This window comes from Pistacia vera, unplaced genomic scaffold, assembly GCF_008641045.1.
Source record: "Pistacia vera cultivar Batoury unplaced genomic scaffold, PisVer_v2 Contig878, whole genome shotgun sequence".
Classification (NCBI taxonomy): Eukaryota; Viridiplantae; Streptophyta; class Magnoliopsida; order Sapindales; family Anacardiaceae; genus Pistacia; species Pistacia vera.
Genome location: NW_022196754.1, coordinates 376,118 through 430,707, shown reverse-complemented (window position 1 = coordinate 430,707; position 54,590 = coordinate 376,118). Strand labels below are relative to the sequence as shown.

The 54,590-nt window shown below is 35.9% G+C and overlaps 6 protein-coding genes across 6 annotated transcripts; 4 read left to right on the top strand and 2 right to left on the bottom strand.

Annotated features, from left to right (window-relative positions):
• The first annotated feature begins 501 nt into the window (after nucleotides 1-501).
• On the top strand, nucleotides 502-4,953 carry LOC116119231 (RNA pseudouridine synthase 4, mitochondrial-like). The gene is made up of 10 exons (XM_031405169.1): nucleotides 502-954; nucleotides 1,319-1,381; nucleotides 1,548-1,685; nucleotides 1,771-1,818; nucleotides 1,913-1,993; nucleotides 2,560-2,673; nucleotides 2,789-2,890; nucleotides 3,130-3,238; nucleotides 3,592-3,638; nucleotides 3,753-4,953. The coding sequence occupies exons 1-10, from the start codon at nucleotides 604-606 to the stop codon at nucleotides 4,110-4,112; spliced, it is 1,413 nt and encodes a 470-aa protein (XP_031261029.1). The 5' UTR covers nucleotides 502-603; the 3' UTR covers nucleotides 4,113-4,953.
• A 2,931-nt stretch (nucleotides 4,954-7,884) lies between these two features.
• LOC116119232 (RNA pseudouridine synthase 4, mitochondrial-like) lies at nucleotides 7,885-12,315 on the top strand. Its single transcript, XM_031405170.1, has 10 exons — nucleotides 7,885-8,316; nucleotides 8,681-8,743; nucleotides 8,910-9,047; nucleotides 9,133-9,180; nucleotides 9,275-9,355; nucleotides 9,922-10,035; nucleotides 10,151-10,252; nucleotides 10,492-10,600; nucleotides 10,954-11,000; nucleotides 11,115-12,315. The coding sequence occupies exons 1-10, from the start codon at nucleotides 7,966-7,968 to the stop codon at nucleotides 11,472-11,474; spliced, it is 1,413 nt and encodes a 470-aa protein (XP_031261030.1). The 5' UTR covers nucleotides 7,885-7,965; the 3' UTR covers nucleotides 11,475-12,315.
• Nucleotides 12,316-15,082: 2,767 nt separating this feature from the next.
• On the top strand, nucleotides 15,083-17,286 carry LOC116119221 (cinnamyl alcohol dehydrogenase 1). The gene is made up of 5 exons (XM_031405159.1): nucleotides 15,083-15,552; nucleotides 15,639-15,752; nucleotides 15,846-16,073; nucleotides 16,150-16,589; nucleotides 16,838-17,286. Exons 1-5 carry the CDS (start codon nucleotides 15,464-15,466, stop codon nucleotides 17,041-17,043), a joined length of 1,077 nt encoding a protein of 358 aa, XP_031261019.1. The 5' UTR covers nucleotides 15,083-15,463; the 3' UTR covers nucleotides 17,044-17,286.
• A 3,060-nt stretch (nucleotides 17,287-20,346) lies between these two features.
• Nucleotides 20,347-22,146, top strand: LOC116119223 (cinnamyl alcohol dehydrogenase 1-like). Its single transcript, XM_031405161.1, has 5 exons — nucleotides 20,347-20,421; nucleotides 20,544-20,657; nucleotides 20,785-21,012; nucleotides 21,155-21,594; nucleotides 21,673-22,146. The coding sequence occupies exons 2-5, from the start codon at nucleotides 20,632-20,634 to the stop codon at nucleotides 21,873-21,875; spliced, it is 897 nt and encodes a 298-aa protein (XP_031261021.1). The 5' UTR covers nucleotides 20,347-20,421; nucleotides 20,544-20,631; the 3' UTR covers nucleotides 21,876-22,146.
• Nucleotides 22,147-23,225: 1,079 nt separating this feature from the next.
• Nucleotides 23,226-28,524, bottom strand: LOC116119236 (protein unc-50 homolog). Its single transcript, XM_031405174.1, has 10 exons — nucleotides 28,266-28,524; nucleotides 27,708-27,775; nucleotides 27,044-27,069; nucleotides 26,421-26,511; nucleotides 25,901-25,996; nucleotides 25,153-25,221; nucleotides 24,884-24,942; nucleotides 24,678-24,800; nucleotides 23,837-23,908; nucleotides 23,226-23,762 (listed from the first exon to the last, which is right to left on the bottom strand). Exons 1-10 carry the CDS (start codon nucleotides 28,356-28,358, stop codon nucleotides 23,698-23,700), a joined length of 762 nt encoding a protein of 253 aa, XP_031261034.1. The 5' UTR covers nucleotides 28,359-28,524; the 3' UTR covers nucleotides 23,226-23,697.
• Nucleotides 28,525-43,406: 14,882 nt separating this feature from the next.
• LOC116119227 (transcription factor MYB44-like) lies at nucleotides 43,407-44,484 on the bottom strand. Its single transcript, XM_031405165.1, has one exon. It carries the CDS (start codon nucleotides 44,355-44,357, stop codon nucleotides 43,518-43,520), a length of 840 nt encoding a protein of 279 aa, XP_031261025.1. The 5' UTR covers nucleotides 44,358-44,484; the 3' UTR covers nucleotides 43,407-43,517.
• Nucleotides 44,485-54,590: the final 10,106 nt, after the last annotated feature.

The following is a 54,590-nucleotide window of genomic DNA, read 5'->3' as shown; positions in this document are numbered from 1 at the left end:
TAATAATAATATTTAATTAGAGGATAATTCAATAATTTAAAAAACATACTCACCAATTTATTCCTCTCAACCAAACATATTAATATAACATACCCATCAATTAACCAAACACATTTTTCTAAAGATTCCCAGTAATCTTCAAGGTAATCTAACTTTCCAGTAATCCAATATTCTCAGTAATCCAACATTCCCTGAACCAAACACCCTCTTAGGTATATTACTTAAGATGTTCTGAATTCAATTCTTACCTCAGTTGCTAATAGGGATAACCACTAGAAGCTAATAGGGATAACCACTAGAACTCTTACTTAGTCGATAATTCTTAGATCCTGAAAAATTAGTTGATGTAAGCATAAGTTGGCTCAAACACCCCGATCATCAAATAAAAAAAAAAAAAAAAGGCTGTAGGACCGACGTTAATTAAATCTCACAAAATTTAGTAAAAAACAATAGATATATTGGGCCTATATTTAACCAAACAAAATAAGCCCAAGCCCATAATTTAAAGGACGCAGTTTATGTACCGGCTGACCGGTATCATAACAAAATTGCCGGTAACAAAACCCTTCTTATCCCTCTCAAGTAATTACACGCGCGAGCACGATGCACAACCGAAAAGCCTCCACTAACTTGACGGTAATGGTGGATCCGAGCCTCCTCCGCCGCTTCCTCCTCCTCCGATTGCAACTATGCTCAGTCACTCGCGGAGGCGTTGGACTCTCCATATCGGCGTTCCAGCGACACTACACCACAAATAAGGATGATAATGGTAAGAGAGGCAAATGGTTCACTTTGCCTCCTTTCGGTTCTAGCATAAATGGCTCAGCTTTGGGAAAGCAGTTGGCGGGCTTCTCAAGCGTCGTCACTTCTGAAACGACGGCGGTTAAATGGGTTATTCGGTGCTGTCCCCAGTTGCCTAGAAATCTAATTCAAAAGCTCTTTCGCTTGAGACAGGTTATTGCTTCCTAATTTCAAAGTGTTTATTTTATTAATGAAAAATATAAGTTTGTCATTACTTCTTATTTATATATTTTACTAGGGTGAAGCTTGTTGCTTTAAGTTTACTACCATTAAGATTCAGTTTCGAGTAAGCTAAGAAATTTAGAATTTTAAGATTTTGATTTTGGCATCAATTTAATAAAACTGATGGGGGAGATATTATCGTTTCTGGATTCTTGAATTTTTTTTGAAAATGTAATGAAATGTCGTAACTTTTGAATTTCTAGTTTATAACAATTAAAATCTTGTTGGAAATGAAGGATCATTTAAAGGCGCTTTGAGTGTAAAACAAGTTTCTCATGGAATATCATGTATGCAGGTTCGAAGAGAATCCATCAGTTCTGACAATGGTGGTCAAATACAAGAAAGAAAACTGAAAAGGGTACTTGAGGAACCATTAAGCTTTTACAATCTTATTGATTTAAATTAGCTTATTCTTTCATGTGTACATGATATGTAATAGTATGTTCTGTTATACTAGTTCATATTGATTTACTGACACAAACTTAGGCGATCAAATGTTTCTGATCTTTTAAAATTACTGAAAGGTGACAGCCAAGGACTCATTGAACGTGGGAGATCGAATCTTTCTTCCCATTACCATTCAGGAGTTTCCTACTGAGAAAAAGGATTGCCCTTGCACTGAAGAAGAAGTGAATTATATTCGTAGCCTGGAATTGTATAAGGTCCTCGTGTTTAATTCTTCTATCGTTATCTATGTTTTTCTGTCTCACTTCAATCACAAAACTTTACATGGATTTACAAATTCAGGATCCAGCCATTATTGTTGTCAACAAACCTCCTGGGATGCCTGTTCAGGTAAGCTAACAAATATTGGTCTCTTTTTTTTTTTTATCTGAACTTTATTTTGGTGGTCATAATTATAATTTGTCTGAAATTTATGTTGAAACAGGGTGGCATTGGCATTAAAAGAAGTTTTGATGAGTTGGCAGCTGCCTATTTAACTTATGATTACTCAGAGCCGCCACGGCTGGTGAGTTTCCCAGTGACTCAAGTATAAACAATTCACATTATAAATAAGAATATAAGAAAGCTTTGATTCTTTTTCCCACTTTCTCTGAGATGCAACAATGTATGCCTCTGCCCACTCTGAAACGTGCTAAAAAATGCAACAGTAGTATACTCGTTGATCTATGAGGTCATGGTAAAGCTATCAACAATGTATTTAGTTGTTCAGCAGCCATATGATTGAATCTTCAAAATAATAGCATGTTGCTTTCATGGTTGATTTGGACCTTAATGGTGATTTATTTTTTCAGAAGCTGGAAAAATTAATCTTACTCTTAAAATTTTGATAGGAGTTCTGTTTTAGGTCGCCCAGTTTTGTTTTTGAGAAACATTTTCCCAGATTATAGGATGCCACTGTAAATATAATCAATTTTACGCTGTATCTTAAGCTTCTGGTCCAGGGTTTTCTCATTTTGTTGATTTTTCTGGGTGTCAAAAGTTCATGCTGGATAATGTAAATGATTGAGTAATATAGGTACTTATGCAAATTTTGCAGAATTTTTTAGGTTACTTTTTATATGTGTTCTGTAGGTGCATAGACTTGACAGAGATAGTAGTGGCATATTGGTGATGGGAAGGACACAAACGAGTGCAACAGTTTTGCATTCTGTATTCCGTGAGAAAACTATTGGTGCATCAAAAGATGTAAATGTCTTCTCTTTTAGCAAGTACTCGCTTTCCGTTACAAGCCTTCCATATTCATGATATATGCATCATATTAGCTCTGGGATAAATTCCATGTATCTTGTTATCTTATTAGGACATTGACAATGAAAAAAGAATCCTGCAAAGATGGTATTGGGCCCTTGTCATTGGATCTCCAAGACGCTCAAAGGGTTTGATATCAGCACCATTGGGAAAGGTTAGTATACCCTTGATTGGAATGCTTGTCCAAAATTTACAAACTTGAAGTGTTTTAATGTACTGACTTGTGTGGACTCAGTTTGCTATATGTTGTGTGTGCATGAGAGAGGAGAGATATATCGAATTTACAAGTTGCAAATTGAGCTAAACTGCAATAGATTATGATGCCTTGTGATTTTGCCTGGTATGTTGGTTGGCTTCCCCTAAAATGTTAACTCTGATTTTAGTGACCATCAGGTTGTGGTGGACAATGGAAAGTCTGATCGAATCACCATTGTCAACAACACTCAAAATATGACATCACAGCATGCAATAACAGAGTACAGAGTGATTGAATCGTCTCATGGTTAGCATAGTACTTCACCTCACATTTACTTCCAATATGAAATATGAAATATAAATCTGAGTATCTGGTTCTGGCTCTTTTGGTGATAAGAAGAGCATCCTAACTTATATGCATGTTGAAGAATATGGGTGACCTTCAACAGATGAGTAGAAGTATTAATAAAGAACTTGTCCAGTAATTTTGGCTATGAATTTCTAATGCACTAATATTTTTGTACATCTGGCCTCAAATTTCCTGCTTGAAATAATGTTAATTCAACTTTTTTGACTATCTTGAGTGTTCTTAGGGAAATTGTTTTGCAATATAACTTTTGTCGTTTGTTTATGCATCGTATTCTTGTGGTCATAATGCAGGTTACACGTGGTTAGAGTTGTCTCCTCTTACAGGTAGAAAGCATCAGGTATATATCATAACCAAATACTATGTCGAAATTTGAGTGCATCTTTATCTCTTTGTTCCATACTGATTTTTCACCCTGTTCAAATCCTATTTTAATCATGTTTGGGTGCCACAGCTCCGTGTACACTGCGCTGAGGTGCTGGGGACACCTATAGTTGGAGACTACAAATATGGGTGGCAAGCTCATCGGAAGTGGAAACAGTTGCATCCATCTGATCTTATTAAGAACTTAAATGAGAAGGTTTCGAAGGAAAAAGCTCTTCCCTTTGGCCTTGATTTGGAGAACGGAAGCATCTTTGGAAAGCACCCTCACCTGCATCTTCACTGTAAGGAAATGTTTTTACCCAATGTGTCTCAGGCTTTGCAAACTGTGCAATTATCTTCAGACTACGATCTTTCAGAATTGGAAACCCTGAAGTTGGTTGCACCTTTGCCTTCACACATGCAAAGAAGTTGGGATTTTTTGAATTCTTAAGCCACAACTATAATCGTGCAAACTTGCAGATAGGGATGGGCATAAAACCAAATAATCAAGCAACCTGACTATCCTGATCCAGACCAGTCAAGTTGTATTAGTTGATTCTTCTTCTAGCAGTTTACATCACTGCTCAATCAGTTGTAGGTTCCTCCTATTGTAAACCTTGAAACCTCACCCAACCCAAATGCAATTTTTGAACAGTAAAGGCCGGCTACATCTTAAACTTGATATCTCCCTTCTGTCATCTGCATGCAAGCTTCCATCTTCCAGTCTTGAAGCAGAACTTATTCGTAGTTTCTTAGAATTTTCTCAACTTCAAGTTTCATATTTTAGAGTTCTACATCTAACTTAAACCTGTAGCACTAATGTGTATGGCAAAGCCACATGCACCTATCACAGTAAACCTGCTGCTATACAATCTCAGTTCCCTTGTGGTCTACTTACCCTATTCTCCTTCACCATTTTTCTTGTTTTCATCAAACTCACATAGTCACATGCACCACTGGATATGCACACACGCATCCCACACAGTAGGCCCCCAGCACTGCCACCCATCACTTAAAACGATTGAGTGAGCAATGAATTTATCTTCAGGATGTATCCTCTTCCGCAACATATAGGAAAAAATTTTGAAATTGAGTGTTAGGATTATATGGAAATTTTTCAAAGGAATGACTCATAAGATACAGTTTTAACTTCTGTTGATTTCTGCTCCTAGCTTACAACCATTTCAGCAGCATAAGATCTTTTGTTAGGTTTCATCAGTTTCTAACCATTCTTTTCTCAAAATTAATAATTGTGGCGAACTGGATATTTGTCTGTTGTAGTTTCTATTATGGAAGAATCTTGAATGAAAGATGCAAATTAACGTTGGACAAAGTTCTCAAGGACTTGGTGTGTTAAAAAAAGAGTTTCTAATTTGGAATTTGCTTACTGCATCTTTTTCCTTTTCTACCTTTGATTTTGGATTTTGTTTAATGGATCTTTCTGCTTTATTCATTCTCTGTAACTTGTTGAACTTATATAAAGAACTGATATGGATAGTATGTTCTGTATCTAGTTCATATTGATTACTGACACAAACTTAGGCGATCAAATGTTTCTGATCTTTTAAAATTACTGAAAGGTGACAGCCAAGGACTCATTGAACGTGGGAGATCGAATCTTTCTTCCCATTACCATTCAGGAGTTTCCTACTGAGAAAAGGATTGCCCTTGCACTGAAGAAGAAGTGAATTATATTCGTAGCCTGGAATGTATAAGGTCCCGTGTTTAATTCTTCTATCGTTATCTATGTTTTCTTCTCACTTCAATCACAAAACTTTACATGGATTTACAAATTCAGGATCCAGCCATTATTGTTGTCAACAAACCCCTGGGATGCCTGTTCAGTAAGCTACAATATTGGTCTCTTTTTTTTTTTATCTGAACTTTATTTTGGTGGTCATAATTATAATTTGTCTGAAATTTATGTTGAAACAGGGTGGCATTGGCATTAAAAGAAGTTTGATGAGTTGGCAGCTGCTTTTAACTTATGATTACTCAGAGCCGCCACGGCTGTGAGTTTCCCAGTGACTCAAGTATAAACAATTCACATTATAAATAAGAATATAAGAAGCTTTGATTCTTTTTCCCACTTTCTCTGAGATGCAACAATGTATGCCTCTGCCCACTCTGAAACGTGCTAAAAAATGCAACATAGTATACTCTTGATCTATGAGGTCATGTTAAAGCTATCAACAATGTATTTAGTTGTTCAGCGCCATATGATTGATTTCAAAATATAGTATGTTGCTTTCATGGTTGATTTGGACCTTAATGGTGATTTATTTTTCGAAGCTGGAAAAATTAATCTTACTCTTAAAATTTTGATAGGAGTTCTGTTTTAGGTCGCCCAGTTTTGTTTTTGAGAAACATTTTCCCAGATTATAGGATGCCACTGTAAAATAATCAATTTTACGCTGTACTTAAGCTTCTGGTCCAGGGTTTTCTCATTTTTTTGATTTTTCTGGTGTCAAAGTTCTGCTGGATATGTAAAAGTTTGAGTAATATAGTACTTATGCAAATTTTGCAGAATTTTTAGGTTACTTTTTATATGTGTTCTGTAGGTGCATAGACTTGACAGAGATAGTAGTGGCATATTGGTGATGGAAGGACACAAACGAGTGCAACAGTTTTGCATTCTGTATTCCGTGAGGCGATAAGAACTCTTAAGGGACGTTTGGTTGGGGGTAATATGGGATTACTAGAGTTATGTCATCTTATATTACTTGATTACTACATTTGATTGTCAAATAATATAAGATTCTGGTAATCTTCAAATATCAATAGTAGTTACTGTTGATAATGTTAGAAGTAATCTGATTACTTCCATTTTCTTAGGTATTCTAAGATTACCAGGGTAATCTCTTTTTTTTTTTTACAATTCTATCCCTTATTAATAAAATTTTAGGACAATAATTCTCTAATTTTAAAATTTATTTACATGAATATGGCTTTTACTATTTCACCCCAATTAATTAACTTTTTGGACAAAATTACCCTTGAATTCAAAATAAATTGCAACCCACCCAAGCCATCACCCCCACCCACCTGCCGCTGCCTACCATTGGCAACCACCGCCGAAACGGCACACGGAAGGCTGAAAATGGCCTCGTGCACCGATATGTCCATTTCTAGCTAGATCGATGGTCGTTGACAGCCACGGACGTGGTTGTTAACGACCATCGATCTGGCCGTCGACGGCCAGATCTGTCACGTCTGGCCATTTCCAACTAGATCTGTCACGTATGGCCATTTCCAACTAGATCTGTCACGTATGGCCATTTCCAACCAGATCTCTGGCTGGAAATGGTCATACAGTGCACGGAGGTCATTTCTTGCCTTTCATGCGCCGTTAGGTTGCCGGCAATGGCTGGGTTGCTGGGAGTGTTTTGTTGATTTTCCAAACTTTGACCAGATCCGTCCATCTAGCAGTCAACGGCTCAACGGCTAGATCGATGACCGTTGACGGCCAGATCTGTCATGTATGGCCATTTCCAATCAGATCTCTGGCCGGAAATGACCATACAATGCACAGAGGCCATTTCCTGCCTTCCATGCGCCATTAGGTTGCCAGCTGTTGGCGGCCTGCAGTGGTTGTCGACGGCCATCAGTGACTGGGTTGGTAGGGGTGCTTTGTTGATTTTCCAAAATTTTATTATGGGCTTGTTTTTGCTAAGTTTTTAAATGCAGAGGGTTTATAATAATCAATATTAAAAAATAATATAATAATAATATTTAATTAGAAGACAATTCAGTAATTTAAAAAACATACCCACCAATTTATTCCTCTCAACCAAACATATTAATATAACATACCCATCAATTAACCAAACACATTTTTCTAAAAATTCATAGTAATCTTTAAGGTAATCTAACTTTCCAATAATCCAATATTTCTAGTAATCTAACATTCTCTGGACCAAACGTCTCCTTAAGTGTATTACTTAAGATGTTCTGAATTCAATTCTCGCCTTAGTTGCTAATAGTGGTGACCACTAAAACTCTTACTTAGTCAGTAATTCTCAGATCCTAAAAAATTAGTTGATGTAAGTATAAGTCGACCCAAATACCCCGATCATCAAATAAAAAAATTTAAAAAAAGAAGGCAGTAGGACCGGCGTTAATTAAATCTCACAAAATTTAGTAAAAAACAATAGATATATTGGGCCTATATTTAACCAAACAAAATAAGCCCAAGCCCATAATTTAAAGGACGCAGTTTATGTACCGGCTGACCGGTATCATAACAAAATTGCCGGTAACAAAACCCTTCTTATCCCTCTCAAGTAATTACACGCGCGAGCACGATGCACAACCGAAAAGCCTCCACTAACTTGACGGTAATGGTGGATCCGAGCCTCCTCCGCCGCTTCCTCCTCCTCCGATTGCAACTATGCTCAGTCACTCGCGGAGGCGTTGGACTCTCCATATCGGCGTTCCAGCGACACTACACCACAAATAAGGATGATAATGGTAAGAGAGGCAAATGGTTCACTTTGCCTCCTTTCGGTTCTAGCATAAATGGCTCAGCTTTGGGAAAGCAGTTGGCGGGCTTCTCAAGCGTCGTCACTTCTGAAACGACGGCGGTTAAATGGGTTATTCGGTGCTGTCCCCAGTTGCCTAGAAATCTAATTCAAAAGCTCTTTCGCTTGAGACAGGTTATTGCTTCCTAATTTCAAAGTGTTTATTTTATTAATGAAAAATATAAGTTTGTCATTACTTCTTATTTATATATTTTACTAGGGTGAAGCTTGTTGCTTTAAGTTTACTACCATTAAGATTCAGTTTCGAGTAAGCTAAGAAATTTAGAATTTTAAGATTTTGATTTTGGCATCAATTTAATAAAACTGATGGGGGAGATATTATCGTTTCTGGATTCTTGAATTTTTTTTGAAAATGTAATGAAATGTCGTAACTTTTGAATTTCTAGTTTATAACAATTAAAATCTTGTTGGAAATGAAGGATCATTTAAAGGCGCTTTGAGTGTAAAACAAGTTTCTCATGGAATATCATGTATGCAGGTTCGAAGAGAATCCATCAGTTCTGACAATGGTGGTCAAATACAAGAAAGAAAACTGAAAAGGGTACTTGAGGAACCATTAAGCTTTTACAATCTTATTGATTTAAATTAGCTTATTCTTTCATGTGTACATGATATGTAATAGTATGTTCTGTTATACTAGTTCATATTGATTTACTGACACAAACTTAGGCGATCAAATGTTTCTGATCTTTTAAAATTACTGAAAGGTGACAGCCAAGGACTCATTGAACGTGGGAGATCGAATCTTTCTTCCCATTACCATTCAGGAGTTTCCTACTGAGAAAAAGGATTGCCCTTGCACTGAAGAAGAAGTGAATTATATTCGTAGCCTGGAATTGTATAAGGTCCTCGTGTTTAATTCTTCTATCGTTATCTATGTTTTTCTGTCTCACTTCAATCACAAAACTTTACATGGATTTACAAATTCAGGATCCAGCCATTATTGTTGTCAACAAACCTCCTGGGATGCCTGTTCAGGTAAGCTAACAAATATTGGTCTCTTTTTTTTTTTTATCTGAACTTTATTTTGGTGGTCATAATTATAATTTGTCTGAAATTTATGTTGAAACAGGGTGGCATTGGCATTAAAAGAAGTTTTGATGAGTTGGCAGCTGCCTATTTAACTTATGATTACTCAGAGCCGCCACGGCTGGTGAGTTTCCCAGTGACTCAAGTATAAACAATTCACATTATAAATAAGAATATAAGAAAGCTTTGATTCTTTTTCCCACTTTCTCTGAGATGCAACAATGTATGCCTCTGCCCACTCTGAAACGTGCTAAAAAATGCAACAGTAGTATACTCGTTGATCTATGAGGTCATGGTAAAGCTATCAACAATGTATTTAGTTGTTCAGCAGCCATATGATTGAATCTTCAAAATAATAGCATGTTGCTTTCATGGTTGATTTGGACCTTAATGGTGATTTATTTTTTCAGAAGCTGGAAAAATTAATCTTACTCTTAAAATTTTGATAGGAGTTCTGTTTTAGGTCGCCCAGTTTTGTTTTTGAGAAACATTTTCCCAGATTATAGGATGCCACTGTAAATATAATCAATTTTACGCTGTATCTTAAGCTTCTGGTCCAGGGTTTTCTCATTTTGTTGATTTTTCTGGGTGTCAAAAGTTCATGCTGGATAATGTAAATGATTGAGTAATATAGGTACTTATGCAAATTTTGCAGAATTTTTTAGGTTACTTTTTATATGTGTTCTGTAGGTGCATAGACTTGACAGAGATAGTAGTGGCATATTGGTGATGGGAAGGACACAAACGAGTGCAACAGTTTTGCATTCTGTATTCCGTGAGAAAACTATTGGTGCATCAAAAGATGTAAATGTCTTCTCTTTTAGCAAGTACTCGCTTTCCGTTACAAGCCTTCCATATTCATGATATATGCATCATATTAGCTCTGGGATAAATTCCATGTATCTTGTTATCTTATTAGGACATTGACAATGAAAAAAGAATCCTGCAAAGATGGTATTGGGCCCTTGTCATTGGATCTCCAAGACGCTCAAAGGGTTTGATATCAGCACCATTGGGAAAGGTTAGTATACCCTTGATTGGAATGCTTGTCCAAAATTTACAAACTTGAAGTGTTTTAATGTACTGACTTGTGTGGACTCAGTTTGCTATATGTTGTGTGTGCATGAGAGAGGAGAGATATATCGAATTTACAAGTTGCAAATTGAGCTAAACTGCAATAGATTATGATGCCTTGTGATTTTGCCTGGTATGTTGGTTGGCTTCCCCTAAAATGTTAACTCTGATTTTAGTGACCATCAGGTTGTGGTGGACAATGGAAAGTCTGATCGAATCACCATTGTCAACAACACTCAAAATATGACATCACAGCATGCAATAACAGAGTACAGAGTGATTGAATCGTCTCATGGTTAGCATAGTACTTCACCTCACATTTACTTCCAATATGAAATATGAAATATAAATCTGAGTATCTGGTTCTGGCTCTTTTGGTGATAAGAAGAGCATCCTAACTTATATGCATGTTGAAGAATATGGGTGACCTTCAACAGATGAGTAGAAGTATTAATAAAGAACTTGTCCAGTAATTTTGGCTATGAATTTCTAATGCACTAATATTTTTGTACATCTGGCCTCAAATTTCCTGCTTGAAATAATGTTAATTCAACTTTTTTGACTATCTTGAGTGTTCTTAGGGAAATTGTTTTGCAATATAACTTTTGTCGTTTGTTTATGCATCGTATTCTTGTGGTCATAATGCAGGTTACACGTGGTTAGAGTTGTCTCCTCTTACAGGTAGAAAGCATCAGGTATATATCATAACCAAATACTATGTCGAAATTTGAGTGCATCTTTATCTCTTTGTTCCATACTGATTTTTCACCCTGTTCAAATCCTATTTTAATCATGTTTGGGTGCCACAGCTCCGTGTACACTGCGCTGAGGTGCTGGGGACACCTATAGTTGGAGACTACAAATATGGGTGGCAAGCTCATCGGAAGTGGAAACAGTTGCATCCATCTGATCTTATTAAGAACTTAAATGAGAAGGTTTCGAAGGAAAAAGCTCTTCCCTTTGGCCTTGATTTGGAGAACGGAAGCATCTTTGGAAAGCACCCTCACCTGCATCTTCACTGTAAGGAAATGTTTTTACCCAATGTGTCTCAGGCTTTGCAAACTGTGCAATTATCTTCAGACTACGATCTTTCAGAATTGGAAACCCTGAAGTTGGTTGCACCTTTGCCTTCACACATGCAAAGAAGTTGGGATTTTTTGAATTCTTAAGCCACAACTATAATCGTGCAAACTTGCAGATAGGGATGGGCATAAAACCAAATAATCAAGCAACCTGACTATCCTGATCCAGACCAGTCAAGTTGTATTAGTTGATTCTTCTTCTAGCAGTTTACATCACTGCTCAATCAGTTGTAGGTTCCTCCTATTGTAAACCTTGAAACCTCACCCAACCCAAATGCAATTTTTGAACAGTAAAGGCCGGCTACATCTTAAACTTGATATCTCCCTTCTGTCATCTGCATGCAAGCTTCCATCTTCCAGTCTTGAAGCAGAACTTATTCGTAGTTTCTTAGAATTTTCTCAACTTCAAGTTTCATATTTTAGAGTTCTACATCTAACTTAAACCTGTAGCACTAATGTGTATGGCAAAGCCACATGCACCTATCACAGTAAACCTGCTGCTATACAATCTCAGTTCCCTTGTGGTCTACTTACCCTATTCTCCTTCACCATTTTTCTTGTTTTCATCAAACTCACATAGTCACATGCACCACTGGATATGCACACACGCATCCCACACAGTAGGCCCCCAGCACTGCCACCCATCACTTAAAACGATTGAGTGAGCAATGAATTTATCTTCAGGATGTATCCTCTTCCGCAACATATAGGAAAAAATTTTGAAATTGAGTGTTAGGATTATATGGAAATTTTTCAAAGGAATGACTCATAAGATACAGTTTTAACTTCTGTTGATTTCTGCTCCTAGCTTACAACCATTTCAGCAGCATAAGATCTTTTGTTAGGTTTCATCAGTTTCTAACCATTCTTTTCTCAAAATTAATAATTGTGGCGAACTGGATATTTGTCTGTTGTAGTTTCTATTATGGAAGAATCTTGAATGAAAGATGCAAATTAACGTTGGACAAAGTTCTCAAGGACTTGGTGTGTTAAAAAAAGAGTTTCTAATTTGGAATTTGCTTACTGCATCTTTTTCCTTTTCTACCTTTGATTTTGGATTTTGTTTAATGGATCTTTCTGCTTTATTCATTCTCTGTAACTTGTTGAACTTATATAAAGAACCGCACATGCCTAAGTCTATGAGCGTCAGGGAACAAGATGATGTGTTTGGAAATAAGATCTGCGTTTACGTTAACCTGACTAATAAATAACACAGCGCGCTAAGTTGACTTAGGCACTGCACACGGAAGGTAGAACCGTAGAATATGCATTATCATTTAAACCTGGCCATAAAGACATTTTAACTGATTTAATAAACAAGATGCGACATGTTCACATCATACAAGTTTGTTAAAATCTTCGGATTAAGAAAGCTATGTTTTTCTTGTGGTGGCATTAATTTATCATTTTAACTATCTTTAATTAATTGAGTAATTGATAAAGATTCTTGAATGTATTATTTTAAAGGTTGGAGTCTCCCTTAATGTAATTAGAGTTAGAGATAAGTTTAATAGTTTAAGATTTGAAAAATTAGTTAAGGTCTTGAAAAAAAATAAAAAGATATTATCCTTAACTGAGACTAGGGATTCAACGTCCATATCTTCATTTTCTAGATCCTGAATCAGCAGGATGTTGATGGAAGGGGATACAATAATGATAAGCGTAGTTGAATAACATCATATTACTGGGTTTTGCAATGGAAATCTTATCCAGATGTGGCTGTAGATGTGATGTAAGTGGATAATTATTTTACAAATTGAGATTTTTAGTGGGAAGTATGAAACGATGTAACGATCTGAGGATAAGAATGTGCAGAAGGCATGGCGATGCCGATAAGTTAAGGCCTTTGAGTTGACTGGCAAACGTTGGTTGTTGTTGCGGGAGGTGTTTTTAATGGACCCCTAAGGTTTAGCGAGAGAACAAGAGGACCCAATATTTCAGAATTGAATCCTTACACTCTTGTAGTTTCATAATGGAACTCTTACACCCCTGGAATTTCACAAATACTTTGCCTTTCCGCTATTTATCCTTTGAAAATTAGAAATTGGAACATTCGGTAGGTGGATTCCGTGATCCATATAAGGGCGCAAATTTTCGGATTTTTTAGAAGTATACATCAATATCACGTTGGTTAATAGATTAAAAAATGCATTTTGTTAGTCAAATTAAGTATATGCGCAACTTTATTTACAAAATTCAGTCTTTTCTGCTAGACTGGGGCGTGCGTTTCCTATAGGTTCACCTCTAGTGGCCGCTGAGATTTGAATTAAAGACTCATTACCGAATATTCTATCAAAACTTCAGCCCATTTCAGAAAGGCACGGCTTGGGGATACGCTTTAAGTTAAAAATAACAAAAAGAAGAGAGTGAGGTTTTCTAATGCTTTAAAGATAGGAAACGAAGAAAGATTAGTCTTTGGCAAAGTTTCAACTGGGGTGGGGTGGTGGGTGAGTGTGAGTGAGAAGAAAGATTAGAAGCAAAATAAAAGGGGATTAGGAGACAATTCATCACCTTTATTGACCCCAAAATTCACACTAATGGTGGTGGTGGGGAAGACCTATGAAAAATTGCAACACAGTGACCCAATGGAAAAGCCATCGGCCGAATGACTTGTGCTATCCAAAGTTTACCGTAACGACAAGTTGATACCCAAAAGGTTTTAAACGATAAATAGGTACCTCGTCATGTTCTGTTAGTGATTTTTTGTTTATTAATAGTGAAAAGACTAAAATGCCTTCAAAGGTTCATTTAGTTTTTTAAAAAATTCTAAAAACCCCTAGGTTTGCTAATTTAATTAAACACCCCCAATATAAAAAGTTTGTTAAATGACAAAAACACCCCCACCACCCTAGTGCCAGATTCGGCCACCATCGCCGGAATCTGGTCGAAAAATTGCATTACGACACAGATCCGTCGGATCTGTGTCGTAACGTGCGATCTTGCCTTTTCGGTCAGATCTGCCACGGATTGGCCGGAAAGGCAAGATCTGGGTCGAGAACAACCAGATCTGGCTTTTCGGCCAGATCCGTGGTGATCTGGCCGGAGAAAGGCTAGATCTACTGCCAGATCTGGCCGTCGACGCGCAGATGGATTTTGCGGCGTCGACGGCTAGATCTAGCCGTAGATCTGGCCTTTCGGCAGATCAGCCACGGATCTGGCGGAAAAGGCTAGATCGATGCGTTACGACACAGATCCAAGGGTCTGTGTCGTAACGCAACTTTGGCGATTCCGGCGGTGGTGGCGGAATCTGGCACTGCGGGTGGGGGGGTGTTTTTGTTATTTTAAAAATTTTTATAATTGGGGTATTTTGTTAAATTTGTAAACTAGGGGGTTTTTTAGAAATTTTTAAATTTATTAAAAACTAAAATTCAAACTTTTAAGGGCATTTTAGTCTTTTCACTATTAAAAACAGTAATAAACAGAAATTCTACAGAACATAACGGAAAGTACCTTTGTTATTTCAAAACCTTTTAGGTATCAACTTGTCGTTACGATAAACCTTAAGTATGTGTAAGTCGTCTCCAAAGCCATCCTATAATATGTGGGTTATGGCTTAATAGTCAATTTTCAACAATAATGAAGACAGATCAGATTTCAGGTTGATGGGTAAATGATCGTTTATTTTCTTAACCATGTTCTTTGTTTGAAACATGGGATTTTAAAAATATTTGTTTAGAATCAACACAAGTTATGGTGGAGACTGACATATGCATGACGCATATTACTGAAAACAGAAACCAAGAAGCTAAGCTTGCTTCCCTGATCAATCAAACGACATAATCAATCCAACTGCCCCAGTTTCAGTAGACCCATCTAATTCATCGACGATCCTGACGTGGCTCAATCATATTTGGGCAGTGTGAATGTGCATAGGAACAAGGAAGCATGAAATCAGCCACCAAATCCATCTCATCTCACCTACCGCACCAGCTTGCTGAGATGTCCATAGCTTTCCTTTCACTTTGTTCGAGCCTATTTATACTTTATTTGATTCTTACGACCCCAAATCCATCTGCCCATCTCTCCTTCACGCCTAACATAACCACACTGCTCACAAAAGCAGACATTTTAAACAAATGGGTAGCCTCGAAAATGAGAAAACTGTAGTGGGATGGGCGGCCAGAGACCCCTCTGGAGTCCTGTCACCTTATACTTACACTCTTAGGTATCATTTATCTTCATTTCTTTACAAGTATTGATCTTGTTTAATGTCACAAATATTTCATTGTTTCTCACATCAAATTATTGCAGGAACACAGGAGCTGAAGATGTTCTCATCAAGGTTATTTGCTGTGGAATTTGCCACTCTGACCTTCATCAAATCAAAAATGATCTCGGCATGTCTAACTACCCAATGGTTCCAGGGTAAACTCATCAACAATCCTTCTGCTTTTTCAAAAAGCTCTATAGCTTTCACTTCTTGATTCTTCTTGTTGTTGTATATATATATATTTGCAGACATGAAGTTGTGGGAGAGGTGATTGAAGTGGGTTCTGCTGTCACCAACTACACTGTTGGCGATGTAGTTGGCGTTGGAGTTATCGTCGGATGCTGCAGAAACTGCCGCCCGTGTAACTCGGATATCGAGCAATATTGCAACAAGAAAATCTGGTCTTACAACGATGTCTACACTGATGGCAAGCCCACTCAAGGTGGCTTTGCGGAGTCCATGATCGTTGATCAAAAGTAATCGTCAAAACCTTTCTCCATTAATCACTAGACTTTTCATCGTGACTGAGAAAAATTCCGTTCTTTAATATAGGTTTGTAGTGAAAATACCAGAAGGGATGGCACCAGAACAGGCTGCGCCACTTTTATGTGCTGGTGTGACTGTGTACAGCCCACTGAGTCACTTTGGACTGAAACAAAGTGGACTAAGAGGAGGAATATTGGGGCTTGGAGGAGTAGGACACATGGGGGTGAAGATAGCCAAGGCAATGGGACACCATGTCACTGTGATTAGCTCTTCTGATAAGAAAAGAGCAGAGGCTTTGGATCATCTGGGTGCTGACCGGTACCTGGTCAGCTCGGATGCAACTCAAATGCAAGAAGCGGCTGACTCACTTGATTACATAATTGACACTGTGCCTGCTTTTCACCCTCTTGAGCCCTACCTTTCCTTGTTGAAGCTTGATGGGAAGTTGATCTTGATGGGTGTTATTAACACTCCCCTGCAGTTTGTCACCCCTATGGTTATGCTTGGTGAGTTTTCATCACTCCTGGAAAATTGTAATTAGCATTCAAATCTGTTGATTGCAAAGGATCTCCGTGGCTTTTAAGTTTTCATTTTTTGAATAGTCAGACTCCATTCAGTAGTTTATATTTCCATTGGACTCTTTCTAGTTATTAAATCAAATGCTTTTGGTAGTGGTGGTTGTGTTTTATAATAGTCACACAGCAACTAAAATTTTTTTTTTTTTTTTTTTTTTTTTTTGGGTGGAATTGCGTAGGGAGAAAGACAATAACAGGGAGCTTCATTGGGAGCATGAATGAAACAAAAGAAATGCTTGAATTTTGTAAAGAGAAAGGATTGACTTCCACAATTGAAGTTGTGAAGATGGATTATGTGAACACAGCAATCGAGAGACTCGAAAAGAACGATGTTAGATATCGTTTTGTTGTGGATGTTGCAGGAAGCAAGCTTGAGCAGCAATAGAAAAAAAAAAACCATTCTAAAAACCCCTTCAACAAAAATATACTGAAATTAATACATGTTGAATGTGAATCTGTTTCCAATTTGCCCTTTTTTGTTTGTTTCTGCATTTGTTTTGGAGATGCTGTGTTCTTCCGGTAATAAATTGATAAGAAGATGAGGTGGTGTTCTCAGTAAGCTACCTTCAATTATTGTCATTGAAATTTATAATGTATCTATCTGGGTGTGGGGCCTCTGAGTGTTAAAGATAACCAAACTTTTCTGGAAAATGGAGAGAAAAATGTTACTAAATGTTCACCAAACTTTCGGCCAATAGATAACTCTTGCCAAACTTCAGTTGTATGAAAGGGAGAGCGACATTTTCCCACTCAAGGTTCGGTGAAATGATCCTTTCCTACCTTTAAGTTTCAAAATGAGACTAATGATCCTTTCCTACCCTTTAAGTTTCAAAATGACACTTTTTCATCCATCGTTAAAACTCTTTAGTAAATTCTGTTAACTGACATGGTATAATCTTAACTCTTTAGTAAATTCTGTTAACTCACATGGTATAATTATGGTAAAGACGAAAACATCTTTCATTATTTAAAACTAAATCCAAATCCTTAACTTGACAAGAACAAAGCATGAGCAATTACTGTTACTGAAGCTTCTCCACTAAAAAATAAAAAGGAATTGCGGCAATAAAAATGATGCCATTAATTGGTCTAACGAACAAGCAAGGGATTGAGCTGCTAGAATTAGCGTTAGCGCAGCCGTTTTCTCAGAGATTTTCGGTGCAAACAAATTTTCCCACCTAATAGTGTCATTTGCAATTTTGGGGCAGTGGGGTGGAGAACGACGGTGGGATGTGGAGGCCATAATCACACCTGGTTGAATGCAATTCTAGCAAATCGTATGGAGAAGATGACAGCTAGGTGCAATTTTGGGGCCGTGGAGTGGATTGGGGTGGGGTGGAGAATGGCGTTGGGGTGTGGCGGGGTGAGGAAGAAAGGTAAGGTTTCTTTAATTTTATATATAGGCGGTGAAATGACTTCATTAGCCTGAAACTGTTTTATAAATTTACCGTTTTATCTTTCTTAAGTTGAGGTTAATGGGGTGAGAAAGTGTAATTTTGAAACTTGACGGGTCAAAAAATGTTGTTTCATAAAACCTCTCCCAATATGAAAAGTCCATTATTGCCGACTCTTTGGCTGGATTCTTCGTAATCTTTCTGCACTTGGGAACGTACGTGTGCATAAAACAAATCAGCCATGGCCACAGAATAAAGTGTGAACAGTGACAAGCATTTACTTAATTTGTTTTAAACGTCTGGGAAGTCTCTAGCAAGTAGAAATTCTGTGGTCCGAATTGGAAGCAGTGTCTTTAATTATAGTTGAAGCATTTCAATTTTCTTTTGTCTTTTTCATCATTTCCAGCTTCAAAATGGCCACCATTGAGCTAGTAAGGATTTCCATCAAAATTTAAGTTGATCCAATAATTTTGCGTTTATAAAATTAATATTCAGTCAGATTTTTTGGTTTTTTAAAGAAACTAACCTTTTCTCCTTTAACAAATAATTATGTCCATTTTCTACCATATTTTTTAAGAGAAAAAGGTAGCTGTCAAAATAAATAAATAAAACGAAAGTTGCGTTACGTAACAAAAAGTAAAAGTTAAGAATGAAGCTGCTACTTATAATCTTATGAACCTTTCGGAATCCTTTAATTAAAAAAAAAAAAAAAAAAAGGGAGAACAACTTACACATACCCAAGGTTTACCATAATAACAAATTAGTACCTAAAAGGTTTTGAAACGACAAATAGATACGTTCCGTCATATTCTGTTAATGATTTATGTTTATTAATAGTGAAAAGACTAAAATGCCCTTAAAAGTTTGAATATTAGTTTTTTATAAATTTAAAAATTTCTAAAAACCCCCTAGGTTTACAAATTTAACTAAATAACCCAATATATAAAATTTTTGTAAAATAACAAAAACACCCCCAGCACCGCAGTGCCAGATTTCGGCCACCACGGCCAGAATCTGGCGGGAAAGTTGCATTACGACACAGACCCGTCGGATCTGTGTCATAACGCGGCGATCTGGTTTTTTTTGGCCAGATCCGTGGCAGATCTGGTCGGAAAAGGCCAAATCTACGGCTAGATCTAGCCGTAGATCTGGCCTTTTCGGCCAGATCTGGCTGGAAAAGGCAAGATCGGCACGTTACGACACAGATCCGACGGGTCTGTGTCGTAACGCAACTTTCCGGCCAGATTCCGGCTGTGGTGGCCGGAATCTGGCACTGCGGGTGACGGGGGTGTTTTTGTTATTTTACAAAAATTTTATATATTGGGGTATTTAGTTAAATTTGTAAACCTAGGGGGTTTTTTAGATATTTTTAAATTTATAAAAAACTAAAATTCAAACTTTTAGGGGTATTTTAGTCTTTTCACTATTAATAAACAGAAATCACTAACAGAATATGACAGAAGGTACCTCTTTGTTATTTCAAAATCTTTTAGGTATCAACTTATCGTTCTGAAAAACCTTGGGTATGCACAAGTCGTTCGGCCAACAAAAATTTCACAATCTTTACCGCTAATCCAATTAAATTTGAAATGCATGCAAGGACAGTTGAATATTTTGCAATGAAAAGTTTGTTACCAGAGCATCTTATCAAGAAAGTGATAGTTGACAAAATTCCAAAACTTTTGGTGATTTAACAAAATAATCATTACTTTAAGTTAAAATTGCTACCTAGCTTTCTCTAGATCAACCTATATAAACATCATCTTAGTCTAACAAGGGCTATCGCATTAAAAAAAAAAAAATAAATAAATAAAAAATAATAATAATAATAATAAACACTTTTGTACAATAGTGGATATATTCTCCCAGCCACTGACATAGTACTATTAGAGTAGATGTCTTGAAGCTAATCAAATTTTGTAATTGACTTTTGTTTTATATCATGTTTATCTATTAATAAAAGATATTTTCTATATCTGTTTTTCATATTTACAAATATGTTATGATATATGTCTTTAGAATGATAAAACTATGGTAAAAGAATCTAGTGTATTTTAAATTTTGATTGTGAGGACCTTATAAGCATATGAGGTGATCATTCTAGAAACGTCTACAGTCTTAGTATTATTCTGACTAATGGCACATATAATACCCTAACCCTAAAAGAAAAACCTAATTTTCATAATTCTCAAATCAATCTAGCAATTAACTTTTCCTCTTAATCTTTTGGTGTCTTCGAGTGGACGAGCTCGTGCAATCCTACGTTTAAATTGATTTATAGAAAAACAAATTANGAATTTAAGAGAAACAACGGGATGGGCAGCAAGAGACCCATCTGGGGTCCTCTCACCTTATACTTATGCTCTTAAGTACTTAAAATCTTTTACATTTCTCTCCTTTGAATATGGAATTGTCTTTCTTAATTAACTATATGCGTTAATGATAGCTTTATATTTTTAATCTCTCTGTCTGAACCAAAAAAAAAATACAGCGAGACGGGGCGAGAAGATGTTTATATCAAGGTTCTATACTGTGGAGTTTGCCACACGGATATCCATCAAACCAGAAATGAACTTGGAATGATACGTTATCCCGTTGTTCCTGGGTATCCTTTATTTTACATAGGATGACATTATCTTAATATCTCTGATGAATACTTTTTGACGTCCATTCTATCTTATTTTTTTCATTATTTCTATATTTTGTTTCTTGTGTTGAATTATATTTAATAGGCATGAAGTGATTGGCGAGGTGGTCGAGGTGGGATCAGAAGTGACTAAATTTAGAGCAGGAGACACTGTTGGAGTTGGATATGTTGTGGGGTGCTGCAGAAGTTGCGAACCGTGCAATTCCAACAATGAACAATACTGCAACAAGAAAGTCTTTTCCTACGGCGATGTTTACCCCAATGGCCAGCCTACCCAGGGCGGCTTTGCTGCTGCCATGGTGGTTGATCAGAAGTAATAAAACCTACTTTGTTTAAATTCCATGCTACATATACATTTCTTTACTAGAGTTACCAAATTTACCATGTATGCATTTGACAAAACTTATACTTTTAACAAAATTAGTGACGTTTGGTTCTTGTTGATTGACTTACAGATTTGTGGTTACAATACCAGATGGTATGGTATTGGAGCAGGCGGCACCGCTTTTATGCGCCGGAATAACGGTGTACAGCCCACTGAGTCACTTCGGATTGAAACAAAGTGGACTAAGAGGAGGAATATTAGGGCTTGGAGGAGTAGGACACATGGGGGTCAAGATAGCAAAAGCAATGGGACACCATGTCACTGTGATTAGCTCTTCTGATAAGAAAAGAACAGAGGTTCTGGATCATCTAGGTGCTGATCGATACCTGGTCAGCTCGGACCCAACTCAAATGCAAGAAGCAGCTGACTCACTTGACTATATAATCGATACTGTGCCTGTGTTTCACCCTCTTGAGCCTTACCTAGAAATGTTGAAACTTGATGGGAAGTTGATAATGATGGGTGCCATTAACACACCCCTGCAGTTTGCTTCTCCTATGGTTTTGCTCGGTGAGTTTTCTTTAAACAGATATTAAACATAAACGTGATTAAAACTAGTTAAGAAATAATTAAATTGTTTTTGTTTAGGGAGGAAAACGATCACAGGGAGCTTCATAGGAAGTGTAAAGGAGACAGAGGAGATGCTTGAGTTCTGTAAAGAGAAGGGACTGTCGTCCATGATTGAAGTGATAAAGATGGATTATATAAACACAGCATTTGAGAGGCTTGAGAAAAATGATGTTAAATATAGGTTTGTTGTGGATGTTGCAGGCAGCAATCTTAGTCCTTAGAAAAGTTCCATTTATAGAACCCTCAAAATTCAACTCAACACCATGAATAATATATGTATGCTTTAGGGTTAAATTTGTGTTTTTCATTTTAAAAATGAATGAGAGCCTTAAAATCTGTAACAAATTATACGTGGTATTCGAAGATGAACAAGATTGTCAATTGTCTAACCATCTGCTTGTGGTTCCAGGAAGAGGCTAAGTTATTATGTATGCTAAGGGTGAAGGGATGTTTTATGTATGAGAAATGTTAAGTGTTTTACATCAATCTTCTTGTTCTTTTCACAAATCAGTGGTGTGGTAGTTGCCACATCAATTTGTACAAAGACTCTTTGTAAGAGTATTTGTACATCTAGAATTTCTCTTTATGTTTTGTTATTAAATAAAGATGATGTACAAGTGATTGTAATTTTCTCATAAATGTCTTTTTTTATATTTTTATGCGCTACAAATAGGGATCAAATAAAGAGATCGATAATCGGTTATATAATCAATGTTTTAAAACTCGAATCGATTCGACTGGTTCAATCGGGACCTGGGGCCTTCACCGGGTTGGGTTAACAATTTTCTTATTCACCAAAAACCTTAAAATTGGGACGGTGATCAACAAACAATTGAAGGTTGGGATGTTAGAACTTTTGAAGAGGAATGATTGATAAGTGCAATGGTGGTGATGGAGGTGATTTCTAGTGAGTGAATCGACCGAAAATCGAAAAAAAAAATCCGCAGCACAACAGTCGACAATTGGCGAGGCAAACGGAGGCGGGGTGAAATGGGTTTTGAGTAAGAGGCTAAAGAGAGTATTTTCGTGGTGATGGGAAGGCATTGTATTTTCATGGTGATGGGGAGGATAGTCAACGCTAACAGTAGTGAGATATGACCAAAATCGATTGAGTAGTTTTTCTAGAGAATGGCTAAGGGGATGATTAGGATTGCATTTAATGTGTCACCACCACAACTAGTCAACCACCAATTTGTATTTGGAGTGTGTTTACTAAATTTCAAACCGATAGGAACTTGAGTAATTTTTAGGGATGTATTTGCTGAATTTTAAACTTTTGACCACTCAGTTTGACCAACCAATCAAACCAGTTAAACTGGTCAACCCGCAAAGTTGCCGGATTTCACCACGGGTTGGTTATTAAACCACTGATATAACTTAAGAATAACACGTATGAAAAACTCACCCATGAATCCATGATAAGAACGAACTTACGTGTCGGTCCAGTTTATAGGAGTTTACTTATTGTAATACCTTCCTTAACTTTCCAATACTTGGAAATTGAAATACAACAATTCTCTTCTACTTAAGGTCCCGCTCCTAATATTTAAACACATTCAAGTACCTTTCTATACAGGCAAATCCTAATTTTCCAGGAATCAACTGTTCATCACACCGAAAAATTGATACATTCCGCACATGCAACCCCACAAATTCCAAGATTTAGCCAATACATGTAACTTCCAGACATGGGAGGGAAATTAATAAAAAATAAATAAAAAATAAAAATCTGTACTGATTTTCCAGGAAGACAACATGATGTATTGATGAAAATGGCATGGGTCAAAATCATTACATTCTACTAATCCATTTGATCAAATTTTATGTTGATCACTGAAAAATCACTTTACCCTGAGCTCAATTGGTTCTGATCTTCCATTCACTGTCAGCGGGACTACAAAAGGCAAGAATAATACCATATTGTGATAGTGCCCTGCCTTCCCTTCTATATGTATATGAACCATCAAGCCATCTAGTGTTGATGCAGTCCTCAAATTTTTCACCACCTCATTATGTGCTATCCGAAGTGTTAATCCTTAGGAATCATAACCTCTGACTAAAGTACATATTCATAAAGTATCTCGAAGGATTGAAGCCACTTAAAATCACTGCAAAGCAAATTCAAGTTCAGATGCAAAGATCCCAAACCTAAGACACAATCAGTAGCAGCTTTGAAACTTACGAATTGGAGAAAGGACGATAAAAACACCGATTGGATATAGGAAAAACGTGGTCCTCTCCAGAAATGGCAATACTGCAGCATAATACTAGTTGTTAGTATATCAATTTATAACTGAAATCCACTAGCTGTCATCTACCATTCAACCCCTATATGAACTTCGGATTTATATCAGAGGCTTTGCAATCACAAATATATTCAGTGATATTTCTCTTATCAAATTTATGATCAAAAAGATGATAATAAAAATTCCATTCAGTGAAGTTTATCACAACTGAAAGAGCAAATAAACCAAAAGGACACATATAAAGCTGACTACAATTGGTTGGAACCACATGCTAAATTAAGTTGCGTTCAATTATGGATTTCACTCAACACGAAAAATTGATTGAAGTAGATAAATAAATCATTGATTTACACTTTGGGACTACAACTCTAATTCCTAAATACAGATTTCACGAATGACTAACCACAAAGGCTAGCACCTCTGCCACATCAACTTCCTCGCATCACTCCCTCAACAAACCAAAATAAATAATTAAATAAATTTTCAAAAAGAAAGTAATGTATGTACTCAATGTTTGGATATTCATTCATCCAAAAACAATTCTTGTCTGAGGATCTCAGCCTAAAAGAGACAAGAATTTCGTGGCCATACCCCACAAAAAGATTTCATGCGGATTAATAATGCAGGAAATCAGATATTTGGACAGCATCAAGAAGATGATTCTCAATATCATACATCCTAATAAGCCAAGCATCTCTCATGCACCGCATGGCCCCAAGCATCACTCCTCACTTATTTGCAAAGAAAAGCAATATAATAAATAATATATAAGCTTACCATCATAACCTAAGAAGTTGAGATAATGATAGTAACAAGCAGCCACCATGAAAAGCAGATTTGACAGTAATACAGGAATGAAACCATGAGCTACCAATAGGGGTGACAGAAAATAATGTATAACTGCCACAAAAAAAGAAATCAATCACATTATTGCATAAAGTAAGGTTGTAAGAAAAGGAACAAATTGAGAACATGGGAATTACCATAAAGCATAACAAACAATGGGAAGAAAGAATTGCAGTGCACATCGAATGCATACAGCCTTCAATCCAAACAAAATCACAGTCAGCACCCAAACAAATGAATCAGATTGTATATACGCAGAATAAGAATAAACCTGATTTCTACACACACGGAAATAAACCATAAACACAAATAACACAGGAATTTCTATTTATAACATTCACAAACAGCCCATATACACATACAAATTTGAAACTGGTAAATTGAAAGTAAAAGTTTCCTGACTTGCCATTCAACTCGTTGCTCAACCACATGACTGTTTGGAGACTCTTCCCGAAGATAAGAATTTGTCAGGAACCTGCATGGAAGCAGAGAATGGATTTCAGTGCTTCACTGATTTACATGTACATACAATGTAGTAACTCTACTCAAACAACTTCTCATCCAGAAAAAAATGAAAAAATCATGAAATAAAAGAAGCATATAAGTATAGAAACTGATGATGAGAAATGTAAATTTTAGAGAAAAAAAAAAAAAAAAAAAAAAAAAACCCATATTAACCAGGATCTTCAAAAAATTCAAGCAGGTTAAACTCAATATTGTGAAATTCACTAAAGTGAAAAAGAATCCTCAGGATGCCCAATAACAAATTTCAGCACAATCAGGATCATAATAAAGAAAATTTCCAGTATCCTACTTAGGTCTCACCCCTTTTAGTATTAGCAATGTACACATAGAATCCTTATTATCAACATTTTAATCAGTGACAGGCATTAACGGGATGCAGTTCAGTGGATTGGGAAGTTTTTTTTTTTTTTTTCAGTTTGGTTTCAGTTAATTAGATTTTGGAAACCATGCAAAACTGCGTTGGGATTTTACCAAGAGCAAAAAAAAATATTCTACTGCTACCACCACTAAGCTGCAGTATTCTACATTTTACTACCACACTAGCCACCAAGCTTCAAGCATCATAAAGCTTAAAATTGAAGGGCAGCCTAAAAGATAATCAAATATCCTATATATACAGTAGTTCTTACCAACAACAAGTGGCTAGAACTGCTCCCATAATCAGAAAATGGAAAAGCAAAACTGAAATTACAACAAAAACAGCATGTGTGGCACTGTGGTCGTACCTGAAAGTAAAAGAAGACAGCCTGGTGAGATTATCTGACTGGAAAACTCAAAAAAAATAGCACATACTCGAATGGCCTCGAACTAAACTAAAAGATATATTGAGCATATTATAGAATGGATCACCACAACACTAAAACTAGGAAATAGTTAGATTGTCCAAGCTGCAGCATTCATCATGCTTATGCATATAAAAATCACAAATTAATCTACAAAAAGCACCCCAGCAACCAAGGAATTCATAGAAGGATCTTCCTTGGAAAGTAGATGACAACTAATAAATTTTGCATTAATTATTCAACCTCAGAATTTGTTTTGCCTTTTCGTAATATTGGTTGGTAAAATAAAATTTAAGCTCTATGCACTCCACCCCACCCCTATACAAACATTAAAACTGCCCATCCAGGATATACATTACAAACTTACGCAGCACAATATGCCATGGTTGCAACTAACAAAAGGAGGCTGCAGATTACAACAAAGGCAGGATCGTCTCGAGCCCATTGATTCTTAGTTTCTGAAATCAAAAACAGAAAAGAATTCTCAGTTACATTGTCGTTAATGGTGTCCTAAGTATACATAAATAACTGACTTTATTCAAGTTTTATTCAATATAAGAACAGTTAAAAATGTTAAAATGTCTCTTATCTACCAATTTTCATAATATCAGTGAAAGTTGTTAGGTGTCAGGTTTGTGCAAATGTAAAATGACATTACTACAAAATGTGACTAAACAGCTAACCGTCCTCTAAAATCTTTTTCATATTTAACTATCTTGGCTTCGGGACCTTCAAAACAGACCACTCTTATTGAATCATAAGCCTGCTATTTGCACAAAGGTGCATATTACAAATTATAGACTCTAGAAAATATATTCTGTAAAACCAGATGCTAAAGGTAAAAGATAAGATTACATGAACACTATGGCAACACTATCACGAATTTTAAGATATAAAGTAAAAAAAAAAAAAAAAAAAAAAAAAAAAAAAAACCCTCCAACCATACCATACAAAACTGAAGAAAAATTCGTTAACACCAAAGGCACTTACGTTTATGATACTTGGTGTGCTGATAGCTGTAGTGATCACACAGTTCCACATGCAAAATGAAGAATTACAACAATTAGAACATTGCTAGCCATCAAAATCAAAACACTCTTTGTGCAAACTTAATCCAGATAAGTCCAACTAAAATAAACCTTCTCTACTATTTCCCCAGGCATTATCCAGCACAACCCTAGTGCAAAAAGTAAATAAAGCCATTCAATATAGTTGCTAATAGTTTCATCTGTTAAACAAGATCAAGTTCATGCCTAACCTCCCATTCCAGTAGTAATCACCATATAAAGAAAAATAATTCAGGTCACAGACGAAAAATTGACAAAATATTGAGCAGAGCATAAGATAATTCAAATTATCTCATTACAAAGATGCCGCAAATTTTGTACATAAAATAACAGTCATGAATGTTAGCCTGCACACCAAGGACAATTCATGGTTACAACTCTTAATTCATTCCTTCAGCAGCAATATTTAGGATTCATACTGAACTAATTTTACATTCACACTTTCACATTCAAGAAAACCATTATGTATTCTAAAATTGTGGACAGACCAATAAATAAGTTGACAACTGCAGGCATAGATCAGGCGATGACAATAAAGAATACATTACAACAATGATGATTCAGGTGGTTTGAAGTCTGATACTCACACAACTTTTGGTGAAGTGCAAAGATGAAGCATTTGCCAGAAAGTATATTCAACATCCATTTGTTGCCACTACAATGAACCAAAAAAAAAAAAAGAAACATAGTTAAATCATAATACTAACATTTCAACATGCAAGAAGCAATCTTTCTTCAGCTTCCATTAAATATACATTATTTGAGATAATTGGTGTCTCTACCAAAATAACAAATCTAATAACCACATCAGGATGATTCACAACAAAAGCGTGTAGACCACGAATCAAAATTGAACTATGGAGCTCCACAACATCTGAAAAAATTTGTTTGAGTCAAACCTCTAACAAAATAACGTCATACAAAATATTCACATCTAATACAATTTTTCATCATATTAACAAATTAACATGTCATAATTAAACAACAACACATTGAACCCTAAACAAAGTAAAATATATATGGATCAAATTAAAGTAGAATGCTCTAACAATCATATAAGTTTAATCGTAAATTGATCGAATCAGAGAGTTTGGTGTGAAATGAAAGAGATCAGATCCACAAATTAAGAAATTTATTGAGAGGACCTTGATGATTCGACGGAGGTACTGAGGGAGCATGGAGTTTGATCGTGACGTGGCGGACGAAGAGCGCCCTTTAGAACCTGAAATTGGCAGCATCTCTTCTCTCTGTAAAGCTCTTTCGCTGTTTGTTAGCTTCTTAGTCGTCAATTTTAAATTTGACTTTGATAGGAGATCTGAGCGAGTTTTTTTTTTTTTTTTTTCTTTCTTTCTTTTTTTTTTTAAATCTTTTTTCTATTTTGTTCAGTCTCCCTGTATCAGTTCAGATGTGAAGAAGCAAACGTAGAAACAATGACGACTCCTCTTTTAGCGATTTGCGTTATTGGACTTGATTGGCTCAGGCTCCCATACAGGGCTCAAATCATAAACGCGGACGCAAAACCCAACTTTTTTTGTATGATTCCATTTGGGTGTTCCTCAATTTAGTATTGCAATGCATCATAAACTGCACTAAGAAGGTTATTATTTCTTTTTTTTTCTTTTACTCTAACATATTTTATGAATTATGATTATGATTATTAATAATAAACTATGTCTGGGTGATTGAGTAGTTTGTTAAAAACTCTGAATAATTACCCAAGAAGTCATGAGTTCGATCTCTTTAGGTGCTAATAGGGGTAGACATTGAAGTTCTTACCCTACTGATAGTTTCAGGGTCTTGGAGATTAGCGAGGTACATGTAAGCTAGTCTAGAGACTTCCAAATACCAAAATATATATATATAATATATATATTATATATATATATATATATAATATAATTATATATAATATATATATATATATATATATTATATATGTGGGTAGGTGAATTCGGGATTGTTATAATTATTTCATAATCCCGTTTCTTAAGTAGAGGTGGAACAAATGGGCCGGGTTAGACGGGTCAACCCTAACCCGGCGTAATGAAGAGGTTGAAACCGGCTCGCCTTAATGGGGGTCGGTTTAGCCAACCCGCCAGCAACCCTGCAACGCACGCAATTGGCTGGTAAGTAGCAAAATGGCAAATCGGCGGCCGCGGGTTGCTATTTGTTCTTTTGCAGGAGGCCCGCCAACCGGCGGGTTGCATGGGTGGCCGCGGGTGACTCGCGGGTTGCCGAAAATAAAAATTAAAAAAAAAGTAAAATTCATTATTTTTTTAAATACCCTTTTACCCTTGAAATATAGCCGTTTTAAGCCGTTGGAGGGGTCTTTTCGTCATTTTCTTTCCCCTTTTTTTTTTTTATAATTAGCCTAAACTCTCATATTTTTCTCACAACTCAAATTCTCTCATTCTTCATTTCTCTAATCTCTATTCTCTCAATTATTCATTATCTCTAATCTTTTTGTATCAATTTGCTCTTATTTAATTTTTATTAGTTTTTGCAATTTTCAATATATTTCAATTTTCAAATTCCAATTTCCATATTCCAATTCTTTACTTTAATTTTTATTTCTTCAACACAATTTTTTTTCAACTACAATGGATAGATATTTCTCTCCCATTAATTTCAATGATGAAGAAAAACTAATCCTAGTCCAGTCCCGTGATTTTACTATGAATGTAGGAGATTCAAATAGTCCCGCTGTCCCAATCCCAGTCTCAGAATCCGATACACCTCAAAATATGCCGTCGATTCCAACAGCTCCCGGTAGTTCTAGAAGTCGTCCTCGTAATGTGTTCCTGCCAACTCCATCTCAAGTTGAGACGGGTTCATCAACTGCCGTCGAAACCGAAGACAGGCATACATCAGATGTTTGGGCGCATTTCGACAAGTTTTACGAGACAGAAAATGAAATCAAGTCAAGAAAGCAAGATGCAAATATTGTGGAAATGTTATAAAGCTGATTCAGGTAATGGTACTGTACTTTAAAAAGGCATGCTAATAAACATATAATAAAATGGAAATAGAGAAAGCAATCAAACTCAAATAACTATGTGGGTACTACTTGGCGTTATAATTCTAATGTATATAGGGAACAGTTAGCTTTATATATTGCTGCAACTGATCAACCTATAATATGGCTGAAGATAAATATTTTGAAAGATTTGTTCAAAATTCATTTTTTCTAGGATTTAAAAGTATTCTAAAACTGCAACAGAAATGATTTAATAAAATTGTTTAAAAAATGAAATTAGAATTAAAAAATAAATTTCATACTTGTCATATTAGTGTGGCTCTAACTGCCGATATTTAGAGTGGTAGAGCTAAACAAGATTAATTTGTGTGACTAGTCATTATTTTGATAATGAATTTAAATTAAATAAATCTTTATTAGGATTTAGATTAATGGATGTGGATCATAGTGGGTTAGAAATCTATAAAAAAATTGTTGAAGTTTTAGAAGATTATGATATTATTGATAAAGTGATAAGTCTAATTTAGATAATGCAAGTTCTAATAGTAAAGCTATAGATTTTTTTCAAACTAATTCCTTTATATAACAATTTGAAGTTTTTTCACCAATGTTGTGCATGTCATTTTATAATTTAATTGTGAAAAGTTGTATGAAAACAATTAAACAAAATATGATAGAATAGGGAATCTTTAGCTTGGATTACAGTGGTAGTGAATAAAAGAAATGGAATTTCAAGAGCTTATAAAATCAAATATGTCTCTAGAACTTTTGCATTAGATAGGCTGTTAGATGGAACAGTACTTATTTAATGCTTGATCATGTTACTTTATGCTAATATAATTAGTTATTGTGAGCAAATAATAGAAGTCCTCATTATTTGATAGAAAATGATTGGAAGATAGTTAAAATTTTTATTATTTTCTCAAATGTTTTTACCAATCCACTTTGCAACTTTCTGGTGTGTATTATCCTACTAGTCTATTGGTAACATACAATTATAAAAATTTCCGAGTTATTTACAAAAACAAAGACAATGAAATTTTAAATGCACCAATAAAGGCAATGCAAATTTTTTTTTGAAATATTGGGAACCATTCCTTTTCTTTATTGTTTAGGTGCTATATTTGATCCTAGAATTTAATTAGCCTCTTAGAAAATGGTTTTGACAATTTAAGTGAAAATTTACAAACCGAATCATATGCAATCAAATAGGAGAGGTAAAAAATAGTTTTTCGAAGTATATTTCCATATTAAAACAGGTATGGGAACCCGTAGTCGCAAAGAGGTGAAATATCCAGAGAGAGCTGTAAAGAGAACAAAAAAAAAATGAAAACTTATACTCTGGAATGCATGAATAGGCTGAAAAGGACCCGAATCCGAAGCACACACCTCCTCTTCAGAAGCACCCCCAACAACAAACAACTATATACTGTCCTCCATGGAGTCGTAGAGTAATGAACTCAACAATATTTGGCAACCCCCGAAATGTTTTCAGCAGGTCACTTTGATATTTAGAGTATTGGGAGCCAGAAAATGTATTTTTCCGGTATTATCAAGACTTGCCTTGGAGTGTTTCGCTGTTCCGTTCTCACGTCTCATCCGAAACAAACATTTAGTGCAAGTGGAAGGATTTTAAATGAAAGAAAGACTAACTTGCTCCAAAAATGATTGAAGTCCTCACATGTCTTCGAGATTGGGAACGATGCGCCATCAAGATCAATACGAGGTTATCGACAATACTTTGTAGAATCATTTCAATTTTGTAATATAGATGTAACAGATGAGGGAGGTCCTAATGAACCACCCCAAATTAGTTGTTTTGTAAAATGTAATTTGTAAATTAATTATCAATTATTGCACTCTTTTTCTTACAAGTTTTCTCCCATTGGGTTTTTCTTGGTGAGGTTTTTAACGAGGCAATAATTGTTGTAATTTCTTATTTTATTTTTTGATAAATGAATAAGTCTAATTTTTCTTATATTACAATTTTATTGTATTAAAATTGAATTAATATTTGAAATGTTAACAAAAAAAAAAATTGAATTGAATTGAATTGAATTATTGATATTTGAAAAGTTAACTAAAAACGGTTATATTTATAATTATTTATTTGAAAAGTTAAACTAAAAAAACAAAAAAAACAAAAAAAATAAGAAAATCGGGCTAACCCGGCGGGTTAGGGTTGGCGGGCCGGGCTGGGCCAGCCATTTTCTCCAAAATGGCGGGCCTAACCCGGCCTGCCTTTGTTGGCGGGCAGGTTAGGCCCGACCCGCCAAACTTCGTAACCCGCCGCAGGCCGGGCCGGGCGGGTTACTTTTCCACCTTTATTCTTAAGCAATCATTCAAAATGTGTTTGGTAAACACATTTCAAAAGTGATTATAGAATAATTAACTTCTTCTATAACTAGGTATTTTATTACAAGATTTCAAAAGTAGGTGTTTTTGGCTTGAAGATTTCAAAATTAGCTTTTAGAATAGTCAATTATCAAAAGACTTTAAGATTATACATAAATTATAACTTTTATAAATAAGTTTTAAGTTTCTGATTAATTAAAAAAAAACGTATATGTATAAGAGTGAACTAATACTATTAGCAGCGTAAGGATCATTGGCTGGAGATTTATACAATAGTGTCAAAGGTTTGCCTCAATGGGCCGGAAACGTTTTGTCAAAACTTTTTATACCTCATTACATCTTGCTTGATTTGGTCAAACCGCCGAAACTATTTGATAAATTGCCAACCGATGATCTTAATTAGGGGTAAATCCAGAAATTTTTATTAGGGCGGGCCAAAATTCCATCAATATTTCTGTTAGGGTGGGCCAAAATCCAGAGATTGAACATATTAATATTTTTTTTTTTAAAATTGTGTAGCATCCGCCCCTGATCTTAATGGTGCCGAGGGTGACATCTTACTTGTGACATTTGACTAAATAATATAGGGTTATAATGGAGTTATAATTGGTAATGTTTCAATAAATTTCTATTTTGTATATAAAACATAATATATTTTTTTTTAAGTCAAATTTTATTCAGATTAGTGACTATTATACATGAATATTTGAAAATTTTAAGAATAAAAACTCTTGTTTTATATGTGATAATTCCAATGTCATGTGTGATTTTTTCATCAAGTTCGGAGAATTGCGAGGTTATAGCTCGATCTAGAATTAGTTCGACTCGATCGATTGTCTGACCCAATATAAGCTCGTCGAGTTGTAGCTGGTCGAGTTGTAGCTCGACCTAGCACAAGCTAGTCACAACTAATCCCAACCATTGTTCAACCAACTCACAAATAACTTCAGATCCCGAATATCTCGCAAGGGATCAGATCGACAACAGTCTTAGCGCAATCTCACAGCTCAATCTTGAGAATATCGAAGTTGCATTTCAATCTTAATTGTAATCTATTTATTTTCGCTATTTCATTTGTACAAAATTTGTATAGAAACCCCCTCCAACGATGAGAAAGGGGTTAACAAATTATTCTAGGACCATTATTGCAAGCTCTCACAGCAAATACAAAAACAATGGACGTAGGCTCATGAGTTTAAGTCGTCGAACCACTTTACAAACTCATTGTTCCATTTACTTTATTGCATTTTCCGTTTATACATTGTTGGTTACCCGTAATCACACACACATAAGTTTTGATTCTATCAAGGTCAATCGAATTGCTCTAGTTGGTATATTTTTGCATCAACATTTTGGCTCTAGAAGAAGGGCCTCCGCCAAAATCTCAGAATTTTCGGCAAACAATCCCAGTGACCCGATCACTCAAGGCCCACAATGGTTCGTACACGATTAAAAACCACCACTGGAAACCATGACAACGTGGAAACCACCCACCAGGAGGTGCATCAAGATGCCATCGGGCGTCGACCACTAGTGCCGCAAACACAACAAGCCGCAAATAATTAGGGGGTAGGGATGTTAAATCCTGAGAACGACCAACTGGTGGAGATGATCAAAACAATGGTTGCATAGGCAGTGCAACAAAATGTGGCTGAGCTAAGAAATCAGCAACCAACCCCCTAGGATCCACACTTCACTGATTTTACCCCAACAGGTCAAAATTCAGTTGCTGACCAACCTGGCTCGTTGGCATGAGAAACGGACAACGATCCCTGCACCGCTGGGCACATTATACTCATGAACGAGAATCCTGCGGGCAAACTAACCCTGGGAGGTGACCAGGGAAAGAGTCCACGAGAGAAGATGAAGGCAATGGTCGCCCACGGGACGCTTAACCTACTCGACGATACCCCCAACGTTTGCGTGCCAATTTTAACCCACGCCAAAGGCATGCTCAAACCTGCCAAGTTCGCTAGGTGAGTAATGCGCCCCAATCTGACAATGACCAATGTTCCGGTTATAACCAACGTTGCGAGCAATGCACTGATGAGCATGATAGCACCTACTAGCCTAGTCATCATGACTCAACCTCACGTATCAATACGCATAATGGAGGGGGCTCATAAGCAACAGATTTGCGAACTCACTAGCTCGAGGTAAGGATGAACAGAGCCAGTCAGGGCAATCCCCACAACGAGGACGTAGATCAGGTGTAGAAAATGCTCGACGATCTAAGAGCCCGCTAGAACAATGCGACGGAAGAGATAGTGAGTTCTCCCTTCACAGAGGAAGTTTGTCAAGCCTTACTTCCCAAGGGATTTAGGGCGCCAAAAAGAAAGTTCGATGGAAAAGGAGATCCCAAAGACCACTTGGACACTTTTAACAACCTGATGGAACCACACCAGGTCTGTGACTTGGCAGAGTGCCGCTGCTTCGTGGTCACATTGGTAGGAGATGCCAAGAGGTGGTACAAAAGGCTCAAGGCGAACTCAATTAGCTCTTAGCAACAATTCTCCTTGCTATACCTATAACAATTCCAAGCGAGGAGACAATTCGTAATGTCACTCAGCTACCTGAGCAATATTCATCAGGAGAGAGACGAAACATTGACCTCGTACCTGACGAGGTTCCAAAATGAGCAAGCAAAGGTCGCGGATGCACCCAAATAATCAATCTGGACTTTACTAATTGCAGGCACCAAGCCGCAAACTGAGCTATGGAAAGAGTTCCAAAGTGAAGACCATGTGAGTCTAGCAAAGTTTTATTAGATGGTTGTTAAACATCAACGAGTAGAAAGCTCGCTAGTTGCCCTTGTCAGAAGCTCGCCACGAAAAGCCCCAAATAGGCGACAAGATTGTCCAGTAGATAAACAGAGGCGCTAAGACTACAATGACATGGACTTTGGAGTGGGCAACCTAGTCCTCAGAAAGGTCGTCGAGGGTACACAAAACCCGAGCTTGAGGACACTTGGGCCCAAATGGGAAGGTCCTTTTAAGATTTCTAAAAAGCTCGCACCGGGAACTTTTGTAACGCCCACATGGAGATACGTAATTTAATGTATGCTCTTATACCTTTAGTTGATTTTTGCTAAAGTTATTTTAAGGAAAATGTGAAGAAAATGCCTTAAACTTGCATTAAGGGTAAAATGGTATTTTCACTCAAAATTAGTTGAAAAAGTGGGGAGTGAAAAGAGGTAGAATTTCATGGAGAATGTATTAAAAATGAGGGCATTATGGTAATTGACTAAGGGACATAGATGGAATTTTAAAGAAAGTATAAGGGCAAGATGGGAAAGTATGCATATTAATATGAGATATTAAGAGTTCAAGCAAAAAGACCCTATCATTCTCTACTCCCTCTCACACCACTTCACTCTCAATTTCTCTCATCTCTTCATCAAATTTTCAAGGGATTTTAGAGGGCTTTTGGTTGGATTTTGGTAGAGATTTGATCCTAAGCACCCAAAGGTAAGAATTCTTGCAATAGATGTGAGATTAACTTTTAAAGTGTTGAATTCTTATAGGGTTTAGGCTTAAGGTTTTAGAGGAAGAACAAGTCTACACAAAGAAAGAAGATTCTAGTGGGATTACTCAAGCACAAGGTAAGTAATCTACCTAAGTTGATTTAAGTTATGTTGTGTAGAGAACTTTCTTTTGCATATATATATGTGTTATATGTAAAATTTTTGAGGATTTGGTGTGAAAATGATTAGAACCTATCCATGAGAAGTTGTGTTGGTGTAGTTGTTATTGATGAATGTTTGGATGAGATTTGGAAGAATTGAAGTGAAAATTTTGAAGTGTGTATTTTGGGCAGATTCGGTGTTAATTATGGAGGAGTTTATTCTAAATTTTTGGTGGCCTAAAATGGAGATAGAAGTGTAGCCAAATTAGTGTTGATTTGTGCACATGAATTGTTTGATGAAATGCCAAAGAGAAGTGCTGTATGAGAATGATTATGGTTACTTTGGGAGAGTTGTAGATGGTAGAGAATGACATGTTTGCATTCATAATGCATAATTGCATTTAAATATGTGAATTTAGAAAGAATGATATGAAATTCTTCAACCTCAATTCATATACTACCCTAAAACAACCACTTTTGACTCAAACCTAGGCTAGGTTTTTCCAACTCCTTATGACCATTCGGCTACACACTTCATAACATTCACAACCATCAAATAACTAAAAACAACTCCTTATATCAAACTCCAGTCATTCACCAAGTCATTATTTCAAATGCACCCCAAATGGACATACACACCATGCAAAGGAAAATCCGGAAATGAGTTACTTGAAAATAATAGAAAACAACTTACATAAGAGATGACCAAGGAATCAATCAAGCCTAAAGGAAACTCCACCAGCTTGATAGACAATCCACCACCAAGTTTGGCCGAAATGGGTAAAGGAAAACAAGAGAAAACACTTTCTCAAGACAAAGCACTATATTCAAATTCAAAGTCACTTTACAAATGATCAAGTGGCCTTTATATAGGCTTTACAAAAATTAGGGATTTACCCTAGCAATACACTGATGGAAACATTAAAATATTACATTCAAATTAATAAACAAAAGCCACCAACACATGTCAAAAACAAGCCATAACCATTTAATGATCAAGTGGACAACTTTTCCCTAATTTAAGGACCTTTGTCCTTAACAACAATTTAGGGTTTTTCCTCCAAAATTTGAATCAAATGACACCCAAAACTTGGGCTTGGGCCAATGAAACTAGCTCCCACTTCTTGTTCACGTTTTTGGTCACAAAATTGGGCTTGAGTCGTGCCTTGGAACCTTAAGACCTCTTGGACAATTTTGTGAACTTCCTTGAGTGCTTGGGATGCTTGGGCCGAATGTTGATCTTCATGTTGTCCTTGAGTCTTCATTGAAATCCCTAACATTTGTGATGGGCATGATGGGCTAGGATTCTCATCAAGAATTATAAGCATAAAACCATCAACATGCATACATATTCATAAGAGCATGAAAAAGCCCTAAAATATGTTAAAGAGAAAATAGAAAGGAGTGAGAATATTAAAGATATTCAAATCTGAATTTTTCTTAAAGAAGTGTAAAAAATAAAAAATAAAAAGAAGAGAATGTTGTTGCGATAGGGAGCCGTGAGTGACATTGTCCCACATGCACGCCGCCTTTAGTGAGCAGCCTTAGAATTCAGAAAGAAAAATTGTACAGTCCGTTAGAAGTGTGTGTGAATGAGGACTGTACCCAAAATTAGAGAATTCACTCACACGGCCAAGGCTTCAAATCCATGCCTCAACCGAGTCCGATTGGCAAGAATAGAAAGAAAGAAAGAAAGACTAGAAAAGAAAGAAATAAATAAAGAAAAAGAAATAGAAAACAAAATAAGAAAAATAGAAAAGAAAAAATGCATAATTTATGCATTTGTGCATTTGCATCATGAATATGCATAATACCATGCTCATTATCATGGGTAGTGAAAAAAATTTAGAAAACAGAGAGCAAAACAAAGAAAGAATAGAGAAAGAACAAGAGAAGAATAGAGAATACTCGAGAAATGAGTTTTAAGAAAAGAAAATTCAGGATTTAAGCAACGAAGAGAGAAGGGTAGCATAGCGGGTTTATTTACTGAGCAATTAGTGCTCACTCCGTTGTTTTCAATGTTTTTGCAGGTAATAGGTGAGTTGCGGTCACTCGGAACGTCACGCAGTGGAAGGGTTGGGCTACACTATCAAGTTGCTATTTTGAGTATATTTTGTAAATATTTGTATATAAAGAAAAATTAAATATGGGCTCATACTTTATTACTCGTTTATATGTGTATTTTCATATATATGTTTTCATGATTATTTTACGAGTATACTAGCTAGAAAGAAGGTATTACAACTTTCCACCTGGAACACCTCAATGGTGAAGTTGTACTGCGAGTATTTGCGAAAGTATTACCAATAAGCAGCTCGAGTTCTAACCATGTCTTGTCTTTTCTCTTACATTCAATATAAGGTCATTTATGGCCATATTTCTTTCGATGAAAAAAAGGTATATTATTCATGAACTTTATTGTGCTCGTCACTTCTCATTTATTGTTATTTTGCGTGTAATTTATTATCTATCGTTTCAAGATCACGACCTACGCAATCACACCTAAAACTCAGAGTCAAGAATTCGAAAAAAGGCAATTTAGCTCTCTAAGCCACGCCAAATTCAACGAATGAACAGAGAAATTCCCTGAATTGACGAAGTTAAACTTGGAAAACTCAAGTAAAACACGTCGAAGGAAAATCAATTATAAACTGGCAACCAAAGCTCGAGACAGACAATCAATCTAAACTCAGAGTTGTCGCACAAGATTTTCCTATATGTTCGAAAAGTTTCTTGATAAGAGCTTGAAAATAAACATTTAGTTAGTGGTCTATAGGGATTTTTTTGGGAAATTAGGCTTAATTTGGTAAAGTTGCTTAATATTTTCATAATTGTCTTTTATGCGATCACGGGTGTTTTTGAGTGTTTTCTAGGCCACTAGTGCTTAAATTTTATGCTCGGATGAAGAATCATGTCGGCAACGGAATGACTGGCGAGTGGAAACAAACAGATCAAGAATCGGAGTTGAATTGAAGAAGTTATGGAAGTTTGAAGTAAAGAGAAGATTCTAGATTACGCTCTAGCTTGAGCATGCCTTAGTCTTTTGAGAATATCTTCAGCTATAGAACTCGGATTAAGACGATTGTTTTACTGTTGGAAAGCTAATTCAAAGGGCTACATTTAATATGTTTACCACTTCTCCAAATTTCATCGTTATCAAGCTCAAAAATCACCATCTCTAAAGAACAATGGAATGATGCGGGAAGAAGAAGAGTATTACTGTGTCGCAGCACAGTGCCGCGACACACTTTCTCCAGTAGCTACCATGCTACAGCACAGTGCCAGGGCACAGTCACAGCAGTTAAGAAATTGTCATCCGTTTTTATGTAGGAAAATAGGGTTAAGAGTCCTAAACCAAATAAAATTAAGAAAAATAAAACCCTAACCCTTGTGGGATATAAATAGAAGTCTTTTAGCATTATTTTGGGGATTCTTTGGAGAGAATAAGAGAAGGAAAACCTGTAGAGAAGAAAAGAAACAGAAGTTCTAGAGCTTTGATTCACAATATAGAGAAGTTTTTCTTGTTCCTTTCTTATAAACTCATGATGATTGTTTTAATAAAGATGATTGTTTCTTTCATGTTTATTATGAACTAAATTTATTCTCTAAGGCTAAGATGTAGCCCAATCTCTTGATTATGTATTGATTTATGCTTGTTAATTTTTATTAAGAATTATTTCTAAAGTTTTACCATTATACCTAATGCTTTTGATTCTTAAGGGCTCTTGAATTGAATGAACTAATGGACTAGGTTGAGATCGAGAGATGATACTTAGTTGGTCTACGGTAGTGAATCCATAGGTTGAGCGAACGCTAGAGATAGTTACCGTTACTTGTGAGGTTTTGGTAAACTCCATAAAGCGTAATAATCTTCAATTGCTTAAATTTGATTAGAGATAATTCGGGTTAGTAATTAGGAGTTAATTCGATAATTGTTCGAGAGAAATTTATTGGAAATTTAGGGAGTTTGACCTATCGAAAGAACTTAATAAAATTAGCATAAGTGATCGATACATATGAGTAAGAGTTGGTGTGAAGTCTGTGCCCTAGGTCTAGTCATCTTGTTTTAACCCAAAGGTTTATTTTAATTGTTCTCTGTTCAGTTCTCCTTTTAAATTCAATTGTTAATTTAGTTTAGATTTTCCTTGATATAGTAATATGATAGTTTAATTGGTAATTGATAACAGTAATTCCCTTAGGTTCGATATCCGTAATTTTACACTTTATTACTTGCACGATTTCATACACTTGCGAAAATCAATAACATTTCTCAAGAAGCAAGCTACGCATAACTTGGAGCAAATTCGAATTTTTTATGCTAAGTCTGATTGGAACGATCAAAATGACTCTACAGAAATAAAAATTGCTTGATGGGAATGTGCAAAATAAATTTTTCATTGATTGCGTAAGTTTAGTTACAAACTAAACTAAAAAATAGAAGAAGAAAAAAAATCTCTAAGCAGTTGGAGGTGTGGGGGCATCATCGCCAGCAGGACTAGGAACTTCATCGCTAATGGGGGTAGAAGGATCGTCGACGACAGGAGTCTTGGCAACCTCTTTAGGGGCAGGAGTCAGGACCCTGGTTAGTAAATACGGGTACAGCAAAAAAACAGTACGAGAATTTTTTAGGTATAATACGACAAACAGTGAAAAATACGTTTATAAAAATTCGGCCATAAAATTCGGATACGGGTATATACGGGTTTAATACGGTACATTGTCAATAATACATTTTGAAAAATACGATAATATCAACCTTAGTTTTAACAATTTTATGGATTAATTATTAATGTATCTTTGCATTGACTTAAATTAAATCTTTTGCTTTTGCCTTTGCCTATGGTAAAGTTAATCTTTTCTTTGCCTTAACAAATTCCCAGGCCCATGTCTTGTTCTAACCCCCCAGTGGAAAAGGTATTTATTTATTTTTTTGTTTGTGCAATAGAAACGTAATCTGCAGTGTTAGCGTTGACACGTACACTGAAACCACCACAAACACAAAACACCCATGACCCAACTTAAAAACCCTACTCATTCTCTCTTCTTCAATCAAATCATCTCTCAGTGTCGCACCCACAAGGCCAACTGCTTCTTTCAGAGCTCCAACAATGACATCTACTTTACAGGCTATTCTTTCTACCAATACTTTCCCTTCCTCAAATTTATTCTTCTCCCCCTAACACAAACACAAAGCCATTAAAAATCTCAACCAGTTCGCCATTCTTCTCCCCCAAACACAAACACAAACCCATTAAAAATCTCAACTAGTTCGCCGTCCGAGCTGAGGAAAGGAAAGTACTGGCAGAAAAGCTGAAAATGTCGAAGAACTGAGGAAGAAAAGCTGAAAATGTCATCCGTCGAAGAACCGAGGAAGAAGAACAACCGAAGAAGAGAAGAGATTCTGTTTAATTTTGAATTAAACCCCACTAAAACGGCGTCGTTTTGGGGTGAACAATGGGTTTTCTTTTTTTTTTTTTTTTTTTTTTTTTTTTGAAATAATTCGCGAATTATATGGGTATTCATATTATACGCGTATAATTTAGCAGTTTCTATAACATACGTCAAAAAGCATTTATTCAAGTATTATAACTAGGGTCAGAACGTCCTTCGGAGTCTGACCAGAGGAAGACCGGCATCAATAGGCGAGAGTGTAGCCAGAAGAGCGGATCCTCACCTCCTGTTTAACACAAACATCCTTCTCTGCCTCCTCAACTTCCTCCTCACCTTCACCGTCGGGCTCAGAGTCATCAAAGTAAACGTATGCCATGCCTTGGGTCTCGGTCTTCATCTTGTCGACCTCCTTCTGGTAAGCCCTCGAAATGAAGGAAAAGTAGAGTGAAGGATGAGCATCCCACAATTTCTACACTAGAACCGACATTTCCCAAGCACGACTTGTGATGGCCGAGTTCAGCTCCCCGACGTCGAGCCTGAGCTGTTCAATCTCAGCCTCGGCCCTTTGGCGACCTTCCATCTCCTTGGTGAGCTTAAGCGAGACCTAGCCTCCCAATTCGAGGCAACTTTCTGAGTCGAGGTAAGCTAAGAATTCAGCTTATTGTTGACACCTCGCTATTATGCCAAACTCTTCTTAGCCTCGACTACCTTCACTTTAGCCTTTGCCCGAGTGGTCTCGCTCGCCTTGATTTTATCAAGGAACTCCTTTTCCTTGACCACAAAGGCTGTTGCATTTAATGCGACATGACTGCATAGAAGTTACACATATGCCCTTCATTTCAAATTCCGACTCTGTCAAGAATATCATAGCAGAGGAAAAGCCAAGTGTAGAGTACGTCGATCGGGATGAGTCCGACTCATGAAGCTCAATCGGATCTACATTCGACGCACAACCGATGAAGTCCGAACTTGATATCAAATCGAGCAATAGTCTTCGAAGCTTGAAACGAGCACCGAACACTAAGGGGCAGATGTTGTGTGTGATTTTTCCATCAAGCTTGGAGAATTGCGAGTTTATAGCTCGATCCAAAATCAGTTCGACTCAATCGGTTGTCCAACCCAGCATAAGCTCGTCGAGTTGTAGTCAACCTAGCACAAACTAGTCGCAACCAAGCCCAACAATTGTTCAACCAACTCACAGATAACTTCAGATCCCGAATATCTCGGAATAAATTAGATCGACAGCAATCTTGGCACAATCTCAACACTCAATCATGAGAATATCGGAGTTGCATTTCAATCTTAATTGTAATCCATTTATTTTTGCCCTTTCCTTTGTACAAAATCTATATACAAACCCTCTCCAACGAGAAAAGGCGTTAACAAATTATTCTAAGACCATTATTGTAATCTCTCACAACGAATACAAAAATAGTGGACGTAAGCTCAAGAGTTTAACTCGCTAAACCACTTTAAAAAGTCTTTGTTCCATTTACTTTATTGTATTTTCTGTTTATACATTGTTGGTTACCCGTAATCACACATACATCAATTCCGATTCCATCAAAGTCAATTGGATCACTCTAGTTAGTGTATTTTTGCGTCAACATCGAGTGTTAAATATATCTACTCCATTCTTAATATAGAAAATCAATTAAATAATGACAACACTTTTTCCTTCACCTTCCTTATATAAAATCATATATTAAGCTTATATAAAGTCAAAAAAAAAAAAAAAAAGAACCAAGTTAAAAATACCAAACGCTTTATGATTTCTTTTCTCAAACTTAAAGAAACGAGTTCCATCAGTCAAAACTAATAAGGAAGAAAAGAAAACAAACTACAACCGTGTAAAACAGAAAACTTGTAAGTTTTCTTTCGATTTATAAAACTCCTAAAATTTCAAATACACTACCTTCTTCAGCTCTCTATCTCTTCAATTTTTTTTTTTTTTTTTTTACAGGCCGATAATTTACTTTCTTTTTATTCTTTATAATATCTAACTCATCAACGTCCTAATTACCCAAGTTTTCCTTAATCCATCGCTTAATCATAAACGCTTAATCCCAGTATTAGTGACAGCCTCTTCCATATAATTCCTCACTTCCTCCCTTATCATTTCTTGCATCATAGCCATCAATTCCGGTCCAAACACCGTCGTTTTATTATTATAATCAATACTACTCTCCTTCTGAGAAACCTCCTTCCCCGGTACCCAACACCGACTCAAATCGTTCTTCCTCAACTCGTTCGACATAATACCGGGCAAATTCAAAGTAAGTTCAGTCGATACATCAAACAACACATCATCACCATTACCATTACCATTACCATTACCATTACCGTTTCCATCGTTTCCAACAAACCTCCCTACAGCCCCACATATATCCGAACCAGACATCGCGGGTAGACCCGAATCGCTCACGTCGGATCCAGAAGGACTAGAAGAAATACCAGAAAACGAACCAGCTGCCGATCTTTTCTTCTCTTGATGAAAACTTTCTCTTTCTCTTTCTTTGGTATCGTCGTTTTCATCTTCCGTCGTCATCGCCGCGTACTTCCGTTTCAACGTCGAGTTCCAGTGATTCTTTATCGCGTTATCCGTACGGCCGTTCAAGAGTCTCGCTATGGTAGCCCACTTGTTGCCGTACTTGGCATGCGCTTGAATGATTATCTCGTCTTCGTCGGACGTGAAGGAGCGGTGCTGGACCTCGGGAGACAGCTGGTTGCACCACCTTAGCCGGCAAGATTTCCCGGACCGACCCGGAATCGATTTGGATATAAGCGACCAGTTCCTGGCGCCGTAACGTTGCACGAGTTGGTGCAACAGCTGGTCCTCTTCAGGACTCCATGGCCCCTTGATCTTATCAGTGGATGAAACCCGATCCATAATTTGAAATTTTTAACAAAAAGAACCCTAACTAAAATCTTGAAGATCAAAATTTTACAGAGGCGGTTGAGATTGGTAGAGGGAGGGAGAGAGAGACTGTTGTGAGAGACAGACGGGGAGTTTTGAGTTTATGGTTTGGTTTATAAAGGAAGGGGTTTAGGGTAACTGATTGAGCCGGTTAACCGATACAGGTTATAAGCAATATTTACTTGGAACGACCGGTACTACTAGGTGACCGGTTTAATATTTTACAGCTGTTATAACGTCCAGTTATTGCCACGTCAGCAGCTTTAATTTCGGAGGATGCTGGTATTTTCCGCGTAAATTCTGAATATTTTGAGAGAAAGTCTTGAGTTTTACCTTTTGACTGGTTAACAATATTTTTTAAGCAAGGTAACGGTGAATATTTGTACGAAATGTTTTTATAATTTTATTAAGTAAAATGTTAAAAAGAAAATTAAATTTTTTTTTTTTAATGATTGAGAGTGTCGATCAATTTTTACGTACATCTCAACTAATTTTTTAAGACTTTAAATCTATTAATCAAATAAAATATTCGTAATAATAAAAAAAAATCAAATTTAAAACCTTTAAAAAATACACCTAAATTGGTTTTCTCTCTTTATCTGAGTACAAATTATAGAAGTTATTTGAAAAGAATATAGAGAAACACGATAATTCGAGAGTTGGTGAGAAGTGGATAGAGTTTTGACTGAGCCAGGCTGGAGAGCATTACGTAAGGGAATTTGATTTGGTTTATGTCTTTTTTTTTAATTATTAAAAAAAAAAAAAAAAAACAGATTTTTGCTTTTGTGTGCAAGAAAGGAAGAAGCTGAGTGAGTTGGAGAAAACGACAACAATGGTCGCGGAACTAAAGAACGGAATGACTGACAAGCTGTCAGTCCAGCCTGGAAACCTGTCAAGCGGATGACATACTAACGGCCTTTAGGTCACCGACACGAGGCGGTCACCGACTTCCTATAATTTCAAAACCTGCCAAAAACTGTCTTTAAATTCCACTGACCAGTCGGACACTGCTAGCTACGCGGTTACGTCGTTAGTGGAATTACGTAATGAGTGTGCGTAACGACTGTGGGGTTCATCTTTGAAATTGAATTGAGAAAATTTTGTAAATTACAAATTTATATCCCAACTTATCTCAATTCTATATGATATTAATTAATAATTTTATCATAATTTTTTTTTTTTGGAGTAAAAGTTACACGAATTAAATCTTAAAAATATAGGCATTGGTTTAAGTCTTTTATATTACATTCAAAATTTTAAAATTTCTAATGTATTTTCACTTTTAATATAAAACAAATAACGTTTTTATTGCTTCAATAATCAAATTTTAGTTAATAGAAGATTGATTACAAGAGAGCTATTGAAAAGGAAAGAAATCTGCAAAAACTTGAAAATAAGGAAATACGTTCTTCTTCTAAAAAAGGAAATAATAATCATGAATTTATTATTCTGTATCTCTCAAGTTCCATCAACAAAAAAGTTGCTAGAGATCATTTTTAAATATATTTTTATGAGTAATGTTACATTTACAAAGATCTTCATACAAAGTGATATGGTCAAAAATGAATGAAAGAGTAAATATAATGAGTTTGACTTTTTGTTTTACTCTTATATTCATTTTTTGCCACCTCACTTTGTATAAAAATCTTTGTAAGATTTCTTTGTAAGGATAGTATTATTGTATTTTCACTTTTAATATAAAACAAATAATGCTGTTAACTTGTTATTGCTTCAAGAATCAAGTTCTAGTTAATAGAAGATTGATTATGAGAGCTCTTAAAATGGAAAGAAATTTGCAAAAACTTGAAAATAAGGAAATAGGTTCTTCTTCTAAAAAAGGAAAAAATAATCATGAATTTGTAATTTCAAGGACCCTTATGTGGCCGAGTAGTTTGATAATGACTCTTGTATGTATTACTCAAAAGGTCTTGAGTTCAAGTCCCTCATCGGTTGCTAATAGGAGTGATCATTAGAACTTTTACCTATAAGAGATTAGTTGAGGTATACATAAGCTAGTCCGAATACACTCGATCATTAAAAAAAAAAAATGTTACTTCAATCATATAGTTTACAACTGGTATTTTATAACTCTTTTTATACTTAAACATTGTTAATATTTAATATTTATTACCTTAATACAATACTGTTATATATATATAACTGTGAGACAAATACTTTAACATCTATTTAATCATGAGACAGTAGAATGAATGAATTTACTTATCAAATCAATTATCACCTGAATTGAATCAATTTTATATATGTCAAATTATTTAGCATAATATCAATATCATAAAATATATTGAATATATGCCCAATGTAATGAATATAAAAAATATTTAATTATATGAATCATTATATGGATTATGGGCATCGAAATATATATAATTTGTAATTATGTACTGTTAAGGAAAGGTATATTATTAATTAACATAATTTAGCTCCGTTAACGGTAATTGACAGTTTATTCAACACACTGTCGCGAGTGGAGAGATTCAGTTAACGAAAGCGAGTTGTGATAATAGAGACGCTCTCCTTGGCGCTGCGGTTTCGGTAGAGTTTCCTTTTAAATATTAGTTTAATAATAAATTAATAATTAAAGCACAACGGATAATAACTGGATTTTTCTGTTACTACCAAGCGTTTTAGTTTGTTGTTTTGTTGTTGTAGTTGGTGGTGGTGGCACGTTGGAGTTCAATTTGGGTCAACTTGCAGGATTAGATTAAGGAAACGTGTTGTTTTGTTATTTGACCGTACCCTTGATGTTGATTGTTGCGTCCACCCTTAACTAATATAGAAAAATGTTAGTCTTATTTACTAACCCAATTTTCTCGTACCCGTTTTTGTTAAAATGATTTATGGTACCCGCATTATATTATCTATTTACAAAAGTGAATAAGGATAACATTACCCAATAATATATGCTGCTAGTCGCTAATGGCAAGTAATTTTAAGTAAATCCTTTTCTTTATAATTATTAACACTTTCTATATATGTATCTTCAAATATATTTTACAATTTTTTAAAATACAATAAGCAAAAAAAAATCTTATATGAGAAAAAAATTAAAAATAAGTTAAATGGTACTACCAAAAAATTATTTAGTTTGTTTACAAGTATAATCCCTTTTCGGTTGTTAATATGGATAGCCGCTAAAACTCTTATCCACCTGATAGTTTTAGAATCTCTAGAGATTAATTCCGAGTTCGAGTCTCTTCTCGATTATTAATAGAAATAGTCACTAAAACTCTTATTTGACCAGTAGTTTTAAAATATCAAAGCATTAATTAAGGTGTATGTAAGTTATTCCGAGTATCCTCGATCATGAACAATGAAATACTTTTCTATTATACTAACAAAAAAAACATCTAGTGAGTTTGGATGTTTCAATCATTTTAATTAATTACTTTCTTGAAAAAAAATAAAAAATTACTACATATATTAAAAATTGTTTATACATATTTGTACCATTTGGGAGTGCTATTTTTATATGTAGGGATTCTAATCTTTTATATAGCTATGTCATTTAAAACATAGTTTGATTTATGCTTCCACCTAACACTATTTAAATAATTTGAATAAAGCTTGATTTTATATAGAATTTGAGGCAATTATATTTTATAATTAATTTAAGGGGGAACGACTTACACCTACCCAAAGTTTACTTTAAAGACAAATTGGTACCCAAAAAGTTTTGAAATGACAAATACCTACTTTCCGTCCAAATCTGTTAGGAAATCTGTTAACTAAAATGGTATTATCGACATTTTATCATTTTTGTGGGGGTAATTTTGACTTTTTGTGTTTTAGGCTTTGTGCATTACAAAAAAAGGTTAAAAAAAATTGAATTAATAAAATATTAAAAAATTCTGCCCAAATCTCTTATCCTTCGTCTTCTTCTCCCCTTTCTCTCTCTTATTATCTCCCTTCTCTTTCTTCCCTTCCTTCTCCCTCTTTTTCCTCCAGTCACTAGGTAAGAACCCGGCATCGGAATATGGCCAGATCGAAAGCCTCTCTCCTCTCTCTCTTCCCGTCTTCATCTCTCTCATGAAAGGGCAAAAAAGGGGGGTCTTTTGCAAAGTTGTTGCACTTCCCCACCCATTTTCCGGAAGCCCCGTCACAGAAAACCTTTCTTCTCCCAGCCAATCGTCTTTTCGGTGTGCCCTCTCCAAAACCCCCATTTTCCCTGTCGTCATTTGCTCACATTTCACTGCCCATTGAATTCCTAGGGTTTTTGTTGTTTGTTGAATTGGGATTGGTTGGTATTTTTCGGAGTTTTTGATGGGAAATTGATGGTTGGAGATTAATTGGGAGTGGTTTTTTTGTTTTTGTTTTTGTTTGATTTTTGGGGATTTGTGATCGGTTTTGGCATTGATGATTGATTTTCCAAGTTTTGGCACACCACTTGTTTGAGGTTTTGCCCCAAACCTTTTGTGTTTTGGTTCTTTTGAGTGTTTGAGAGTGATTCTTTGGGATTTTTTGCATTGAATCTTTTGGTGATTTGAGTGAGGTTTTTCTAGGGCTTTGGTCGTTTTTGCTGTTGGTTGTCCTATGTTTATGGCGAGAGATGAAGAAGATGAAGGCAAGATTCTAATTAAAATCAATTATAAAAATAAAATAATTAAAATTGAGAAGAAAGATTTTTATAAGATTAATATTAAAGAGAGAAATTGGGCAGAATGTTATGTTTTTTTGTTGGATATAAAATTACCATATTATCCTTTTTTAAACTAACTTTACTAACAGATTTGGACGGTAAATAGGTAATTGACGTTTTCGAATTTTTTGGATACCACATTATCTTTATAGCAAATTATGGGTGGATGCATGTCGTTCAGCCTTAATTTAATGGTTATAATGCAATGAACTTGAAACGAGGAGTACCATTTAAATTCGTGTGCTAACTAAAATAGCAAGAAAAACAAAGACATTGAACAAATTGTTCGTTTTCATTGAGACTACAATTTGTTACACCTAATTCATGAATTAAGAGCCTTTCTATGTTAATAAAGATTTTTAAAACACTACAATTACTTTAAATAAAAAAACTAGATTTACATAAAAGTTTTATCGAATTACATTTTGTGAGATGAAATAAATAAACATTTCTGCATAATAACTTAATGTTGTTACTTTCCCTAGGCAATGCACATGTGTTACATTCATCGTGACACATGCTATGATGAGTTGCCTTTTTTATATCCATCTAGATCAAGATCAATTTATCATCTATTATTTATTGGGTTAATTGCACTTATTAGCCTTAAGGTTTCAGAAACTGGAACTTAGGTACTGACTTTAGGGTTATTATACTAAGATCACCTTTGGCGTTTTGAAAATTTTGTAAATACCAGCCTTATGACTCAAACTACTACATTTTCCATCACAAAAAAGGGCAAGTTTGTCATTTCAGTAACTTGCCACATAAGGCAATCAATTTTTTTTTTTTTTTTGATGAATTAATCTATCTAGTATCCCTTCCACCTCCCACCTAACTTAACTTATTTCACACCACCCACCTCATCACCACCACGCTATCGCAGCCCCCCACCCATTACTTATGGTTGTGGTGATGGTGGTGGTGGTGCCAAAGTGGTAGGGGTTGTTACGGTGGGGGAGAGAGACTTTGGACATTGTTGTGATGGTGGTGTGGAAGTAGTAGAGAGCTCTTGGTGGGTGGGCTGGGATGCCTGCGGGGCAAGTGCGGCTAACGGTGGGAATGGGTGGATAAAATAAATTGAAAAAAAGAGAAAACAAAATTTGTTGTAATTTTGTCAATTTGATTAAAAAAAAAAAAAAAAATACGACTAAGTCAGATATGAGGGTAATAAAAAATTTAACCAATTTACGACAGAAATTGTAACGGAAATTGATGAAAGGGTAGCATTTGACCGATTTCCAAAATGTCAGGAATACTTTATAATACACCAAACTTAACATTTGAGTTTCTATTTCTGAAACCTCAAGGGTGGTATCTGTAATTAACTCATATATATTTCCCAATTGGGTACAACTAGTTACTATATCATCGTGATAATCAATATAAATGATTTAAATGGGAAAAATAAATAATGGATGATGAAATATTCTAAATTCAATGCATTAAAAAGAAAAGAATATGGTATGAATTGTTGCATGATTTGATACTTAATATATGGTATGGAGTATGGACACCATATTATATTGAATCCTTACATCTGAATTTCAAACTTGGTATGCTAATTTATGCAAACCATGATTGACATACCATAAAAAATAAAGTAGATAAAAACAAAACACATATATAATGTGATCAGTATCATTTAAAATGATTCAACATGACCTAGTACTGCATATTGTAGAAAATAAAGATTAAAGAAATTGCACAGATAGAATATTGAAGGAATCATTTGAATATTGAATAACAAACGTGGCTGTTAAATAGCCTTACAGAGAACTGAAATAAAAAACTGAACGCAATAAAATAGCCCACGTTTCATAACTGCTAGACGTGGTAGAAAGACTAAATCAACAAGCCCACTTTTCAAACTACCATGAGTGGTAGAAAGACTAAATCAAAAAGCAACATAATCAACATTTCCTCCCTTAAACTGAATGCTGCAAGCTTCAGTTTACATCAGTTTCAGAACAGATTCCCAAATGTTCTCGCAGCTTGACAAAAGGTTTTGCTTGATGGTTTGTCATTATGTCAGCCAACTGGTCCTGTGTATCACGTGTATCAATTCCACATTCCATCTTTTGTAAGATCTCGAAGAAAATGAAAACGCACATCAATGTGTTTGCTTCGACCATGCATCACTGGATTCTTTGAGAGCTTGTAGCAGAGCTGCTATCACACGAATAATACATGTCTTGCCTTGTTTTGATCCAGCTTTCTTAGCACCCTTTTAACCAAACTGCCTGACATGCACATGAGGTTGCAGCGATGAACTCTGCCTCTGTGGTGGATAAACTCACTACAGGTTGTTTTTTGGATGACCAAGAAATTGCCCCTGAACTCAATAGGAAGACATAACCTGAAGTGCTCTTTCGATCTTCTAAATCTCAGCCAATCACTGTCAGTAAGCCAATAAGTTCATCATCTCCTTCCCTTCCTATAGAAGATCCCAAAATCAAAAGTTCCTTTCAGATATCGCATCACTCTTTTTGTGTTTGCATGTGTAATTCAGTAGGATTCTCCATATACCTACTAATCATACTTACACAAACATTAAGTCTGGTCGTGTAGCTGGAGATACATGAGACTCCCTATAATCTGCTATAGTAAGTTCTATCAACTTTAACTCTTCTTCATCTTCCCAAGTTTACAGCCAGGAACAATAGGATTGAAATAGAATTGCTCTTTCCATCCCAAACCTGTGCAGTACTTCCAAAGCATATTTCTTTTGACTAATAAAAATACCATCAGACTTTTGACACCTACAGGCCAAGGAAAACATCTCATTGCCAAGATCAGTCATATCAAACTCATGCTTCATGGAATGTTTAAACTCTTCAAACATTGATTCATCATTTCCAGTAAAGAAGATCATCCACATACAAGCTTACAATCAAGACTTTACCTTCCTTGTTGACTTTGATGAACAGAGTGGTGCTCATAATCACATTTCTCAAAGACTTCTTTCATGAAGTAAGCTTCTATACAACTGTACCAAGCACGGGTGCTTGTTAAGTCCATAAAGTGCTTTCCTTAGCTTGTAAACTTTTTGCTCACTTCCTTTCTGTACATAACTGCAAGGCTGTTTACAAAAATTCTTCATTCAATCACCATGTAAAAAGGCAGATTTCACATCCAGTTGATAATGGACCACCCTCTTTGAGCTGCAAGTGCTACTACCAAACGAATTGTCTCCATTCGTGCACAGGTGCAAAAACTTCAGTATAGTTACTCCATATTGCTGGCAATCCCTTTGCAACAAGTGAGCTTTGTGCTTTCTATTTCCCCATTTTCATTAACTTAGTCTTATACACCCACTTTACTCAATTGTCTTTCCCCTTAGGTAGTTCTATTAATTCCCAAGTCCCATTTCTGTTATTGCTTCCATTTCAACATCCATGGCTGTTCTCCATTTTTCACTCTTTACGGCTTCATCAAAATGATGGGATCAGCAGCAGCAGCTGTAAACATGGCAAGTTCCCCTTCATTTTCTTCATCAGAAAGTCCTCTCCTGTTTCATAATTTCTCATCCAAACAGGTGCTCTTCGATTTCTGGTTGCACTTGAGTTTTGAGGGCTGTCTGTGTGAGGGCTGTCTGTGTTCTGAATAAAGAACCTATCCCAGGAACTTCAGCATTAACACGACTGCACTGTCTGCTGAATTGCCTTCTATATCAGGATCAGATAAGTTTCACTTCTTTCCTCATTCCCGGTTACTTCTTCTTCACAATCACCCCCTCTAACACATGTAGTGCTTCCTCATACTTCTTATCCCAGTCCCAGTTTTGTTCCTCAATACAACATCCTACTGATTATGATCTTTTGTGAAACAGGATCATACAATCTATAAGCCTTTGATTCTTCACTAACTCCTAATAAAACACAACTGAAATCTATCATCGAGTTTAGTTCTTTTATGTCAGGTACATGGACATGAGAAATACATCCAACACACCGAAAATAATCAACTGAAGGCTTAATTTTACTCCAAGCTTCTTTGGAGTCTTGTTTAACACTGCAAAAGTGGGACTTCGATTCAAAACATGTACAGTCCAGTTAACTGCTTCAGGCCAGAAGGACTTTGGAATTTTTCTTTGCTGAAAGCATACTTCGAACCATGTTCATAATTGTTCTATTCTTCCGTTCCGCAACTCCATTCGTTTGTGGCGTATTGCAGCGTTAACTGTCTCCGTATACCATTTTATCACAAAAATTGGCAAATTCTTGGGATGTAAACTCGCCTCCTCGATCAGTGCATAGACTTCTCAGAAAACAGTTTGTTTTCTCAACATGGTTTAAAACTTTTGAAAAACCAAAAGCTTCTGATTTTTCCACCAAAAAATAAACCATGTTTTTCTACTAAATCATCAGTGAAAGTGAGCAGGTACCTTTCTTTCTGTTAGAGATGGGCTTAATTGGACCACAAATGTCTGCATGCACCATTGAAGAATTTCTGCAGCTCTCCAGGTGGCCTTCTTAGGAAATCAGTTCCTATGTTGTTTCCCTGTCAACACTCTTGCACAGCTTTGAAGGAGGTTTGAAATTTGGCAAGCCATTCACCATTTCTCTTTGTTGAAGAGTCTTTAATCCTGTAAAACTCAAGTGTCCATATCGACAGTGCAAAGTTGTCAATGTCTGCAGTGTTGTATTAAAACAAGTGGATGCTATAGGTTGGGATATAGCATGTAGAACAAACATTCTATTGGAGTCATTTTGTATCCATAATCAACCTTTTGGGAATGAAACACTTTACATTTGCCATGCTGAAACAAAATAGTAAGTCCCTTTTCTTGCAACTGTCCATACTTAGCAAATTATTCTTCAATTCAGGTACATAAAACACACTGTAATGATCTGTATTAGACCATTTACTTGCAGCCTTACATTGCCCTTTCCAACACAGCCATGCTTGTGGTTGCCAAGCTTCCAGAGTTCGAAAATACCATCAAAGTCTGAGAAATAATCTTTGTTGCCACACATGTGATTGCTGCAACCAGAATCAAGAAACCACATGTCTTCTCGACTGACTTTGTTGGTATCCATATGCCATCAACAACATTTCTTCCTGATTCTCTGCATATTTGCTTCTGGTCTGTTGGGGAATTCCCATGCAAAATGTCCTAGCTTGTGACAATTATAGCACTCCACTATGGCCTTATCAAAAGACCTCTTGTTGCGCCCTCTTCCTCTTCCTCTATAATTTGCACGACCACGGCCTCTACTTCTAGAGTGATCTCCATGTGTAACTTTCAAAACATGTTCTTCTTCTAACACATGAGAGTTCATGCGTTGTTCATGTATAAGACTACTCTGCAACTCATCTATGGTTAAAGTGTCTAAATCTTTAGACTCTTCAATGGAACAAACAACATAATCAAATTTGGAAGTCATAGATCGTAAAATCTTTTCAACAATAGCAGTATTTCCTTTATCCTCACCATTGACTTTCATTTTGTTGGCAATGACAAGAGTACGAGAGAAATATTCATTCACAGTTTCTCCCGACTTCATGTGAAGAATTTCGAATTCCTTTCTCAGAGCTTACAAATT

What these genes read in the sequence shown, in the direction of transcription:
- LOC116119223 (XM_031405161.1), top strand. Translation starts at nt 20,632, where the DNA reads ATGATACGTTATCCCGTTGTTCCTGG. An exon ending in CGTTATCCCGTTGTTCCTGG is followed by an intron (nt 20,658 to 20,784) that starts GTATCCTTTATT and finishes TATATTTAATAG; the next exon opens with GCATGAAGTGATTGGCGAGG. An exon ending in GCCATGGTGGTTGATCAGAA is followed by an intron (nt 21,013 to 21,154) that starts GTAATAAAACCT and finishes ATTGACTTACAG; the next exon opens with ATTTGTGGTTACAATACCAG.
- LOC116119236 (XM_031405174.1), bottom strand. Translation starts at nt 28,358, where the DNA reads ATGCTGCCAATTTCAGGTTCTAAAGGGCGCTCTTCGTCCGCCACGTCA. An exon ending in TGCACTTCACCAAAAGTTGT is followed by an intron (nt 27,070 to 27,707) that starts GTGAGTATCAGA and finishes TGATCACTACAG; the next exon opens with CTATCAGCACACCAAGTATC. An exon ending in GCACACCAAGTATCATAAAC is followed by an intron (nt 26,512 to 27,043) that starts GTAAGTGCCTTT and finishes TTTTGATTTCAG; the next exon opens with AAACTAAGAATCAATGGGCT.
- LOC116119232 (XM_031405170.1), top strand. Translation starts at nt 7,966, where the DNA reads ATGCACAACCGAAAAGCCTCCACTAACTTGACGGTAATGGTGGATCCG. An exon ending in CTCCTGGGATGCCTGTTCAG is followed by an intron (nt 9,181 to 9,274) that starts GTAAGCTAACAA and finishes ATGTTGAAACAG; the next exon opens with GGTGGCATTGGCATTAAAAG. An exon ending in TATCAGCACCATTGGGAAAG is followed by an intron (nt 10,253 to 10,491) that starts GTTAGTATACCC and finishes AGTGACCATCAG; the next exon opens with GTTGTGGTGGACAATGGAAA.
- LOC116119221 (XM_031405159.1), top strand. Translation starts at nt 15,464, where the DNA reads ATGGGTAGCCTCGAAAATGAGAAAACTGTAGTGGGATGGGCGGCCAGA. An exon ending in CCTTATACTTACACTCTTAG is followed by an intron (nt 15,553 to 15,638) that starts GTATCATTTATC and finishes AAATTATTGCAG; the next exon opens with GAACACAGGAGCTGAAGATG. An exon ending in CACCCCTATGGTTATGCTTG is followed by an intron (nt 16,590 to 16,837) that starts GTGAGTTTTCAT and finishes GGAATTGCGTAG; the next exon opens with GGAGAAAGACAATAACAGGG.
- LOC116119231 (XM_031405169.1), top strand. Translation starts at nt 604, where the DNA reads ATGCACAACCGAAAAGCCTCCACTAACTTGACGGTAATGGTGGATCCG. An exon ending in AAGAAAGAAAACTGAAAAGG is followed by an intron (nt 1,382 to 1,547) that starts GTACTTGAGGAA and finishes AATTACTGAAAG; the next exon opens with GTGACAGCCAAGGACTCATT. An exon ending in TTACAGGTAGAAAGCATCAG is followed by an intron (nt 3,639 to 3,752) that starts GTATATATCATA and finishes TGGGTGCCACAG; the next exon opens with CTCCGTGTACACTGCGCTGA.
- LOC116119227 (XM_031405165.1), bottom strand. Translation starts at nt 44,357, where the DNA reads ATGGATCGGGTTTCATCCACTGATAAGATCAAGGGGCCATGGAGTCCT.